General features: G+C 56.9%; 1 protein-coding gene across 2 annotated transcripts; it reads left to right on the top strand.

Moving 5' to 3' along the window:
• Positions 1-260: 260 nt before the first annotated feature.
• Positions 261-33,497, top strand: KCNH2 (potassium voltage-gated channel subfamily H member 2; the record flags this gene model as incomplete). Of its 2 annotated transcripts, XM_079711478.1 has the most annotated exons (15): positions 261-336; positions 3,147-3,377; positions 19,118-19,282; positions 20,403-20,846; positions 21,438-21,649; positions 25,965-26,393; positions 27,121-27,508; positions 27,836-28,035; positions 28,522-28,774; positions 29,887-30,080; positions 30,350-30,449; positions 31,075-31,347; positions 31,428-31,614; positions 31,949-32,126; positions 33,369-33,497. In XM_079711478.1, the coding sequence occupies 15 exons, from the start codon at positions 261-263 to the stop codon at positions 33,495-33,497; spliced, it is 3,459 nt and encodes a 1,152-aa protein (XP_079567604.1). The 2 variants fall into 2 exon arrangements, with proteins under 2 accessions (XP_079567604.1, XP_079567605.1); XM_079711479.1 differs by lacking the exons at positions 261-336; positions 3,147-3,377; positions 19,118-19,282; positions 20,403-20,846; positions 21,438-21,649 and adding an exon at positions 23,381-23,488.
• Positions 33,498-60,948: the final 27,451 nt, after the last annotated feature.

The following is a 60,948-nucleotide window of genomic DNA, read 5'->3' as shown; positions in this document are numbered from 1 at the left end:
GCCCGCGGCTCGGCTGGGGCCGGCAGACAGGTGTGCGGGCGGCCGGGCGGCCCGAGCTCAGGCAGCTCCAGGCCGGGCCCGCGGTCCGGAGCCGGCGCCGAGCGGAGACCCCGCGCCCGCACCCCAGTCCGGGCCCCGCCCGTGCTCTGCCTGGCCGCGGGGTGCGGGGACCGCGGCCGGGCCGGGCCACCCGAAGCCTGTGTTGGGCCGGGCCGGGCCGGGGTGGGTGGGGGTCCGCCCGGCCCGCCCATGGGCTCAGGATGCCGGTGCGGAGGGGCCACGTCGCGCCGCAGAACACCTTCCTGGACACCATCATCCGCAAGTTTGAGGGCCAGAGTGAGTGGGGGAGGGGGCCGGCGGGGAGGGGGCTCTGGGGGCGGGCCGAGCTCTCCAGAGTGTGAATGGGGGGGCGTGCCCGGGCCGTGTGCGTCCTGCTAGTGAGTCTATGGGGGCTGGTGACCCCAAGGCGCTGGCCAGGGGTCGCGGGGGCAAGGCTTGGTGCTGGGGGCCGTGGGCTTGGGGCCAAGGGGCCTGGTGTTGGGGAGCGCGGCAGGAAGCTCCGCTTAGGTTTCCGGGATCGGGGAGTGTGTGTATATGACAACCTGAGTGTGCAGGGAAGGGCGGTGGGATGGGAGTGTGCAGGTATCCTTAACTCTGGGTGCCTGGATGTGAATGGGGCTGTGTGGATGCAAGAACGGGAGAATGTATATGGCCCAAACTGGGGGCCCCGAAGAGTACCGTGCATGTGCCCGTCCAGACTGTGTTGCCCGAGACCGAAAGCCAAGCATGTAGGTAGGGTCAGTGCCTAACACGCTCTTGGGTGTGTGGGGGGTGTCTGTGGGTCACCCATGCGTTTGACCCTGCATGGGCGGTGGGGAGGTATCTTTGACAAGGCTGGGAACTCTGGGCCCTGGGGTGAGAGGGAGCCAGGGCTGAAGCTGGCCTTTGGGGGCCTAACAGACTCCATGCGATGACCCTATGTTGTTGCTTTTCCTGTCCTGAGCCCCTTTATGGGGACTACAGCAGCCCTAATGCTGGCCTGGTAGGGGAGCCTTCCAGAAGTGTCCCAGGCTAGGTGACTGTTCTGTGTGTGGGTATTTGCACCCTCCTGGCATGCGTGTGTCTGTCCCCAAGGCTGCATGTGCCCCGGTGGGTGTGACTGCCAAGGGCCCTGGGAGGGGGTGACATTCCTTGCCCATGACCCTGTGAGCACAGGACAACGTGTGCTTGTGACCGTGGTGGGGGAAGGGAGGGGTCAGTGCGCCGGGCAGCACTGTCTGAAGCAGAGGAACAGGATGATCCTGAGGGGGGAGGAGACCGCAGTGGTGGAGGGCAGTGAGGCCGGGGGCTTTCACTCCCACAGGGTCCGGGAGGCTCTCTAGGCTGGAAGCTGGGGGCCTGCCTTCTGGCCCCACCTTGCCACTGACTGCTGCGTGACCTTGAGTGACTCTTTTCTGCATCTGGGAAGGAGGGGGCGGCCAAAGGGGCTTTCAAGTCCCTACTGTCTCGCTTATTCTAGGAGCTCAGGGAAGGAGGCGGGGTGGTGGGGTGGGGGTGGGGGTGGGGCCTGCCTTCGAAGAAACTCACTCTCCTCTCCAGGCCTGGGAGCGGGGCCCAGGTGGTTTTTCCTCTCTGAAGATGGTGCGTACGTGGCTGGTATGTGGCTGCTCCTCGGGACTGCCTCGGGCTCAGGTGGAGATGGAGGCTCAGTCAGGAGTCTTTTCCTGTGACAGGGAGTCCTGCCTTCTCGGGCTGATGGCTGCCTGAGAGTTTTGGGGGGCCCGGGGAACTGACCTAAAGATGACCCAACTTCAAAAAAGTAATTTCCTGGAGGCCAGGGTAAGGGAGGGGGAGGAAGGCAGGAGGAGGCCAGATCCTGATGCAGCAGCCTGGGCCTTGCGCATGTGATTGCCCAGGGCTGCAGCCTGAGGGCTATGCCCACTAGGAAGGGGGAGGGCAGACTTCCGACTGCTACCCAAAGCCCCGGCATTAAAGGCCAAAGTGGCCGGAAACTTCTGTGTTTATAAAAACCTCTTATCCTCAGAGCATCTCTCCTGGCACAAGCTGGGGCTGCCGCCCGTCTGCTGCTCACCCACCAGCCTGGCCCTTGGGGCACGTGTGGAGGGAATGAGCCAAGTCTAGCTGCAGTGGGTCCATTGGGGCCTCCCCTTGATGGGGCCCAACTGAGGAAGGCCTCACATCCCTGGAGAGCCTCTTTCATGGGTCTGTTTACAAGTGGCCGCTCTCTCAGGCCAGGCTGGGCTCCGGGTGTTGCCAGGGTTTGGAGCTGCAGGTCCCTCTCCTTGCTCCCTGTGACCTTGGGCCTCCGCCCGTGACCCTCCGCTTATTCCTCACCTTCTGCCAGACCTAGGTTCGAAAGCGGGCTCTATCTTTTACAAGCTGCAAGATGAGGGCAAGAACTTCTTCTGAGTCTCAGTTTCTTCATCTACAAAACGAGGATAACGATGGGGTTGTCAGAGTATTAAATGAGAGAAAGGATCGTAGGTGCTCACGTGCTACTTCTTCCCTCATCCTCTTTGACGCGCCCACTCCCCAGCTCCTGACTGCCCTTGGAGGGGTCGCAGAAGTCCCAGGAAGTACTGACCTGGCAGGGTCCGCAGATACTTGGGGGAGTGATTTCCTAGTGATTTCCTTACCCCGGGGTAAGGAGTGCCCAGGGAGCGCCCCCCCAAGTCTAGGGAGCGGGGGTCAGGAAGAGAAGCCGGAGCGGTGCAAAGGGAATGCTGGCCGCCATCTCTGGCCCTTCTCAGGCTCCCTCTCCAGGCCCAGTGTTTATCCCTCCGCCGCGGCTGCTGACACGCGTTGCTGACACCCGCCCAAGGCTGGCCTCGGCCCCGGGCGCGGAGGGGGCGGCGGGCCGCTGGCAGTCCGCCCGGGGGAAGCCACGCAGCCAGCCCGCGGGCCGGGCGGGGGAGGGGGCGCGCCGCCGGGCCGGGCCGGCCGAGGCACCTGTGTCGGGGCACAGCTGCGTTCGTCCCCTGCTGGGGACCCCAGGCCCGCTGTGCTTCCTGGGACGGGGAGTCCCCGGGCGGGCAACTGTGTAGGACAAGAGAAGGCGGGGAAGGGCTGGGAACCCTGGGGGGCAGGGGTCCCTGCTCACGTGCCTGCTTATCCCCGCCCCCCAGGCCGCAAGTTCATCATCGCCAACGCTCGGGTAGAGAACTGCGCTGTCATCTACTGCAACGACGGCTTCTGCGAGCTGTGCGGCTACTCGCGGGCCGAGGTGATGCAGCGACCGTGCACCTGCGACTTCCTGCACGGGCCGCGCACGCAGCGCCGTGCCGCCGCGCAGATCGCGCAGGCCCTGCTGGGCGCGGAGGAGCGCAAAGTGGAGATCGCCTTCTACCGGAAAGATGGTAGGCGCGGGCTGGGGCGGGGCGGGGCGGGGCCGGTGGGGTGGGGGCGGCCGGCGATTGGCCGGAGCCCCGGCCTGTTGCAGGGGGGCGTGACCTCAGCAGGGACCTTTGGGGTGCGCCAGGTGGGAGGCGCGGGCTGGATATTGGGGCTGTACGGCGGTCCGGGTCTCTCTACCCCAAGCACTCTGGTGGGATGGTTTACGGGGTGCCCAAGGGGCTGCTTGGCTGTGGTCTGGAGCCTCTGGTTCCTTCCTCCCAGGGCAGGTGTGGGCACGTTGAGCTAGGTGGGTTGGAGTTTGACGGCAGCACCGGGATGGCAGGTGCGTTCATGGATGGAAGTAATGGAAGTCCAGGCCGGTGGCTGGGCGCCGACCTCCGCCCACAGGCCTCTAGCTACCCTCGCCTCTGCCAGGTGACTGACTGGTCTGGGGAGTTGTCGCTGAGGGCGAGGCGGGGAACGGCTGCAGCGCTCTGACTGGCTCTCTGCCGCCCCTCTCCTGCCCCCTCTCTCTTCTGCTCTTCAGCTGCACCTGGCGGGAGGTGTGTGCCTCTACCCACAACCTCAGTTCCCTTTGTCCCATCTTTTGAGCGCCCCGCCCACCACCCCTTCCTGCGCCAGGTGTCTCTGCTCAGCCACCGCCTCCCCGCCCAGCTGCGCTGTCTTCCGGAGAGAGCGGATAAACAGAGCCCTGGGCGGGGCTGCTCCCACACCGCCCCTGCCCTGGTGGGGCTCAGGGAGGGCAGTGCCGCAGGGCTTGGGGGGACCTGCAGGTATCAGAGGGCTGAGGAGGGGGCTCTGGAAGGTGCCGCAGGACTGCCCACCGGTGCCCAAACCCTGCCGCTCACTAGTGTGTATCTGATGAGCATTTACTGAACCCCTGTGAGCCAGGTGCGGCAAGGTCTTGGAGATGGAGCAGTGTTCAAGACAGAGGAGGCTCCTGCCCACAGTGAGCTTACCTGCTGTAGACAGCACTCTCTGTCTCTTCCTGGGGGCAGTGAGCCAGCAGCCCCCATATGCCTCTGGCCCTGTCCCTTGGAACCTCCCCTGTATGCTATGCTCAGGGTTGGCTGAGGCTGCCCTGCAAAGGATTACATGCCCTGATGACCCTGCTTTTGCAGAGGTGCCCAGCTGTGAGATCCCTGGACAGAATCAGAGTGGGGGACAGTCACTGGGGACCTGTGGAAGAGGGTTTGCTCACAGCAAATGGGCCTCTGGCTGGGAGATTAGATGCAAACTATGAAGGCGGGGCCTCCTTTCTGGTTCTTCACTGATATCCCCCCAGAACCTTCATCAGAGCAGATCCGCTTTTATATCTGCCTGGCTATCTAGTACTAGCTAATGTCAGTGGGCGCCTTCTATGCGCTGGACACTGGGCCGAATGTTTCACTTGCATCATCTCATGGAATCTTCACGACAACCCTGGGAGGTAGATACTATTTTTTCTCCCATTTTGTGGCCGAGGAAACTGAAGTTCAGGAAAATTAAGAAACTTCCCTAGAGTGCAGAGCTGGGAATGGAACCATGTCTGTCCGATCAGAGCCCTGTCCACTCTGCTCTGCTGTCATGTATTAAAAAGGAGGCAAAATAGTTACAGGTATATCTCTAAACTGCACGTTACTTTATGCACACTTTTATTTTGAAAGTTCGCAAACAACTGGTGTCATGAGAAGAATGTGAATACACACGTCCTGGGTTCAGGTCTAACACCAGAAATTCTGTGATATGGATCAAGTTGGTTACTGCCTTGAGCCCGTTTCTACTTCTGGGATAGTGTGCCCGCCGGACCCCTTGGCGGCAGGGGCCTGAGTGCTTCTGTCTTCCCTATCGTGTGTGTGAGGAGCTGCCCTCCCTCCTTCCTGCCCCAGGCTGCCTCCTTTGGGAGAGGATGGCCATGGGACCCCTTCTGCAGAGGTGCTATCATGGAATCTTGGTGACCTCGAGGATCACTTAATCCAGCCCACTCAAGTTACAGATGGAAAAACTGAGAAGCAGAGGTCACGTTACCAGCGAGTCCGTGGAGGGAGTGGGACTAGAACCCAGGCCTCCCACCCAAGTTCAAGCTCTTTCCCCACCCCAGGTTACTCCTACAAATGGTGCTGTGACCCAGAAGTCCTATGCCAGCCATCTCGGCCTGCCCCCTTCTCCGCTCTCACCTAGTTTCCATGGGGATCAGGTGTCTCCTGGTGGCCAACAGGCTGGCCTCGGCCCTCAGGCTATGTGGGCTGCTGCTTGTCCCGGCACTTGAGGCCTCGGGTGCAGACAGATTTCCTCTGCCTCCCCTCCCCCTCCCTCTGCTCAGTCCCTTGGGCAGATCTTTGTACCTGCCCCGGGCGGTGTGTGTGCACGCGCGCGCGTGCATGAGCTCACAGGCTCACAGCCTTGTGCGTGGACAGAGGAGGGAGGTAGATGTGAGGAAGGCCAATGCCACCTCTTGTTTCTGTCCAGGTCTTTCTCAGGGTCTTTGCCTGGGCCGGCCACGGCAGAGCAGGTCCCTGGGCTTTAGCCCCAGGGAGGTGGGTGGCTGGGAAGGAGGCGGGGCCTTTTGCTGGCAGGCGCCACTGTGGACAGCTGTGCTGTGTCGGTGCCTCTAGCCTAGCTCTGTGCAGTCTCAGGGCCTGGAGCCAGACAGCCCTATTATTTAGCTGCTGGGACTGCTGGGAGGTGGGGAGGCCAGACTGGGGGGTGTGGGCTGGAGGGAGAGACACGAGGTGCCAGGCCCTCCCTGGCCCTGTGTCCTTCAGGTCCAAGGCCCATGCTCCTTCAGGTGAGGACTGGGATTAAGGTGCAGCTGGGATCAGGGCCCAGCAGCCTGGGGCTGGCAGGTGGTGGCATCCCCTTGGGGCTCTGGGCCGCGCCTCGGCAGCAAGTGATGCTGGTGCACACCTGCATCCCCGCATTGCCCTGGGGAGGCCCCGGGCCCCTTCCACCGCGGCTCCTCCTCACACGCTCCCCTCCTCTGCCAGGCCTCGGGAGGTCCCCTGCACTCTGTCCCTCCTGTTCTCTCGGCTCTTTGTTGCCGCCTCTCTGCCCCGCCCCTGCCATGCTGGGCGGCTGCCTGTGCCCTGGTCTCGGCTTCTCTCCCCACCACTCAGGCCTCCCTGCCGGCTCTGTCCGCCGCCGTCTGTATCTCCCTCTCCCTGCAGCTGTCTCTCTTCTTCCCCCGCTTCAGTACCCCTGAGCCTTCCTCCCTGCCTCTCTGCCTCTGCCCCGGTGGCCCCCGCCTCTCTGGGCTCCATCTCCAAGTCTCTGTCTGGCTCCCCGTACCTCTGCCTGTCCTGGCCTGGTCTCCATGTCCCTGTGTCCCTGGGAGCCTGTGCGTGGGTGGGGATGGGGGTGTCTCTAGAGAAGAGTCTGTTGGCTTCTCCACTCCAGCTGCAGGCCGGTTGTCATGGTAACAGGGTCAGAGGGCCCCCCGCTGCAACAGCTGAGCTGTGGGCTGGGGGAGGGGTGGGGACAGAGGGCCAGCGTGCTCCCCAGAGCCCCAGAGGTGACCCCACACCCACTGGCCTGTGGTCCCCAGACTCGGACCTCAGCCTCCCAGGTGCCTGCGCAGGTACACCTGGCACCAGTGACTCTCCACACACCCCAGGCCATTTCACTGCCTCCTCCCTGGTCCCTGAAATCTGACTCTGCACTGTGACCCTCCCACACCACCCCCTTCTCCATCGTGGCCCCAAGCTCAGACACCCACTTCTCCCCTCCCAGCCCTGTCCCCTCCAAGCTGTGATGCTCAGGTCCCCAGGCCCCCATGAGGCAGGGTGGCTGCTGAAGGAGCCCTTGGGTATTTTGAGGCTGGCAGGCAGGTCAGATGGAGGCTGGTACCTGGGTGTGCTCTGTGTCCTTGAGATAGAGCGGGCCGGGGGCAGCCCCGGAGGAATGAGGTTAGACACAGGTAGCACTTTACTTAGGGGGGGTGGGGAAGCCATCGAGGGGCCCCCTCCACCTCGGGCCTTCTGGTCAGGACCCGGGGCAGCTTGCCGTCCGGCAGGTGCGCTCACCTGCACGATGGTGGCCGGGAGCGGGGCTCGGGGGCTGCGTCCGAGCCCAGCAGCGCTTTCCCTCTGTGGCTCCGGGGAGGGCAGCTGAGCCGGAGCAGGGTGCCCTGGCCTGCGTGGGGGCTTCCTGTCCCAGCCCCACCCTGGGGGCCGGGCGGGCCTGCCATGACCGAGGGTGTGGGCCACTCCTGGCCTTCTCTGGGGTCTGGAGAGTGTCGGGCGGGCGGCTCCTCTGTGTTGTGTCTGCTGTAGCCCCTGAGAGGAGCTATGTAAATATTTGTGCAGAGGCATCTGGGATGGGAGCAGATTTTGACGGTGGCCTCGGGCTCTGGGGAGGGGGGCCATGGGCAGCAGGAGGGCCAGCGTGGGGGTGTGAGACCGGGTGAGCCTCAGCCTCTTTTCTGCCCAGTGGTGGCTTCCAGGGTGGTGGGACTTCAAGGGGTCCAAGAAAGTCCTTTCACAATTAAACATCTTCCCCAAGGGTGCTTGAAATGCCTCTATTTGGGAACCTTTTGCTTGGGTGGAGAACGAACCTTTTTCTTTAAAAAGACATTCTCTTCTCATCACCCGTCCCCTGTAAGTAGGGAGGAGTGTGGAAATAGCTCGCCCTCAGTGTGAAGGAGTTTCACAGAATCATTCCTCCCTAACATGGGGAGGGGCCCATGGGGTCAGGGCCAGAAGAGGGGGCACAGAGGGACACCTGGGACAGGTGATGAGTATGGGAGAGGCTCTGGATGAACTGCTGTCCCCCTAAAGTCCCTTCCTGTCCTTAGTCCAGGGGCCCATAAAGATCTCCACGCTGTGAACTGTGGTTGGCCTTGAACGGACTTCTCTCCGTTTTGGTCGCGTGTCTACTGCACTAGAAGCACCTTGAGGGCCGGGCAGTGTCTTCTCCTTAACCCACCATCTCCCTCACTTACAGTTCTGGGCAAGGCTGCCATGTCCGACTCCCCCACTAGATTGGAAGCTCTGGGAGGGCAGACAGCGGCCTGTTTTGTTCTCTGTTGTATCTGTGTGTCTGCTGCATAGTGGGAGCTCCGTTCATGCTCACACTGAATGAAGGATTGCATGAATGTGGTGGGCAGTGTGCTGTGTTGCAGAAACCCTATACCAGGAGTCAGAGCCTTGGGAGCAATTTCTGGTTTAGTTATAGACTTGCTGTGTGACCTTGGACAAATCACTTCCCATCTCTGGGCCTCGGTCTCTCCCTCTGTGTAGAATAACAGAATGCCAGGGCTGGGAGGGGTCTTAGAGGATGGGGAGGCTACTGGGGCCAGAGGAAGGTGGGCCAGGGAGAGGTGGTCTGAGGTGGCCACTGAGAGAGCTGCAAGTCCTCCACCCCTGCCGTGTGGGGGGCATTGTGGGGTACAGGGAAGGCATCTGGGGATTCTCAGCCTTCCCGCCTCAGAGGTGGACGGAGGAGGCCTGGATGGGGGAGCAGAGGTGGAGGAGGGGGTGCTGGCAGCTGCACCCATGGGCACCCTCACTGTTGTGACTGCACTTCTCTTTTTTTTTTGGCTGCGTTGGGTCTTTTTCGCTTTGCGCGGGCTTCTCATTGTGGTGGCTTCTCTTTGTCGCGGAGCTCGGGCTCCAGGTGCTCGGGCTTCAGTAATTGTAGCGCATGGGCTCGGTATTTGCGGCATGAGGGCTCAGTCGTTGGGGCTTGCAGGACCTTAGAGCGCAGGCTCAGTTGTTGTGGCTCACGGGCTTAGTTGCTCCGCGGCATGTGGGATCTTCCCGGACCAGGGCTCGAACCCGTGTCCCCTGCATTGGCAGGCGGATTCTTAACCACTGTGCCATCAGGAAAGTCCCTGTGACTGCACTTATAGTTTGCAAGCTGGGACGCATGCTTTGTGGCAGGTGGTCCTTAGATGGCGCCTCCTCGCCATCATTTTACAGGTGCCAAACTCACTTAGAAAGGCTAAGGGGTCTTAGCCAGCTGGCAGGTACCTGAGTGGGAGCTCCAGTCCAGTTTTCCTCTTTCCACTCGAGTCCTGCCCAACACGGAACACCACTGCACAGGCTGTCTTGCCCCAGAGGGCCCTTTGGGGTCATGATGGGCTCAGAGCCCCAGGAAATTTGGGTTTTAGCTTGGGTTCCCAGAGCAGCAGTTCCTCATTCGCTAAGTGGGATCAAAACACCTGTCCTGGGCTTCCCTGGTGGCGCAGTGGATGGGAGTCCGCCTGCCGATGCAGAGGACGCGGGTTCGTGTCCCGGTCTGGGAGGATCCCACATGCCGCGGAGCGGCTGGGCCCGTGAGCCATGGCCGCTGAGCCTGCGCGTCCGGAGCCTGTGCTCCGCAACGGGAGGGGCCACAACAGTGAGAGGCCCCCGTACCGCAAAACAAACAAACAAACAAACAAACAAACAAAACACCTGTCCTCCCGCTTACCGCTGGGAGAGGTTCGGCAGATAAGAGGATAGGTGCAAAGCAGTGTCGGGTGCCGAGGCTCTTGGCATTCTACTTGCCATTAGGCAGGGCGTCACCCATGTGGCCGCAGGTTCTAGTCGACCAAGGAAGTGAGCCGACCAAGGGTCTCGGCATCCCTGTTCCCTACGGCCATCACCCCGTGCCGTGCTCCACCCCGGCCTGCCTCTCTGCCTCCCTCCACGGGCTTCTGCTGGTCCAGCCCCTGCTTATTCCACAAATCATAGAAACCAGGGATATTTGTGTTACGGGTTTCTTCTTTCTCTTTCATTGGTTTTTCTCCTTCTCCTTTTTTCTCACTCCCCAGTCCCATTACCCTCCTCTTAGGCAGCCATTCAAATGTGCTTCCTGTGAATGTGTTGCTTGCATATGTTCTTGCAAAATGTGTGTTTTGTCTGACTGCATATAGGTTTAACTTATGTAAATGATATGTGCTATATATTGTATTCTGGTGTTCACTTTTGTTGCACAGGAGTCCGCCTTTAACTCCAGCCAGCTTGTTCCTTGATGTTGAGCCTATAGCTCCATGTTCTCTGGTGTGCTCCCCCCTCCTTTTACCTGTCCACTGTCCTGGGGAGGGCCCGCCAGGTTGTCTCTATAAAGGATGCTGCAGTGAACATCCTCACGCATGGCCCCTTTTGGACTCATGTGAGGATGTTTTTGGGATTTCTCCCCAGGAGTGGAATTGCTGGGTCACAGGGTATGTGGACACTTAATTCACCTAAGTACCGTCAGGCTGTGCATGAGCAGGGCTGCATCTATTGCCACCCTCCTAAGCAGAGCATGGGATTCCCCTGCAATCCTGCCACACATGGCGTTATCCACCTTTCTAATTTTTGCAAGTTTAATAGGTGGAAGTGATATCTTTCTGCTTTAATTTGCATTTCTTTGATTTCATGCGAGTCCGAACATCTTGCAGGCAGCCATTCAGGTTTCTTTCCCATGAATTCCCTGCTCATATACTTTGCTCACTTTTCCATGAAGCTGCTGTATTTCGTTCTTGTTGGTTTGCAAGAGTGGCTTATTGATTCTAGAAATACAAAGCATACAGTTAAATATCCAATGTGTACTCTGGATATTAATCCCCGTTGAATCAAGATTTTGTAAATATCTGCTCCCATTCCGTCGTCTGTCACATTTATCCAACAAAAATTCTGAATTTTGATACAAACAAATTCATGGATTTTTAGCTTTCTTCATGCTTTTGAAGTTTTGTTTAAGAAATCCTTCACTGTCCTGAGGTTGCAAAGGTCTACATTTTCTTCTGTTACCTTAATTGTTTTACCTTTCTCAGTTGGGTCTTTAATCCATCCTGGCCCTACCTCTGTCTGTGGTATCAAATAGGGATCAAGTTGTATTTTTTTCCGTGTACTGAGCCAATTTTCCCAACACATCTAGTAAACAGCCTGTTCTTTTCCGTTGATTTGTGGGGCTACCTTTACCACTGGTTAATTTGCCATATACCCATGCGTCTGTCTTTGAGCTGTCTGTTCTGTTCCAAGTATTTATTTGTCTGTTCTTGCATGAAAACCATATTAAAAATATATGGCAGTTAGTATGTCTTAGCATCTGGAAAGGCAAATCTTCCCTCTCTGTTCTTCTTTTGAAAGGTTGACATACATATTTGTGGACCTCTCTTCTCCTTTGCAAACACTCTAGAGAAGGTTTATCAAGTTCCTGGGAAGAAAAACCCCACTAGAATCTTTTTTTTTTTTTTTTTTTTTTTTTGCGGTATGCGGGCCTCTCACTGTTGTGGCCTCTCCCATTGCGGAGCACAGGCTCCGGACGCACAGGCTCAGCGGCCATGGCTTACGGGCCCAGCCGCTCCGCGGCATGTGGGATCTTCCCAGACCGGGGCACGAACCCGTGTCTCCTGCATCGGCAGGCGGACTCTCAACCACTGCGCCACCAGGGAAGCCCCGCCCACTAGAATCTTGACTGGAATTCGATTGGTTTTATGGGTTAATTTGGGGGGGAGAATTGACATCTTTCTAATATTTGTCCCATCTGAGAGTCTGTACTGTCTCTTCATTTATCAGATTGTTTCCGCATCCTTTATTAGTTTAAGGTTTTCTTTTTTCTCCCCCATAGAGACCTTGTGCATTCTTGGTCACTTCCTAGACACTTCCTAGTTTTTTTTTTTTTTTTTGGCCATGCCATGCAGCATGTGGGATCTTAGTTCCCCAACCAGGGACTGAACCTGTGCCCCCTGCATTGGGAGTATGGAGTCTTAACCACTGGACCACCAGGGAAGTCCCCACTTCATAGTGTTTGTTGCTATTATGAAAGAGATCTTCTTACTTATTTATTTATTTATTTATTTTGCGGTACGTGGGCCTCTTACTGTTGTGGCCTCTCCCGTTGTGGAGCACAGGCTCCGGACGCGCAGGCCCAGCGGCCATGGCTCACGGGCCCAGCCGCTCCGCGGCATGTGGGATCTTCCTGGACCGGGGCACGAACCCGTGTCCCCCGCATCGGCAAGCGGACTCTCAACCTCTGCGCCACCAGGGAAGCCCGAAAGAGATCTTATTTTTGACTACCTACTCTAATAGCCTTCTGCTGGTGGAGCGGGGGGCTGATCTTGTATTTGGCAACCTCACTGGATGAAGTCTCTCATTAGCTAGTTCTAATTGTTTATCTGTTGATTTTATTGGTTCTCTAGGGAGATGGTCCTATCATCTGCGAATAACGCTGGTTTCCTCTGTGTATGTTTGGGTCATTGCCATATGTGTTGATGTTGGAACGTTCCATCTGCCTTTTCAGCAGGCTTTCACATGCACTTGTATTTACTTGCTGGAGTCCTGTGAGGTGGGTGAGTCTGGGAGGGATTGCAAGTTTCGGATTACTGATTGAGAAGCTGCGGCCGACTGGGTGACCAATGGGACAGGCCCTCTGGGGTATGCCGCGAGCCAAGGTGGGAGCCGCGCTCTAGAAGCTTGCGGGGCCCTGGAGGAGAGCAGGGACCCCCACTGTCCCCTAGTGGACCTCGGCTCTTTGTGCCCTTGCTGCCCGTGGCCGGCTGTGTGAGGGTCACAGAGAAGAGGGCTGGTAGGGGTCTGAGGCTCAGAGATACCCCTGGGCCGTCAGCCTCCGTGTCCCGTGCTGTTGACCAGATTGAATAGTGCTTCAGCAAAAGACACCACCTAATTCCTGTGAGGGTTCTGACTGCTGTCCAGACTCAGGGTGGGTTTGAAATGGGCAAATCCTGTCCTGAAAGGGTAGTCAGTCAAGTGCCCCTGGATCTGAAAGGGAGCTTAAAGCGTGGGGAGATGGCCCTGTCCCCATCTGCCATCCGTGCAGGTCCCTGCCCCAGCCCAGCTTGTCCCGTGAAGCCAGCCCAACGCTGGCCTCAGGCCTCCGGCTCTGGGCAGAGGGAGGAACATCAGGAACACAGTGTGAGAGGAGTTTTCAGTGAGAGACATCCCTGTGGCCAGATGGAGCTGTCAAGACAATCTTTGTAGAGGGGGTCCTTCGGGGGCCTAGAGGGACGGGAGGAGTTGGAGGGAAGCGGGGTGGGGCCGCGGGGAGTGGGAGGGCCTGTGAAGCTGGGGTGCACTGGAGGAGGCACTGGGACCAGCCTGCGTGTCCAGGGATGGGAGGCCCGGCTGGGAGGGCACCTGAAGGATGTGACGTGGCTGGGAACAGGGGATTCTGAAGGGCTCTGAGGCCGGACAGGCTCCAGAGAGCAGGAGGAGGGAGGCTAAGCGTGGAGGCCTCGGGGAGGTGGGGAGTGCGATGGTGCCGGTGCCATACGAGAAGCTTTCCCCGAATAAACATGGCCTGGTTTCACCTTCCCGGGGCTCCTTCGGCACAGGGCAGGGCTGTGACTCCCAGTGTACAGACTGTGAGGCTGCATCCCCGAAGGAGGTCGAGTAGGGCTGAGCCCCAGAGCTTTTCTAGAAAGAGCTCTTCTCCCGAGGCCGTCACAGTGGCCCCTGGGAAAGGTAGCACAGGCCACACGCAATGGGCTTGGGTGGGCATCTGGATGACTCACAGAGGCCCTGAGGCCCTCCGTATGGCCCTCCAAATCTCTGGGAAGGTGTTAGGCTGGAGGGGCTAGTGGAGGGTCTGTCTGGAGATGCTCCTTCTGTGTGAGTTGGGGTCTGGATCGTGGCTCCCCAGCCCCAGCCCTGAAGTGAGTATTCCTGGGGAAGTCTGCCCACTCAGCTCCTGGAGCCATAGGGATAGGATTGGCCTCTCTTTCTCTCTCACACACTGACACACACATGAACACACACGTGCACACTCATTCACTGGCTGGCCTCTCAGGCTCCCCCGCTCTGTCCCCTGGGCCTGCTGTGTCCCTGGCCTTCCTTAGGCCCCCACGGCCCAAGAGAGCGACGTTAGCGACACGGTGGCCCCTGGCCAGGAGCAGCTCCTGCTGCATCTTCCTGTCGCCACCACCAGGCTAAATATAACCTGACACTGCACAGCCCTGGGCCGCCGTCGTCAGAGACAGCCTCTGCCTGGGGGCGGACAGGCCGACTGGAGAACCAGCCTCCTGCCCCAGCAGGGCAGGACGGCGACCGGGGCGAGGATGGCTGCTTCCCCGAGGTCACCTTCCCTGCAAGGACCCGGCACCCTGCCTCGTTACAGTTCTGAATGCTTCCACAAGGCCATCTATCATCTCATCTGGCACCCAGGGCACGAGTCACTTGTCCCTGCGGTACCCACAGGGAGTCTGAAGCTCAGAGAGGTGGCTGACCTGCCCACAGTCACACAGCGGTTGCCCAGGTCTCCTGAGGGTCGGGGTAGATCAGCTGGGCTCAGCTCCCCAGGACCCCTCTCTCTGCCAACTCATCCCGGACTCCACACTCGGGGTCCTGTTGACTCCCCGGCTCAGTGAGAGTGGGTGCCACGCCTCTCTTGTTCGTGAGGCCCTGAACGCTTCACGTGCGTGTGCTCAGTGAATACTCGAGGGGGATGAAGAGCCACCTGCGAAGGAGCTGTGATGACACCTAGTTTGCAGACGAGCCACTAGAGATTCTGGCCTGGGGAGCTAGTCCAAGGACACTCAGGTCACCCGCAGGCCTCCCTTTCCCCACCTGCCCGGTGCTGCCCCAAGAGATAAGGCCCGCCCCCGCGAAAGCCGAAGGCGGCTCCTGCCTGGAGACCAGCCAGGGGTTCCCAGAGGTGGGCAGTTGGGTTTGGGACCGTGGGTGGGGACCGTGGGTGGGGCCCCTGGATGGGTTGGGATGCAGGGCAGGGACGGTGCCCCAGGTGCACTGTCGGGTGTGGGGTGGCACCAGGTGAAAGCAAGCCAGCGTTGCGTTCTGATGAAGGTGGCACCCTTCCCCGGGGTCAGGAGGAACTGGACCGGCTGCACCTGGAAGGTAGCCAGACCCGGTCCCCTGGGGCCCTCCCACTGCCCGCCCCCGCCGCCCCCGCCCCTTTCTCAGTGGCCTGCGGTGAGCTGCATGACTTCTGCGGCCCTTAGGATCCCAGGCGCACAGGAGCCTGTCCTTGTGTGGGGCTGTCAATCCATGGCTGCCTCTCCTCTCCCGGTCTTCATTCTCACAGGGCCCAGGGTGCCCCAGGCCCCGGAGGCAGGCAGAGGCTGGGTGCCCGGATGTCTTCAGCTGGGGCTGGGGTCGGGGGGTGGGGGGGTGGGGGTCGGGGGTGCTTCAGCAGCAGCCACGTGAGCCAGGCTGGCCCAGGGGCCCTCTCCTTCTCCTCCTTCTCCAGTTAGCCAGATCTCCCTTGGGGGACTTCCCTGGCGGTCCAGTGGTTAAGACTCCGCGCTTCCACTGCAGGGGGCGCAGGTTCAGTCCCTGGTCGGGGAAACTAAGGTCCTGAAAGCCGCGCAGCGTGCCAAAAAAAACCCCCCACAAATAAACAGAAGCGAAAACAAACAAAAAAAACCTCCCTTGGGCCCTCCGGCTTCGCAGTGTTCTGTCATTCATCCCTCCAGCCCAGTGGGGCACGGTCATGTCGTGTATTGCAGATGAGCTCCCTGGGGCTGGAGGAGGGCAGGTGACTTGCCCAAAGTCATTCTGATGCGATGAGCAAAGGCCCCTTAACTCCATAGCCTGTGCCCCGCCCTCTCGCGCCCGGGAGCCCCACAGCCGTTCTGTGGGCAGGGCAGGGTCCCTCCGCTCCCCTCCAGTTCCCTCCCCTCCAGTCCGTTCCCTCCTTCCCCGGGCGCTCCGGACTCCGGCTGTCTCGGGAGCGCGGGCCGCTCCTGCCACAGAGCGGCTCTCGGCGGAACTGCAGCCTCCCCGAGCTCTGGGCTGAAGTCGGCCTCTGCTCCGCGGAGCTGCTCTGGGGGGTGGGGCGGGTCGGAGGGAGAAGGGGAACGGAGGGACGAGCAGGGTCTGGGGTACGTAGGAGCAGGGCTCATGGAGGGCGAGGCACCGGTCCCGGCGTGCGGTGCCAGCCCAGGGCTCCGGGGCGGCGGCCCAGACACCGACTCTGAACGTTTCTTCTCTGCTGAGAAGTTGTGTGAAGGTCATAGCCCCGCCGCCTGCAGGCCGCGATGTGCTTTGTGCCGCTGCCCAGGTCTGGCTGTCCCTGTGCCCCACCCCTGGCCTGCTGACCTTCAGCTGCCCTCAGGGACCCCACCCGCCAGAATTCCAGCCAGCGATGGGATGGGGTCCCCTGGCAGGTCTGGCTGAAGAGCTAGGGGTGGGTGATAGGGCAGCTCACGGAAGACGCAGGCAGCCAGGCAGGATGGGCGGGAGGCAGAGCCTCTCGGAGCCCTGGCCGACCTGGGGCTACCCGCTTGCCTTCCTTCCGTGTCCCCTCGAAAATAGTAGCTGGAGCCTAACACCCGCCCCGCCCACCACCCACCCCGCCCCAGCCATCAGGCAGGGCTCCAGTTCACATTTTCGGAATAACAAGGGCTTTTACAGGGTTATTTGAAAGGAAAAATTCCTTGTATGTCAACAGAGGGAGAGGACCAGAGGGGCTCCGTGTGTGAGTGTGTGTCTATGTCCAAGGGCCGGGAGTGGGCCTGTGCTGTAAGGGGGCTTATATCTGGAGTCTTCTGCGGCCTGGCGTGAAGGGGGGCGCAGTTTGGGATGTCAGGGTCCTGGGCTGCCCAGGCTGCAGAATGCACTTCTGGCCTCTCTTGCTGAGAAGCTGGAACTGAAGTGGGCACAGGGTGTTGAGGCCTCAAGTTCAGAATCCTGAGGCCGTGCCCTGGGGGCAGGATCCGCAGGCCATCCTGAAGGGTTGGGCTCATCAGGGTTCCAGACTCTGGACTTATGTGAGATGAGTTTCCCAGTGAGGAACCAAGACCAGGGGCCTGGATCGCTGGGCTCCCGGGGGTGGGTGTTGGCGGGGGGGTCTCCAGGGCTACGGTTTCCTGGTCTCTGGCCTCTCTTTAGTGCCTATGGGGGCCAGTCCCTGTTCAGGCTGCTGCTGGCCATCACCATATTAGGGCATAAACGCTAGGCGGGCTGTCTAGGTGCCAAACGGTCTCCAGCTGGGCCTGGCCTCCTGCAGCTCCCAACACCACGGCAGTGTTTCAGCCAGGCCATGTCAGAGGCTGGAGGTCAGGGGACAGGAGCAGCTACTGGAAGGAGACCCTGAAAGAGCCCCCCAGCTCAGGTCCCGTGGGCCAAGCCATGAGGGCCTGGGATGCGGTGAGTGGAAGGGCTTTGGGGTAGGGCAGAGAATCCTTGGCCAGCCCCTGCCCTGGCCCAGCTCCCCTCATCCCGGTGCCATCCTGTTTCCTTTGGTTTCAGAGGGTCTCCTTCCACCAGATTAATCCCACAGCAGTTAGAATCGCTCCTCTGCCGCTGCCTCTCAGTCCTGTCCCTATAGCAATCGTCCCGGAGCCCCGCCAGCATCTCCTAGGAATCAGGCCCTTTACGCCTGGCCTTCTCAGGTCTGTGGAGAAGCTGCGGCTGCACTTCCCAGGGCTGGCCCACAGGGCTCATTGGCCGTCGGCCCCTCCAGCTTGTTGGCCTTGACTCAGTTCACCCCAGCCACGTCCTCTCCACCAGTCCTGATCCTCGACCCCTCCCCCGCCGTTAGCCCCACCCCATCACCAACACCACTGGCCAGCGCCTGCTCCCTGGTGCATTGTTCTGGGTGCTGGGCCCTTCAGAGGGGACACAGACACTGGTGCGTTAGGACCCGGCAGTTCAGGGAAGACAGATGAGCACCAGGAAAGAAGTCTCTGCCCCGGGAAGAGAAGATGAGGAGCGTGCTTGGTCCCCATCAGGTCCATGGAGTAGGAGGAACGGGATGTTAACGTGCCTTCTTGTTGCATCAAGGAGGGCTTCCTGGAGGCGGGGGTTCTGAGCTGGGCCTTAGGCAGAGCCTGAGAGCACACCGGGGTCTCTTTCAGAAATCAGCAGAGAGGAGGGTGTGGGGGCCGTGCGCTGGTCAGAAGCGGAGGCGGAACAGGTACATTGGCCTGGTGAACTAACAGCAGCTGGAATAGGGGGCCTGGTGGCCAGAGAGAGACATTGGGAAGGGAAAAAAAAATCAAGAGCAGAGAAAAGGACGAGAGACAGAGATGAAAGATCTAGAAGCAGCGCTTCTCAACTCTGGTGAAGGATCAGTTTTGTTTCTAACGTGTCACAGACCAATACTTGTGTGAAATCCAAAAATCACATGCTTGGATATCGCGGCGACGCCAAATTGCTGTAAAGGTTTTGAAGCTCTGCTCTCAACTTCCGAACTTATCTTCTTGTGGATGACACAACAGTCGGGTACTAACGAAGAGGAGCAAAGACAGACAGAGAGACGGAGGGTGATCGCTAACCTGTCTCTCGTGTTCGGCTCACGCCAGGCACTGCCCTAGGCAGCTGGCACGTGCTGACTTATTTAATCTTTACACCTCTTGAGGAACGAATAATTATCGTTCCCATTTTATAGATGAGGAAACTGAGGCACAGGGAGGTTAAAAACGTAAGAAAAAGGCATCAATGACAAGGCAGCAGAGCTGGGATCAGAACCCTGAGATCCTGGGCTTAAAGTCTGTGGCCTTAACCTCCAGGCTGCTCTGCCTTGCATGAGGAAAAGCAAAGATAGAGTGTGAGAGGATAGGGAAAAAGGTGAAACCACCCAGGAAGAAAGGAGCAGAAGCCAGTGTGAGGAGAACGCACATCGGGAGAGAGGGCTGGAGAACCAAGGCAAGCAGAGAGAGAAAGGGAGAGCTTTGAAAGCGGGAAGCTGGAGCGGCCAGATGAGGGAAGCAGCTCTGGCCGGCCTGTGGCAGGAGGAGGGGTGGGGCAGGAGGCAGCGGCGAGAAGGCGCAGGCCTGTGGGTGGGAGCCGTGGGGGAGGCAGAAGCGGACAGGCCCCTTCAGGTTTCGGGGGCCCATTCCACCTGGTACCACAGTGGCCGTGTCTCCGCTCTGCAGGGAGCTGCTTCCTGTGCCTGGTGGATGTGGTACCCGTGAAGAACGAAGATGGGGCTGTCATCATGTTCATCCTCAACTTTGAGGTGGTGATGGAGAAGGACATGGTGGGGTCCCCAGGCCGTGACACCAATCACCGTGCCCCTCCCACCAGCTGGCTGGCCCCCGGTAAGTGCAGCTGTGCTCTTGGGCTGCTGCAGGAATACATGGTTTCCCTTCCCTGGGGCCGTGAGGCTGCCCAAGGGCCATGCTCCGTAGGAAGGGATGTGGAGGGGATCCTTTCAGGGATGGGGGAGAGAACATGGAGGACACGGCCAGTCCCCTCTAGCTCAGCATGGACAGATGTGGTGGAGTGACTGAGCCCAGATTCACAGGTCCCTGGGGCAGGATCATGGCTGGTTTCATAGCCTTACCCGCTTGGGGTCCCACCACAGCATCCCCTGGGAGTGGTCCTCTCACCAGCCCCAGGGATGGGGGATTCACTCTTCCCAGATGGCCCTGGCCACCTCGGGGCAGCCCCCTCTGCTCATGAGAAGGCTCCGTCTCTCATGGACTCAACTCTGTGAAGTTTCTCTCTCTGGTCCTTGTTCCCGGACTGGCCAGCTCCCTGCTGTGCCCTTGGCTACTTGAGAAGAGAATGTGAGGGGACCGCTCCCTGTGGCTGGAGATGTGGAGGCCTCACCTCATCCTCCCGTGACTCAAAGGCTGAGACACCTCCTCCTCCCCCTGCATGGCCTTTTTGGGTTCAATGTTAAATGTTCCCTCAGAGTCATGGCAAAAGAAACCACCTCTTGGTTTCTCAAGCTCTAAAATGGCAGCATTAGTAACACTGGTCCTACCTATTCAATGGGTGCCACCTCCAAGGTGGCAGGGTACGGCGGCAACCCGTGGCATCACTCCTCCATTTGGATGCAGGCCCTGCCATTTACTGTGTGACCTCCAGCAAACCACATAACTCACTGACGCCTAAATTTCCTCAAGTCTAAAATGGAGGTAATGGATACCCACTGGGTGCAGTTGTGAGAGCCACAGGTGCTTTATGTAGAGACTCCCGGTGACGTGAGGCTCAAGAAATGGTGGTTTATTACTGGCGGAGTCTTAGATACGATTGCATTCTAGACTTTTCTGGAGACTTGCGTTCTGTGCAGTAGGAGGGGGGGTGGAGGGGTGCCGGCGGCTCTCGGGGCTCCCACTTTCCCTCCTTGCCCCCCTTGGTGACTGGGCTCCAGCTGCTAGGCCTGGCCCTCTCCCGGGCTGCTGGCGCCACGCACCTCCTCTCTCCCCGCAGGCCGCGCCAAGACCTTCCGCTTGAAGCTGCCCGCGCTGCTGGCCTTCACCGCCCGGGATTCGTCGGTGCGGCCGGGTAGCGCGGGCGGCGCCGGTGCCCCGGGGGCCGTGGTGGTGGACGTGGACCTGACGCCCGCGGCGCCCAGCAGCGAGTCGCTGGCCCTGGACGAGGTGACGGCCATGGACAACCACGTGGCGGGGCTCGGGCCAGTGGACGAGCGGCGCGCGCTGGTGGGCCCCGGCTCGCCGCCCGCCTGCGCTCCCGGCCCGTACCCGTCGCCCCGGGCGCACAGCCTCAACCCCGACGCCTCGGGCTCCAGCTGCAGCCTGGCCCGGACACGCTCCCGAGAGAGCTGCGCCAGCGTGCGCCGCGCCTCGTCGGCTGACGACATCGAGGCCATGCGCGCGGGGGCGCTGCCCCCGCCGCCGCGCCACGCCAGCACCGGTGAGGCTCGGCCCCACCCCTGCAGGAACTGCCTGGCCGCGTCCTCACCCACGGGCCTGTCCATTCCAGGCCCTCAGCTTCCTCCCTCTCCGCTCAGTCCTGTGTGCCTGGGAGATGGAAATCCTATTAAGAGCTTACTTAATCCCATTAAGTAGCCTTTTATTCCATTAAATGTGCATTCATCCCATTGCATTCTTCCACTCTCAGAGCCGGTGCTGGCCCGAGGAGCTGGCTCTCCCAGGCTGGCCTGGAGCAGGGATGCCCACGGGAGTCGGGAAGGCGGGAGAGGCACCTGGGTCCCCGCCACCACCTGGGCCTCTGGCAGGCTCCCAGTGTCTGCTGAACAGACCGTACGGAGGCTCTGTCCCCTTCGTCATCTCATAGCTGCATCAGGCGTGCTTCCTTACGGTGGGGAGGGGTCTGCCCTCGCTTGTTTCTCAGGGACTCCACTCCTGTTTCCTGAGCTGGCCTCAGTGAACCCCACAGCCTGGCTCCTGCAGGGCCCGTCGGCACCTCAGCTCTGTGTCGTCGACCTGACGGCCTTTGCCCCTGCCTGCCGGCCACCCTGACCCCCTTTTCCCTCCACCCCAGGGGCCATGCACCCCCTGCGCAGCGGCCTGCTTAGCTCCACGTCAGATTCGGACCTCGTGCGCTACCGCACCATTAGCAAGATCCCCCAAATCACCCTCAACTTTGTGGACCTCAAGGGCGACCCCTTCCTGGCTTCGCCCACCAGTGACCGGGAGATCATAGCCCCCAAGATAAAGGAGCGGACCCATAACGTCACTGAGAAGGTCACCCAGGTAGGTGTCCAGCTCCCTGGCTCTCCGCTCACGTGGGAGGAACTTGGAGGGGGTGGAGTGGGAGTGGACTGTGGTCAGAAGCGGGGGTGGAGGGGTGCAATCAGTGAGGGCCTCCTGAAGGGGGCGGACGTGCCGACTGGGGGTGAGGGTGGCGTTTCAGAGCTGGGACGAGAGAGATCCTGGAGCAAGGGAGACTGGAGGGGGGTGTCCATGCGAGGGGCAGATACAGAGGACAGGTGGATGGGGCTCAGGGAGGACAGGGCAGCTGAGGCCGGGCACCTGGCAGGGTGAGGGTGGGTGGGAGAAGGTGGCCACGGAGCACAACAGAGTCCTGGGGGCAAACCAATGGGAGGTTTCACATTAGAAGGGGCCACAGAGGTCGAGGTTGGGGGTCCTGATTCTTCTAGGCCAATGTGATGAGCCAGGCAGAGGGTGGGAACCCGGTGCTAGGGCCAGGGTGGCCTAGAGGTGCCCACCCCTGTCCCCAGACCACGGGAGAGGAGAGTTTTCCTTCCCAAGTCGGGAGGGGAGGGTATGGAGTTGGGGGCACAGATACAGAGGGGTCAAGTCCCCGAATTCCAGACCAGAGAAGATTGCCAGCCCTGGGGGGGCACTGCCCAACACTGCCCAGTGACAGGGCCAGCCTCTTGGCAGCAAGATCGTCTGCACCACCCCCACTGCCCAGTCCATCCCAGCTCCTTCCCGTCCTGGCCTGGGGGTGGGGTGGGGGAAGGTCAGGACTGAGAAGCCAGGGACAGAGGGGGCTCCAGGGACAGAGGGGGCTCCCGGGCCACACCTGTCTCGCCTCAGTCCCACTGCCCCCTCCAGCTCCTTCGGGCTCCCTGAGCCGGCCCGAGTGAGGGAGCTGTCTGCGCGCTGCGGTGGGCCTCCTCAGCCCTCCTCCTGGCCCCGCTCCCGCTGGGTCCCTGCCAGGTCTCCGGCCCCTTGGCCCTGATTCCAGAACGTTCCCCCCACCCTAGGCCCCATATCTGGATGCCTCGCCCTCACCCCCTCCCACCCCTGCTTCTCTCCTGTCCTCACCTGGAGCCCTGCCGGCTGCCCTGCCCCTGTGCCCACAGCGTGTGCTGTCGTGTTGTGGTCTGTGCGTGCCAGCGGGAGCGTGTGCTCCTGGCTCTTTGGTGGCCGGGCGGTCACTCCATCTCTGGGTGTCTGTCTGACTCTGGCTGGCTGGGCACTGGACCGGCGGGGCGGGGGTGTCGGGGAGACCATTAATCTGCGGTGACAGGCCGGGCTGCCGGGGGAGGGGGAGGGGCACGGGCTGCGGGAGTGGCTGCAGCCGGAGCCCGAGCGGGCCGAGGGGGAGGGGGCCTCTGGCCGGCGGGCGGGGCGAGGGAGCCCGGGTGTCGGCGGGGCGGGGGTGGGGACCTGGGAGGAGGAGGGGCCGGCTGGAGGAGCCGAGGTTCGTACCGCGGTGCCCGGCCGCTGCTGGGCTGGCAGCGGGCAGAGCGCAGCACCCTGGCAGCGGAGCCCGCACCAGGGGGCCATGGGCAGCCTGAGCCAGGCGGGCTGCTGTGCACGCTCACTGCCAGGGTGACCCCAGTCCCGAGGCCCAGCCCCAGTGACCCTGGCTTCGTGCCAGAGGCTGCCCTGGGAGCCAGGCCGCCAGCGCCTGGGGCGCAGCCTGGACTGAGGCTGCTGTTGAGGTGCAGGTGAGGCGCTGGCTGGGCCCTCGGGCCCCGGGCAGGCAAGCTGGGGGGAGCCAAGTCCTCCATGGCGGCCCCAGCGGGGAAGGCGAGCAGGACAGGGGCTCTGCAGCCCAGGGCCCAGAAAGGCCGGGTGAGGCGGGCCGTGCGCATCTCCAGCCTGGTGGCCCAGGAGGTAGGTGATCCCCCCAGCCCCTCCCCCCCCTCTGAGGCGGGGGCACCGAGATGGATGCGGCCCAGAGGGCTCTGGCTCCAGGCCGGGAGAGGGCTTCTGAGATGCAGGATGGTTTGGTGAGCCCTGGGATCTGTGGCCCCGCTCATCCCACTCTTGGCTCCAGCTTGCTCGCTTTTCTCCAGACCCGCTGGGCCTAGGTGGACAGTGTTTTTCTTGCCAGGGCTTCCCTCCTCCTTGGGCTTCCGTGGCCCAGCCTTCTAGCTCGAAACACAAAATGAGGAGAGGGGAGAACAGGAGCGAAGTGGGTGCGCGGAGAGGATGGCTCCCACTCCCACCCCACCTCCCCCAGCGAGCGGGCAGCAGCCGGGCCTGGCACAGAGGCGCTGGGGCTCCACCCCTCCAGCACTCTGTGCGTTGTGAGTGGACCCTGCGGCGGGCGAGGGAGGCATGGGCTGCTTCAGGGGTCCAGGTTGGGGGGCTGGGACCCGAGGAGGCTGGGGTCAGAGGCCACTGGATGAGTGGTGAGGGCAGGCTGAGCCGGGCACCTGGTCTACCTCTTCTGGGGCAGCCTGAGGTGCTGGTGGCTACGCTGTGGTCCCCCAGGCTGCTGACTCTGTAGGCACCTCCTGGGAGCCACGTCTCCAGCCCCCGGGGGGCTTCTGGCAGAGAGGAGCCAGCTCAGGGAGGATGGCAGGGGGAGTTGGAAGCGGCTCACGGGTGGGTCTGAGAATCCTACCCCTGTCGCCACCACCAGCACCCAAACTCTCTGCCTTGGCTCTTGTGCCCCTCCCAGCTGGGGGACAGGTATGGGGGGCGGATTCTTCCCAGCCACAGGTGAGGACCCGGGGATTGGCTTAAATGAGCTTCAGTATTCTGTATGACAACAGGTTATGTAACAGGGGAGGTTATATACTGGCCCAAGGCCGTGTGGTGAGCTGGTGGTTGCAGAGCTGAGCCCGGCTGGCCCCTACAAGAGGAGGTCTGAGGGTCCGGGCCTCGGGCCCTGGGCTTGCCCCCGGCATGTGTGCTTGTGTACTGGGTGCTGCTGGTCCTGCTGTGGGCAGACTCAGGTAGGGGGCAGGATCCCATTTGTCAGGTGTGGTTCAGCACAGCTTCAGGGGCCTGGCCTCTCAGGTGTGGTGAGGAACCCCATCCAGGAACCTTCTGACTCCTTGTCTGTGAGGGCCCTTTGCAGTCCCCACTTGACCCCTGAAAGGTCACCGCCCATGTTTTCTGCCTTAAGGAGCAAGGGGCTCGGGCTGAAGGCAGGGCAGAAGCGGGGGCCTAGAAGCCACGTGCCCCTTCCCCTGCCCCAGGCCCCAGCTCCCCACCCCACCCATCCTGTGCCTCTGGACCCCCTGTGGCCAAACCTCTAACTATGGCCTATCTTAACTTCTGGTTACTTCCACTAAGGAGAGGCTCTCCACACAGTCCATCTGGTGAGGGTGGTTCCAGGGGGTCCCCAGCTTGAAAATGAATGGGAGTCTGCGGCTCCACCCACCACGGCCCTCCCCAGCACAGAGGCCTGAGGATGCGGGGCCCTGGCACTTAGTACTGCTCCCTCAGGGCTGGCAACCTTGGCTCTCAAGGGGGTGGGTGGGGCCTTGGGTTTGGCTCCCCAGGGATGGCAGGGCCAGGCTGGGAGAGAGTTTGGGGATTCTGAGGGGCAGGGGGAGGCCGCAGGGGGACAGACAGAGGCTCCTGGGACAGCGCGAGAAAGCTGGTCTCAGCTCTTCCTAGTTTGGCTTGGGGAGAAAGAGTGGTGTGACTGCTGCCCCCTGGTCTGGATGGCGAGTCTGCCTCTGCCTGGGTGATGAAGGGGCAGGACCTGAGGTGAGCCGGTGCGGGGCTGGGTGGTCACTTCTGAACGGCTTCCCTGGGCCAGCGTGAGCAGGGAGGGGGAGTGAGGGTCATGGTCTCTCTTTCCAGGATGCCAAAGGGCCTGAGGCTGGGTGGCTGGTATCCTTGGGCCAGAGGCATGAAGGGACATTTAGGCCCTCAGTCCCTGGGCCACCAGCAATGGGACTTGTAAGGAGCTGCCAGTGACCACCACCATTTACATTGCCCAGGCCGGAAGCTGTAGTCCTTGGAGCATTTTCTGGACAGAGACTGTAGTATATGTGGGGCGTGTGTGTGTGTTTGTGGTGTTTGGGGCTGTGAGCAAGATCGTACGGTGAGAGTTATATCCATAGTTACCAGTCTGTATTGGTGGTGGGGAGCAGTACTTGTGGGTGTCACTGCTTGGTGCCCTGGACTCAGAGAGCCAGCCAGGAGGTCCCGTGCCGCATGGGGAAGGAACTCTGGTGAGTGGCTGTGTCCCCTTGTCTGAGGGTGGGCTTCCCCGCTTGGCCTCTTCTCTGGAGGGCCCAGCAGAGATGCTACCTGCTCCTACCCTGGAGGGCCCCACGGTCTGTCCTCCCTGCCCAGACCCTGGCTGGACATCATACCCTCACCTCCACCTTCCCCGCCGGCTCAGGTCCTGTCCCTGGGGGCCGACGTGCTGCCGGAGTACAAGCTGCAGGCACCACGCATTCACCGCTGGACCATCCTGCACTACAGCCCCTTCAAGGCCGTGTGGGACTGGCTCATCCTGCTGCTCGTCATCTACACGGCGGTCTTCACGCCCTACTCGGCCGCCTTCCTGCTGAAGGAGACGGAGGAGGGGCCCCCGGGCCCCGACTGTGGCTACGCCTGCCAGCCGCTGGCCGTGGTGGACCTCATCGTGGACATCATGTTCATCGTGGACATCCTCATCAACTTCCGCACCACCTACGTCAACGCCAACGAGGAGGTGGTCAGCCACCCTGGCCGCATCGCCGTCCACTACTTCAAGGGCTGGTTCCTCATCGACATGGTGGCCGCCATCCCCTTTGACTTGCTCATCTTCGGCTCTGGCTCTGAAGAGGTGGGTTGGCAAGCAGGCAGGGGCACGGGGAGGGCAGCAGGTGGTGGGGTGAGGGGGTGGGTGGCGACGGAAGGAGGGTGGCAGGCGCGTGGCAGAGCCCCAGCTAACCCGCACCTGCTCCCCTTTCCATACGAGCCGCTCCCCGGTTGTAGCGGTCCAGAGGGCTCACCTTTTCCTAACGTGTCCGAAGTGGCCACTGTCTTTTTTTTTTTTTTTTCTTGCGGTACGGGGGCCTCTCACTGTTGTGGCCTCTCCCTTGTGGAGCACAGGCTCCGGACGCGCAGGCTCAGCGGCCATGGCTCAAGGGCCCAGCCGCTCCGCGGCATGTGGGATCTTCCCGGACCGGGGCACGAACCCGTGTCCCCTGCATCGGCAGGCGGACTCTCAACCACTGCGCCACCAGGGAAGCCCGCCACTGTCTTTTAATTCACATGAAAGTGCCCTCAAGCTAGTGGGAGCTCTGGCCGGGCACCTGAGGGTGGGTGCACCTTTCCGAGCCCCAGTTTCCTCATTCTGGCCGTGGGAACCGCGAGCCCTTTGTCACAGAGCTGGCACGAAGGTGAATGGGCTCCGTGCTGGGCCCAGTGAGTGGGAGGCGTTTTTATTTTGAGGAAGTGCTGGGGAGAACTCCTCGGGGGTCTCACCTCCGATGCCCCCCCCGAGAGCTGCAGTGCCCCCACTCCTCGTTTGCCCCCCTCCCGCACTGAATATCCACCGACCCCCGTAGCTGATCGGGCTGCTGAAGACGGCACGGCTGCTGCGGCTGGTGCGCGTGGCACGGAAGCTGGACCGCTACTCAGAGTACGGGGCGGCCGTGCTTTTCCTGCTCATGTGCACCTTTGCGCTCATCGCGCACTGGCTGGCCTGCATCTGGTACGCCATCGGCAACATGGAGCAGCCGCACATGGACTCCCGCATCGGCTGGCTCCACAACCTGGGCGATCAGATCGGCAAGCCCTACAACAGCAGCGGCCTGGGCGGCCCCTCCATCAAGGACAAGTACGTCACCGCCCTCTACTTCACCTTCAGCAGCCTCACCAGCGTGGGCTTCGGCAACGTCTCACCCAACACCAACTCGGAGAAGATCTTCTCCATCTGTGTCATGCTCATCGGCTGTGAGTGCACCCCTGGGACAGGCGCGGGGGCTAGCCAGGGGCCCGGGGTCTGGGAAGAGCCCGAGACAGAGGAGAGGGTGGGTGTTAGAGGAGCCAGAGTGGGGCCCTGGGACTTAGACACCCCAGGGGACTCCATCATGGCATGTTTGGGGCTGGGACACCAGGGTGGAGGCGCAGGGAAGAGCCGAGGGGTGCGTGTGCCTGGGCTTTTGTGCCTGCATCTCGCGTGTGTGCTTACAATGAGACGTGACTGCATGTGTTGCTGACACAGTACAGGGGCGGGCGGGGTCCCTCAGGTGCTGACGGCCCCACTCACCCCGCCCCCAGCCCTCATGTATGCCAGCATCTTCGGCAACGTGTCGGCCATCATCCAGCGGCTGTACTCGGGCACGGCCCGCTACCACACGCAGATGCTCCGGGTGCGTGAGTTCATCCGCTTCCACCAGATCCCCAACCCGCTGCGCCAGCGCCTCGAGGAGTATTTCCAGCACGCCTGGTCCTACACCAATGGCATCGACATGAATGCGGTGAGGCCACTGGGCTTGGCCTCCACGGCTGATGGTGGGCTGGAGGGAGCAGCGTGATGGTCTGGACTCCTCCTGATGTAGCGGGCACGTCTCAGACCGCCAGAGTCGCCCTCCGTGGTTCAGGTGGTCCCAGTTAGCTCCAGGCAGGACCCTGGGAGGAACGTTACCCTCCTTTTGCCCATGGAGCTCGTTTACTGGGTGAGCGGTCACTTTGGGGCAGGTGCTAGACCAGGCCCTGGGTGATCGTGTTTAATCCTCACGACAGCCCCAGGCAGGAGCTGGTCTCCGTGCCTCACACGTTAGAGCGCGGAGGTTAGAGCAGTGAGGCGTCATCCCCGAGGGTGCACGGCTGGAAGGCGTGGAGCTGGAGTGGGCACCCAGGTCCTTCCCCTGATAGCGGACGCCCCGGTGCTCCCCACTGGATCTCCGGGGCGGGTGGGAGTGGGGTCCCGGGAGAGGGCGTGCTGAGCTGCCCCCTGCCTTCAGGTGCTGAAGGGCTTCCCTGAGTGCCTGCAGGCGGACATCTGCCTGCACCTGAATCGCTCGCTGCTGCAGCACTGCAAGCCCTTCCGAGGGGCCACCAAGGGCTGCCTGCGGGCCCTGGCCATGAAGTTCAAGACGACGCACGCGCCGCCAGGGGACACGCTGGTGCACGCTGGGGACCTGCTCACCGCCCTCTACTTCATCTCCCGCGGCTCCATCGAGATCCTGCGGGGCGACATTGTCGTGGCCATCCTGGGTACGGCAGGGACCGGGAGCTGGGCCCGAAGTGCCTGCTGAGGCCTGGAGAGGTCCCACCCAGCCCATTAAGGACACAGCCCTGGGGGCTGTGACCCTGGGACTACCCACAGGGACCTTGGGCTCCTCTAACTCACCCAAGCTCAAGCCTTCCAAGGGGTCGGTGGAAAGGACTCTGGGGGTTTCCAGATTCTGCTTCCCTTCAGGGTCTCCTCACGGGCAGTGACACCCTTGTTCCTTAAAACAGGACCAAATCCAGATGCTCCAAGGTAGACAGTGGAGGGAGGTTGTGCAGCTGATTTTACTAAGGGCCGCGTGGTTCCCTGCAGCCTCAGGCAGTACAACCAAGCCTTCGCCTCCAAAGCAGAGGGAGTCCTGCCCCTCTTCCCCTCACACTCCTTCTTCTCTGCCCTACCTGTGCATGTGGGCAGGTGTACCTGGGCACTGGGACTTCCTGCCCTCTGCCTGTCCTTCCTTTGGCCCTGGACACCTCAGGGCAGATGTGCCAACGGGGAGGTCTTTATAGATTTTTATTTCTCAGTTTGGCATAAACACATGCTCATGCCACAAGCACCCCCAAACACAACTGAAACCAAAGTTTTGCTAAACAGTCGCCTTAACTACATTCTGGTGTTTTCTATGCTGTGCTAAGCTATGCTATCCTGTTTTCAGTAAACAAAATGCTGGTCTTGATTCACTACTGTGTTTGATGTGTAGCTTGAAGAACATTGTTTATGGGGGTGCAGTGTTTGGCCAGGAGGGTGTTTGGGACATGGGCTTTGGGGGGTACCAGAGGAGTTAGAACCCAAGGAGGAAGCCAGGGCCACGGGCAGAGCTGGGCATCCGGGCTGGAGCTGCTGGCTGGCCCAGGAGCTGGGAGGCACAAGGTTCCTGGCCCTTTACCCTCAGGGCGCTGCACTGCGCACACCCTGCCTTTTCGAGCTGGGGGAGGATGGGCTGGTTGATGCTTCCCTGGCCCTGGGGGCTGGGGCCCGGCAGTCCGTGACCAGACTGAGGGGAGGCGCCCGGCCATGGTGAGAATGCCTGGAAGTCAGGTGCCTGCTGCCTCTGCTGCCGCCCAAGGGGCTGAGCCCCCCTCTCGGTGGCCTCCAGGGAAGAATGACATCTTCGGAGAGCCTCTGAACCTGTATGCGCGCCCTGGGAAGTCCAACGGGGACGTGCGGGCCCTCACCTACTGTGACCTGCACAAGATCCACCGGGATGACCTGCTGGAGGTGCTGGACATGTACCCCGAGTTCTCCGACCACTTCTGGTCCAGCCTGGAGATCACCTTCAACCTGCGGGATGTGAGTGGGCCGCGCGGCCGGCTGCACGCTGGGTGGCTGCCCCTTCGCTGTGTGTGACCTTCTCTCTGGGCTTGTTTCCCTGTCTGTCAAATGGTATCCGGGTCACACCAGGTTGCGAACGTCCCAGGCTCAGCCCCGGTCCTGGGGCAGAGCTCACACCCCCAGAGCTGGCACTCCCAGCCCCACCTTCTCTGTTCGGGAGGGGTTCTGGCCGGGACCGGGCAGGCCGGGTGGGCGCGGAAGGGCCCTGACACCGTTCTCGGTTCCAGACCAACATGATCCCCGGCTCTCCCGGCAGCGCGGAGCTGGAGGGCGGCTTCCACCGGCAACGCAAACGCAAGCTGTCCTTCCGCAGGCGCACTGACAGGGGTGAGGCGGGGGGAGGGGAGGGGAGGGGGCGGGGTCCAGGTGAGCCGGGAGGCGGGCGGGGGCGGGGTCTAGAGGAGGCGGGGCGGAGGGCGGAGCGCGGAGTCCGGCGGGTCTGCTCCCCACAGACTACACAGACCATTCGGCCCTACCTTCAGTGTCCCCCACCCCCGACCCCATCACCCCATCCTTTCAGGCCCACTGGAAATGTCACCTCCTCCAGGAAGCCCTCTTCCGCCCTCCAAGGCAGGGGCGCCCCTAAGTTTCTTTGGTCCTCACAGGGCTGGCGTCCTGGTGGGCACTGCTTTGAACTGATAAGGGGAGGAAAGACAGGACAAAGGAGGGCAAGGAGGCCAGCACGGGGGCTGAGGGCCCGGGGTCCCAGAGAGCCGCTCCCAGCAGTGCCACTGCCCGTGCTTGGGCAGCCAGTGGTCACAGACGACCAGGTCCCGCCCTCGGAGTTCTCAGTCTTCTTGAAAGTGGGGGAAAGAGAGCGGAAGAAACAAGTGGGGACAAACCAGGGCGTCCAGCCACATCGTCTCCCAGACCTGCTCCAGTCCCCTCCTCTCCCCTCCCCTCCCCTCCGTGTCTCCTGCCTGCTCTGAGGCCCCTTCTCTGTTTCCCACAGACCCGGAACAGCCAGGGGAGGTGTCGGCCTTGGGGCCGAGCCGGGCGGGGGCAGGGCCGAGTGGCCGGGGCCGGCAGGGGGGGCCGTGGGGGGAGAGCCTGTCCAGCGGCCCCTCCAGCCCTGAGAGCAGTGAGGATGAGGGCCCAGGCCGCAGCTCCAGCCCCCTCCGCCTGGTGCCCTTCTCCAGCCCCAGGCCCCCCGGAGAGCCGCCGGGTGGGGACCCCCTGACTGAGGATGGCGAGAAGAGCAGCGACACTTGTAACCCGCTGTCAGGTAGGGCGGGGGCCCCCTGGGCGGGCGGGCGGGCGGGGCGTGGCCTCTGTCCCGGCCTCAACCCAGCTCTCTGGCTCCAGGCGCCTTCTCCGGAGTGTCCAACATCTTCAGCTTCTGGGGGGACAGCCGGGGCCGCCAGTACCAGGAGCTGCCTCGCTGCCCCGCCCCCGCTCCCAGCCTCCTCAACATCCCTCTTTCCAGCCCTGGCCGCCGGCCCCGGGGCGACGTGGAGAGCAGGCTGGATGCCCTCCAGAGGCAGCTCAACAGGTGAGGGTGGTCCCTGGGATCAGCCTAGGCCTGGCTGTGTGTGTCCAGGGGGGCGGGCTAGTAGGGGTGGGGCACGGGTGAATTGCAGTGTGGTCTGTGGGTTTCGGGCAGTGTTGCAGGGTGAAGTGGGTGTCTGCTCTGTCTAGCCCTGTCCACATGTCCAGCAGCTTGACCCTCTCCTTGCATTCAGAGCCGAGCCAGGGGCTGCCACACCTAGAATGAAGAATGGACCTGGGGTTGACCAGCTGGCTGTCCGTAGGGTGGTCCTGAAGACACAGTCACTGGTGTCTCCACTTCCCTGAGACCCAGAGCATCCTCCTCCTTCTTGCCCCAGGCTGGAGACCCGGCTGAGTGCAGACATGGCCACCGTCCTGCAGCTGCTGCAGAGGCAGATGACGCTGGTCCCGCCTGCCTACAGTGCTGTGACCACCCCGGGGGCCGGCCCCACCTCCACCTCCCCTCTGCTGCCCATCAGCCCCATCCCTACCCTCACCCTGGACTCGCTTTCTCAGGTAAGTTCCAAGCACCCCAGCCCTGCCTCTTCTGCACCGATTTCACCCCAGACCGGCTTTGCTGCCCTTTCTGCTTGGCCTTGGGCCCCAGCCTCCTCCCACCCTGTTCCTGCCTTCCTCCCAGGCTGTACTCCTGGAGGAGGGCTGCCCTAGGCGCTGCGAGCACGGAGCAAGGCAGGAGAGCCCCCAACAAAGCCCCCAGACAGCTGGGCCAAGGAAGCCAGCAGGCTGAGTGGCATTCGCTCCCCTAGTGTCACCTGAATGGCCAGATCTACTCAGGGTGCCTGTGTCATGGCTGTGGGTGGAGGGACTGTTGAGCCAGGGGCCTGGCGGTGGGTGCTGGGTGCCAGCATGCCCTTGGGATGGGGTCCCAAGCCCCTGCTGCGACTGATACCCCCTGGGTCTGGTTCTACTGCCAACCGTGGACTCTCATGCTCAGCACTTTGCGGGGTTGTCCTGAAGGCTCTGGCTAAGCCCCAGGGTAGCACTTCCAGCCCGCATCTCCCCCCTCCTGCCAGAGATGGGCCTCTGCTGCCCTTAGTCCTCTCCTAAGTGGACACGCGTGTTCCTGGCCTGCTGACAGGACAGCTGTGTCTGGGTCTCAAGAATGGGGCTCCTCTGGCGACAAGAGGTGGCCTGGGATCTGCTCCCCCCTTCCCTCTGGCATCTGCTACCCCCTCCCATCTGCCGCCTGCTCCTGTTTGCAGACACCAGGGCCCACGTCAGCAAATGTGCCAGTCTCCCTTCACAGCCTCCTCCGCAGAGATCTCACAGCAGACTCGTCGGCACCCACAAAGCCCCTCCTGCCTGCCCTGGTACTCTGCCTGGCCTTCCGAGGCCTGGCCGCCCGCCTGCCTCTGTTTCCAGGTCCCTGAGTTCTAGATTGGAGGAAAGAACCCTGTCTCTCTTTCTGTACAGCTTCTGTGCCAGCTCAGGGACCCTTATTCTGGATTGGGTTTGAATCCAGCGGCCATGTCCCCTGGGGAGGGAAGTGGCTGTGGCCTCAGGCTCTCCCCACGTCAGGCAGAAGCTCCCGAGGCCCCCAGATGCCCGGTCTGGCTCTTGCCCGCCCAGAGCGCGTTTCTCCCAGAGCAGGTTGGAGTCCTGCTCTGTCTGCCTTGGCGCTTCTCCTGTGCCCTCCAGGCCTCTTCTGTCTGTCAACGGGGTCTCCGGACCCTCTCTGTCCTCTGACCGTCCCCTGCCCCTTGGCTTCTAGCTTCTCACACTCCGGTTTCTTTGCAGGTTTCCCAGTTCGTGGCGTGCGAGGAGCTACCCCAAGACGGCCCTGCTCGACGCCTCTCCCTGCCGGGCCAGCTGGGGGCCCTCACCTCCCAGCCCCTGCACAGACACGGCTCAGACCCGGGAAGTTAGTGGGGCTGCCCAGTGTGGACACATGGCTCATCCAGGGTTCAGTGCACTGCCTGGGCCCCTCCTGTGGAGGCCCTGCCCAGGAGGCCCTGGCCGCTGACGGGAGAGGAATAGGAAGGCACAGCCCCTCCTCCAGCCCTTGGGACCATCTCCTCCTGTGGTCCCCTGGGCCCCGTTGGGGAGGGGCAGGGACAGGGCCGGGCAGTGGATGGGGGTCTGTGGTCCCCTCACTGCCCTGGGGGCAGTAGCTGGTCTAACTGCCGGAGGCACCCGGCCCTGGGCCTTAGGCACCTCAAGGACTTTTCTGCTATTTACTGCTCTTATTGTTAAGGATAATAATTAAGGATCATATGAATAATTAATGAAGATGCCGATGACTATGAATAATAAATAATTATCCTGAGGAGACTCCAGGGGTGCTGGGAGGGTACAGCCATCAGCACGCTGTATCCCATGTTCACGTTCATAGTGTCCGGTGCGCTGGCCTCTCTGAGGGAATCCAGGCCGACCTGTCTGTGTGCACAGGGCCTGCAGGGGCAGCTCCGACGTCTGGGTGTGGAGTCTGTGCAGTCGCGGTGCTCCCTCGGGGCTGACACAAGTCACCTCCAGGACCTCTTGCCTCCGGAGGGCCCTGCTTCCATGTGGTCCTGGATTCAGGATGGCAGAGAGCCACCTGGACTCTTTTACATATAGAGGTTGTCCTAATGGGATGCCAGGCCTGGGGTCCCGCCCCTCAGGGTCATGGTGGCTTGCTGGGTGGCACACTGGCCCCCAGAGCTGGCCCCAGGCTGACTGCTGATGTGGCTGTATTCTTCCCTCACACAGCTCATGAGCCCAGCCCGTACTGGCTTGAACCTGGGGCTGTATTTGGCCAAGCCCCCAACTTGGCCTTATCTTGACCTTGACTCAGACTCACACGGATCCTATATAATTGGCCCCCCACAGCAAACCACCTCTGGGCACGTTGGTTTTCTCAACCCTGACCAGAGCCCCCGCCCCCTGGTGTCTGGCTCCAGACGGGGCCCCACCTCCGTCACCTCCATCACTTGGTCACCTGTGATCCCTGACCAGAGGAGCTGCCTGAAGAGGGTGGAAGTTTCAGGCAACTCATTCCCATTATCGGAGGAGCAAGTCAGAACAGATGTCCTGGGGCCAGTGAAGGGTGGTGGCCATGTGTGTCCGTGTGCTCGTGAGTGTGTGCGTGTGCACGTGCCATGCTGGTCTTGCGCGAACACCCAGCCTCTCAGAGGAGCTGCCGTGCGGTGGCCGTGGTAGGGCAGCTGCTAGCCAGCAGGAGGGGCCGATGGGCAACGGTGCTGCCCAAGGCCTCCGGGGTCGCTTAGTCCTATAATCCCTGACCCTTTGAGGTGGGTGTGTTAACCTTTCTTTGAACAGAGCCCATTACTGCCTGTGCCGGGGTGGGGAGAGCGTTGGGAGGAGACCCTGGTCTCTGAGCCACCTGGAGGGCGCTCTCTGTCCAGAGCGTGTGGGAGAGAAGTTCCTGGTGGTTCTGCACCAGGGCCTTGGCTCCCCTACCAGGGGGTGTGACCAGGGAGGGGTCCCTGTGAGTTCAGTGTGCCCTGGGGGACAGGGCACGGAAGATGGGCACGGGGAATAGAGATGGGGAGAAGGATGAGACCCCGGGTGGTGGGGAGGGGTGACACAGGGAGGTGGGCCAGGCAGAAAGGGCAGCTCTGTGCAACAGGATCTGGCACATGTGTACGCGGGTGTACACGTGAGCGTGCGCATGCATCTCTTCATGGTTTGGGAGCGCACATGCAGGCCTCCCTGGTGGATTGATGTGTGTGGGCGTGGGGTGGGGTTCTAGCTGGGGGGATGCCCGAGGTTCAGGGTCAGCTCACGGATTCCGGGCGCAAGCAGACACCGTCAGGATCTCAGCCCCGGACACCGGCAGAGGCCCCTGTGAGGTTGATGGTGAGAAATAAAATGACGAAGCTCGCTGCACTTGGCACGCGGGGGCTGAGGTGCTGGGCCAAGTCCCCGCTCTCCGGCACTCTCTCCATCCTTCTTCCCATCTGTCCTGTCCTTAGAGCATCTGCATCTGGGAGCTCAGCCCCGATTTGCAGCACTCTGTCCAGGTGTGGCGGTGAGGGCTGGGGGAGCCTGGGACAGCCTGCGGGAGGGGCTGAGCGCCGGCGCAGCGAGTCAGGGCCCCGTGCTGCTGGGCGTGGGGAGGAGAGGAGGTGAAACCTTGGCCCGCACTCCCTAGGCTTTGTATCACGTTTGACACTGGTTATTCTCTGGGGCACATGCCGGCGTCCACAGTCAGCTGCCCGCCACCAGTGGAGTGCCCTGCCTGGGCCTGGAGGCCTGAGGTGTGCGCTTCCAGGGATGAGTGTGTGTGTGGGGTGGGGGGCACACGCACATGTCTGTGCTCAGGGTGGGGGCTGGCCCAGCAGAAGGGAAACCTCTCCGCGCTTGTCCTCGACGGAAGCACATGGGTGCCCAGGGACTGGTCTGCTCAGTCCGGTTGAAGGAGATTCCTGCGTGGCCGAGACACCAGTGCCAGGTTCCTACCAGGAGCCACCACTGAGATCTGAGAGTGGGCGGAGGACAACGGTCACAGTGGCTCCATCTACGATGGTTCCACCTGCCCGGCTGTGTCATTTAACCCCCAACAACCCGCAGAGGTGGGTGTCGCTGGTCCGCGTGAGGAGTGTAAGGCTCAGGATGGCCGGTGACTGACCGGTGTTAGTGCTGCGGGTAGGTGGCAGTGTGCAGCTCCGGGCTGCACCGGAGGGGCCGCAGTGGCCCTGAGGGCACAGCACCGGGGCCAACACTCGCCGGCCGCAGGGTATGGGCTCGGACCTGGGCCTTGGGGGACCTGAGAGGCCGACGGAGGTGCAGTGAATGGGCAGTGCAGCCCAGTGTGGAGCCCAGCAAGGAGACTGCCTGCCTCCGTCCCCAGGCTGCTCCACCCTCCCCTGCCCTGGCCAGGTGGCAGCACACCCCCTCCTGCCAGCCTGGGACCATGCTCCACCCAACACATGAATGGTGCCAGAAAACACAGCTGTGCCTGTGACCTGGGAGCTCTCTGTTGGGTGGGATGAAGTTCTCGGGCAGGGTCTGCTCAAGGCTGAAGGCTGCCTAGAACCCATAGGGGGGCCCCAGCCCTCATGGGGTCCTGCTGCGTCCCTGGGACCGGGCGGGCTCTCAGGTGTGTTTGGGAGGGGTGGGTGGTAATTCTGGGGGCTGGCTGGGGGTACAGCAGGCTGTTTCCCTCCAGGGACCACCTTTGTTCACCATGCATTGATGCATTGCCCACTCTTTTAAGGTCCAACCTCATCTTTTTTTTTTTTTAATAGAAATGAGTAAAAATGCTTTGGAAGGAAGACGAAGGACCATCAGAAGCCAGTAGCCTGTGAGGCTGGGAGACGGGATGCCTAAGGGGCATCTCGTTCCTGGGGCTCAGGAAGAGAGGAAAGGAGGTGTGGGGACCACTGTGCTGCCACCCTGCACCCTAGGACAGGTTCCACGGTCAAATGAAGGGCGCTTCCCCTGTTGGCCTGAAGGCAATAAGCTCTGGACTATCAGCTCCGTGCGGGTGGGGCTGGTTTGACTCTGCAGGGCACTGAGCAGTCCGGGCACTGGGATGTGCTCAATGTTTCCTGAATGAACGAAGGAAGCGCCACCCTTCTCCCCGGGGCGGAGACCCTTGGGCTTGGCCGGCAGGGCTGGGGAAGTCCTCCTGCGGCTGGCAGAGCAGACGCAGGTCACCTGCGCGGGTCACCAGGCTCTACTGCATTCCTGTCCTCGGGCCTGCACTGCCCAGTGGCAACTGCCCGCTGCCCCAGACCTGATCCCTGGCCTCCCCCGTCACCTGGGCTCCTGGAGCCACAGGACTCTGGTGACGGGGGGCAGGGCAAGGGTGCAGTCCCCTCCTCTCCTGCAGGGCCAGTCACCAACGGCCGGGGGTGGGCTGTTGTGCAGACTGAAGGGTTCTCCCAAACCAACAGGGCCAGAGGGGCGGGGCGGGAACTGGAGGGGCCGTGGCGGGTGAGGAAATGTCCACGCGGTTGCCGATGCACAGGGAGGCAGGTGGCAGAGCCTGGAGCTGGAGTCTGGTCAGGGGCGGGGGACAGGAACCGAGGGGCAGGCCCGGCCTGCCTTCCGCCACCTCCACCACCTCTGCACCTAAAGGTCCAGGAGCGGAGTGAGGTGCTGGCAGTGCCTCCCAGCCTCGTGACTCAGCCACTACTCAAAGTCCAGGTGCAAGCTCGCCCCGCCCTGTCCTCACCTGGACCCCCGCTCCTCTCAGCCCAGGCAGTGGCAACTCTCACATTTCAGTGGCAACTAAGAGTCATCGATACTCGTGGGGCCCATCCTTTGTGGTGAGCATGATTCTGACTGCCTGAAACCCAAGGCCCAGAGGCTCGCGGAACCTGCCAGCGTCCGCGGCTCCTGAGGGTGGAGCTGAAGCGTGAACCCAGGCAGTCTGAGTCCCCCGGGCTGGCCTGAGCCTGGGGCACACCATCTCCCTTAGGCAAGAAAGTGACTAGGAGACCTTTGCAAGTGTCTGGGATTTCTAGGACCTTCTCTCCCCTGCAGACTTTTGTACCTTCTGTTCCTTTGCCTGGAGTGCCCTTTGTTTGGTGAATTCCTGCTGGTCTTTGGGTGGCTCTTCCAGGAGATGCTTGGCGCGCCCCCTCCCTCGGGCTGGGGCCCCCTTTATACTCCTGCAGCACCCTCTGCTCTCCCCACCCCGCCTTCCCTACCCTGGACTGCCAAATCCGGGGGCTCGTCATCTCTGTGCTACACCATCCCTGTCTCTGTCCCCCAGCACCACGTGCAGTGGCTCCCCCAGAGCAAGCATGCAACAGTTTACTAAATGATCATTTCTGGATTTGGGGAGTGATTAGCAGTAAAATCTTTTTCTTTTTTTTTTTTTTGGTACGCGGGCCTCTCACTGTTATGGCCTCTCCCGCTGCGGAGCACAGGCTCCGGATGCACAGGCTCAGCGGCCATGGCTCACGGGCCTAGCCGCTCCGCGGCATGTGGGATCTTCCCGGACCGGGGCATGAACCCGTGTCCCCTGCATCAGCAGGCGGACTCTCAACCACAGCGCCACCAGGGAAGCCCAGCAGTAAAATCCTTAATATCCAAAGGGCCCGTGTGCTTGACTTTGGGGGCTGTGACTTCCTGTGCAGCCAGGCTTGGGGTGTGAGGGCTGAGGAGGGGGCTCTGGGGTAGCTGGCACTCCCTGAGCCTCCTCCGCTGATAGGCAGACGTGAGGTCTCATACCCCAGGGTTGGCCCCTAAGGGCCCACGGGGTTTACGTTTTCTATCCCACTCTGTTGGCTCAGCTCAGGGCCTGGGGCTTGGTCCTTGCTCTGGGTTACGATCAGGGAACTTCTCTGGTGCCACCTGGAATCCCTCCCGGTGGGCATCTGGGGGCACAGCTGGATATCCCGTGATGGCCGTTGCTCACCTGAGCTTTGGGGAGCCCGTGCCTTTGCTTCCCATCACAGCAAGTTCATCACCCTCTCAGATGCCCGGTCCCTGGCCTGGCCACACCTCCAGGGGCAGCCCCTGCAGGCCCCTGACTTTTCCAGGCTCTGTTCTGCCACAGTGCAGGGCAGGAGGTCTTGTGCCAGGCCCTTCCTGCAACCCACCTGCCCACGTCGCAGGAACAGATGGACTGAAGCATGCCCAGGTCCTGACGTGACAGATGGCTCCTTCCTCTCTGCCTGCAGGACGAAGCCCTCCACGTCAGCCTGGCACAGAGGGTTCTCATCTTCCTTTCCAGACTCACCTGCCTTTATGCCTCCTGCTGCCACGTGGCCAATACTCTAGCCTCATGAGATCACGTCCTGTTAACTATGCTTGAGTTCTCCCTGCATTTGCCTGTCTTTCCCTCTTCTTGTAAACAGACTCTGTCCTTCCCGGCCTGGAGAAACTCTTTGATCCTTCAAGTCCTAGCTCACACGTCACCTCCTCCAGGAGGTCCTCTCTAGGTGTCTCAGTGGATCTAAACCTCCCATTGCACTGGGCTCAGGCCTTTGTCAGCGCCTCCACACACCCTGCCTGTTCTCCTGTCTGTCATCCGAAACAGGACTGGCTGAGTATTGGTCATCTTCTCATCTCCCTTGGAGGCCTCTGTCGTGGGGCCGGGGAGACGGCAGGCACTTTGCCAGTGTGTCTTGCTCCATCTCCATTCCCCAGCAGGCCTCTGCGTGGAGGGCTCCTGCTCACTGTCCTCTGGGTGGCTGCTCATTTGTCCTTTGATGGTCAAGGCTGAGAGCGATTTCTCGTAGGGCTTTTCTGTTTCAACCTCAGGTCTGAGGGATCCACCTTTCTCCCCAGTGGTGGCCAGTCCAGTGGGAACTGAAGGGTGCTCAGCCTGGCTGCTCAGGGTGACCTACAGGGCTCACACGGTGGTCCGACCACACAGGGACCATCAAAAGCACACAAGTAGTGGGTCTAGTCTATCTCAAGTGCTCAAAAATGTCGAAACAAATTTGAATCATAGGGCCTTGTAAGGTGACTATCTGGAAACACTTTTAGATAATTGTATATCATAAAAGAGTGGTTGGTGTAAAAATCAATAAGATTTAGTAAAAGACTGAATAGTAACAGGTTTTTTAAGCCCCATAGGTGCATGATATTAAACCCTATAAAGATTCAATTTATCTTGATCATCTTATTGTAGTAGCATTTAAAATAAAGTGATTCTTGATATTATATTTTCTAAAAGTCTAAGTACAGGTCAAGCCTTTTTCCTTTCTTTTTGGCTAACTTTCGTCTTTCAAAAAAAAAAAAGAATGTGTCCTGAGGCATTTGTTTAAATAATCAGCTTCATTATTTTCTAATCACACCTTATAAGTGAGTTGGCAGTTGGCAAGGGCCATCGCTTTGAAACCAGAGCAGAGGAATTTAGCTCAGCTGTCTTACCATTATTTTAAAATTAGCAATAGCATAAGGTCTGGCTGCAAAAGGCTTAGATGCTAACTGGCAAGAAAATCAGTCATTAGGGAAACAGCCTGGAGAGGGTAACGGCTTGGCTTCCTCTTTCTGCTCTGCCAGGTGATGACAGCTGGGGAATCAGAGGGAACACATTGGTCAGGGACACCAGGAAGGTCAAGTGAAGCTGATCTCATGGTCTCAAGAGGCCTACGTGGAATGAAACCCTTAGCAGATGGGAAAATGAGAGAGCTTTATTTAAAGTCAATCTTCCCTAGGCCGCCGGAACTGTGACTGTCCTGCCGGGAAGTTTGGCTTGATGTGAGGCTCCGAGTGGCCACAAGAAGCGTTATTCTCAGGGCCGGTGAAAGTAGCACAGGGGAACGAGGTTAAACAGCGATTGTGCCGTGACCCAGCGGCCCTCCGTCCTTCAGCCCCCAGGGAGCCCTTCCCCTAGGGTGCTGGGAAGTGGCTGGTGCCCCATCCAGGGGAGAGTAGGGTGTGCCTAGTGCCTCCCCAGGTCTCTGGGGATGCCCTGGGTGTGAGGCTTCTGTTCTAGGCTAGCTGCCCTGTGACCTGTGAGACACCTGTCCCCTAAGTGTGTGGTAATTCCTGTGCCTGCTGCCACCTCTTTTCCAGGACACTCTGGCTTAAGGTGGACACCCCTCCTCTTCATTATCCCCAAGCACCACTAATGAAAGGTGTTGCGTGTAGTGGATGATTAATAAAGATCTTGGAGGTCATTGTGCACGCTGGGGAAGTCATCTCACTGTACAGCCCAGAAAACAACGTAAAAGATGATCTCAGACATTCCAGTCTGAAATTCTTGGCTGCTTCCTTGTTGGTGACGTTCTCATTGGCTGGCCTCCTTCCTAGCCCTTCCAGGACCCTCTTGGTCAGTTTCCCATTTTCGGAAGACGCTTCTCTGCCTCTTCTTTCTCCCACTTCCCTGGTCTGCCCCACATTTACCCTCACTACCCTGGGCAGATCCGTTCAAGTGTCTCCAGGCTGCTGTCAGCTGACCTTGCCCGGGGCGCCACACTTCTCCTTCCGAGGCTCTTCCAGACTATCTGGATGCTATCCAGACACACACCGATAGACCCAGAGTGAGCTACCCGTGCCCCCAGCGGGAGTGGGGGCTGCAGTAAAGCTGGCTTTCTTTCCCCTTCCTTCCTTCTTTCCTTTTTTTTTTTTTTTTTTTTGGCCATGCCGCGCGGCTTGCGGGATCTTAGTTCCCGACCAGGGATTGAACCCATGCCCTCAGCAGTGAAAGTGCAGCAGCGTCCTAACCACTGGACCACCAGGGAATTCCCCCTTCCTTCTTTTTTTTTTTAAAAATATTTATTTATTTATTTGGTTGCGCCGGGTCATAGTTGTTGCAGGTGTGCTCCTTAGTTGCGACTCGCCGGCTCCTTACTTGAGGCTTGTGGGCTCCTTAGTTGTGGCATGAGAACTCTTGGTTGCGGCATGCATGTGGGATCTAGTTCTACGACCAGGGGTCGAACCCTGGCCCCCTGCATTGGGAGCGTGGAGTCTTAACCACTGTGCCACCAGGGACGTCCCCCCTTCCTTCCTCCTTCCTCCCTTCCTTCCTTCCTTTCTTTTCCTTCCCTCCTTCCTTCCTTCCCTCCCTCCTTCCTTCCTTCCCTCCCTCCCTCCCTCCTCCCTCCCTCCCTCCCTCCTCCCTCCCTCCCTCCTTCCTTCCCTCCTCCCTCCCTCCCTCCTTCCTTCCCTCCCTCCTCCCTCCCTCCCTCCCTCCTTCCTTCCCTCCTCCCTCCCTCCCTCCCTCCTTCCTTCCCTCCCTCCCTCCCTCCCTCCTTCCTTCCCTCCTCCTTCCCTCCCTCCTCCCTTCCTCCTTCCCTCCCTCCCTCCCTCCCTCCCTCCTTCCTTCCTTCCTTCCTTCCCTCCCTCCCTCCCTCCCTCCTTCCTTCCTTCCTTCCTTCCTTCCCTCCCTCCCTCCCTCCTTCCTCCCTCCCTCCTCCCTCCCTCCCTCCTTCCTTCCTTCCTCCCTCCTCCCTCCCTCCTCCCTCCCTCCCTCCTTCCTTCCTTCCTTCCTCCCTCCCTCCTTCCTTCCTTCCTCCCTCCTCCCTCCCTCCTCCCTCCCTCCTCCCTCCCTCCTCCCTCCCTCCCTCCTTCCTTCCTTCCTTCCTCCCTCCCTCCTCCCTCCCTCCTCCCCTCCTTCCTTCCCTCCCTCCTCCCTCCCTCCCTCCTTCCCTCCTTCCTTCCCTCCCTCCTCCCTCCCTCCCTCCTTCCTTCCTTCCTCCCTCCTCCCTCCCTCCCTCCCTCCTTCCTTCCTTCCTTCCTTCCTTCCCTCCCTCCCTCCCTCCCTTCCTCCTCCCTCCCTCCTTCCTTCCTTCCTTCTTTTTGATTAGCAAACAGTGTCCCTGCAATAATAATTAGTGATGCATAATGAGGGCATCGAGGGGCAGAGATGGAGGGTTACAGAGCAGGTGAGGAAAATGCAAAGTAAACAGCAGAGTGGGAGGCGAAGAGCCCACAAGGGGCAGATCTGAGGACCGCTCGGCTCCGTCCAGCGGTTCCTGTCACTGTCCCTCCACACAGGCATCCTGAAGGGCATGGAGTCAATGCTTGGTTTGGGTCTGAGCTGTTCAGGTCTCAGGAAATTCTCTTCATGAGCCAATTAGCTTCCTTCTCGCAGAGGCACAGACCCGTGGGACCTCGGGCGTTTGGAAGGGGTGGGTTCAGGAACGGATAGTAGGAGCCACTGCTTATTAGAGACCCACCTCACATCAGACACGGCCCTAAGGAAGGGTTAGGGGCAAAGGGCTGCTTGTTGAGGGCAGAGTCCTCATGGTTTCCTGCTAACTTTTCGCCAACTGACTGGCCAACATTGAATATTCTGAGTAACTGTCCAATTCGTGGTTTGGAAATGAATAGAATGAGGAAGAGCTGCAAGCGACCTTGGAAAAGGGGCAGCTCCTTGGACTAAATGCTGGACAAGGGGGAAGGAACGGACGCCGACGGGACCAGTGCTTCTCTCTCCACGCTGCGTCCTCCCCGGCTGGCGTCCCCTGGCTCTGGACCCTGCTTAGCCCCCCGGGTGCCTGGGCAGCGCGGCTGAGGGTCCTGGCCCGTTGGCCTAGACTCCAAGAAGAGCAAACTCAACTGTCTGGGGTTTTCACGACCCCAGCCTCCCCCAGCTTGACCTCAACCAAGAGCAGGATAATTTTCAAGTGAAATATTTTCCTTGAGCGCCACCCAGAATGGTAGAAAGTCAAGAAAGTCCCTTAAAAAACATAGTGTGTCCCCTTTAATTTTCAGTGGAAGAGTTGCCAAAGGCCAGAGAGTTAAGGGCAACATGGCTTCCTGACCCACAGCCCGCTGCAGGCCAGGCGCTGGGTTGATCACAACAGCGGTTGTATGAGACCCAGCCAGGGCCTTCAGTATCTTGTAGTTCAGCTGGAAACTCGGGAGGGAAATGGAAGAAGATAGTGAAGGTCCCCCTTCTGAGGGCCCAACAGAGCTTCTTGTATTCCTTCTCGAGTCCTTCTCTCTCGCCAAGCCTCTCCTCGCAGTTGGACTTCTCCAGAAAGACTTAACCATGGCGTTCCTGTGACACGCGATGCTGCCCCATCCGGTGACGACTCTTAGCTGTAAGAGCTGTGTGTGCCGGTCACGCAGAGCTGGGATTTAGGGGGATGCCTCTTCAATGTGGGTGGAGATGCTCTCCTCCATGATGACCTGTCCACTCCCCGACTTTTTGCCTGAAAACAGGCACATCCTTTTATTTTATTTTTTTAAAAAACATCGAAGCATACACTTTATTTATTTATTTATTTTAAATAAATTAATTAATTTATTTTTGGCTGCGTTGGGTCTTTGTTGCTGCGCGCGGGCTTTCTCTAGCTGCGGCGAGCAGGGGCTACTCTTCTTTGCAGTGCGCGGGCTTGTCATTGCGGTGACTTCTCTTGTTGTGGAGCACAGGCTCTTGTTGTGGAGCACAGGCTCTAGGTGCACGGGCTTCAGTAGTTGTAGCTCGCGGGCTCTAGAGCGCAGGCTCAGTAGTTGTGGCGCACGGGCTTAGTTGCTCCGCGGCATGTGGGATCTTCCCGGACCAGGGCTCGAACCCGTGTCCCCTGTATTGGCAGGCGGATTCTCAACCAGTGCGCCACCAGGGAAGCCCGCACATCCTTTTGGACTTGCTCCATGGGGGGGCGTCCCTGTGTGGTCTTCACGGATGGGGTTGGGGAGGTCCGCTGTCTAGGGGGTGGTGACAAAGAGCTGTGACCCACCTGGTAGTCCCCCTATTCAGCTTCTCCACAGTGTGGCCTCTCCCCAGTTTTCTCAATTCCTGATTTTCTCCCTGGATGCAGGATGCCCCCTGACTCATGGGGGCACAGTGTGTCTGTGCCTTGTCCTTCCTCCAGCTCTGTGCTGGTCCAGTACAGCTGGTAATTTGGGGAGAATGTTCCCCCTTTCTTTAGTAGCAGAGGCTCCCCTAACTGTCAGGTCTCTGGTTCCAAGTCCTCTCCATCCTTTCTCCCCAAAAGATCGTTGGAAGCTGCCCCACGTGGGACCAGCATTCTGTGTGAATTACAGCCTGGGACTGAGGTAAACTCAAGTTAGAATAAATTTCCTTTTAGAGCCACCCATGTGCTATCTGGTTACCTGGGATTCTGATCTCACTAGCCACCCACACACCCGGACAGTGGCCCCAGATAAATCTTGAAAGGATGGAACTTTCATTTCTTGCTGCAAAGCCAGCCGGGACAGAGGCTTTCTGGACTCATGTTGCATTCTCTTTGCTCTAAAGGGGAACTTGAAAAGGGGCTTCAGTAGTTACACTAACACTATGTTACTTTCTAAAATCTTTCTGGCACAAAACAGTCCCGCACAGAAGAGGAATCCACAGGCTGGAATCTGAACCTGGGTCCCATTTGTCCCCTGGCTCCTCAGACGGGGCAGTCTGATGACAATTCAGCTGAAGCCACACACTGATGCACAGTTGTGCGTGGGGCGGGGTCACTAGAACTGCAGCTCTGGAGGCTCTGTGTGGGCACCTGGGAATGAGATGCAGGAACAACAGGAGTTCGGACGCCAGCACCCGGAGGTCTGCGGGGGGCTGGAGGAGTCTTAGTCCATCCAGGCTGCTATAACAAAAATACCACAGACTGGGTGGCTTGTAAACAGCCGAAATGTATTTCTCATAGTTGTGGAGACTGAGAAATCCAAGATCAAGGCACTGGCAGATTCTGTCTGGCGAGGTCTGCCTCCTGGTTCATAGATGGCTGCCCTCACATGGCTGAAGGCGCGAGGGAGCTCTTGGGGGCCTCTTTCACAAGGACACTAACCCCACTCATAAGGGCTCCACCCCCATGACCTAATCACCTCCCAAAGGCCCCACGTCCTCCATCACCTTGGGGAGTAGGTTTCAATATATGAGTTTTGGGGACACAAACATTCAGTTCACAGCAGAATGGACCAACCATAGCGGGAGGGTCCAGTTAGACCAACTGGCACACCCTTACGTGGACCAGACAGCCACCTGCTCCTCAGCCAGAGGGAGAACAAAGGGTACGGGGAATGATCTATAAATGATGGATTTGTTCTTTTTGTATTGTTTTTGTAAATCTTTTTTTTTTTTGGTAAATTAAAAAAAATTGAAGCATAGTTGATTTACAATGTTGTGTTAGTTTCAGGTGTACAGCAAAGTGATTCAGTTATACATACACACACACGCATACGTGTGTGTGTGTGTGTATATATATATATATATATACACACACATATATATGTATGTTCTTTTTCAGATTCGTTCCCATTATATGTTATTACAAGATATTGAATATAGTCCCCTGTGCTATATAGTAGGTCCTTTTTTGTTTATCTATTTAATATGTAGTAGTGTGTATCTGTTAATCCCAAACTCCTAATTTATCCCTCCCCGCCACTTTACCCTTTGGTAACTATAAATTTGTTTTTTATGTCTGTGAGTCTATTTTAAAAGCTCATGTTAAGGGTTAAAAATTATGAAACAGACCTGATATAAACCAAGTTATTCTGGGGATACATCTTACTGGTTGCTGTTTTGGAGAAGGTGGCAATTTTCACTTTCGGCAAAATAAAATAGAAATGCGTGTTAGTCTTGTCTTCCTAACACGACTATAAATTCTTTGAAGGTGGGACTGAGACTGAAGTTGAAATGAAGTGAGGGGTCATCTGAGAAAGTCACCCAGCAGAGGAGACATGAAAGGCCACGGCACAGCTGTGCGACTTGAATCCTGCATCCCTTGCCCCTGAGTAGAGGAGATAGAGACCTGATGTTTTCATTTTGTGCATCTTTGTCATTGTCGCTGAGCCTGGCATAGGCTGGGGTCAGTGAAGGCTGGTGGCTGATTGAAAATATTGGGCTGCATGGGGCTAGCAGGTCAGAGCTTGGAACACTCCTTGGAGAGCACTTGGCTCCATCCAGTCATGACAGAGACAACCAACTGAGACCCGGAGAGAACATGCAGCTTGTCCAAGCTTGGACAGAGAATTAGTGCAGGTCCAGGACGTGGGCTTCTGGCCTCCCTACCCCTCTGGATGCCCACCCCATGACCCTTCCAACTCTTGGAACAACCCGGGCTGCTCTTTGGGCATGAAGACAGCACACTAGACTCTCGCCGGATGGCCTGTGCTTGGGGGTCTTCTCTGGGATTAGGGGTGGGATTCAGCCCCTCCCACCCTCTCCTTCCAGAGGCATCATCATCTTTGAGGAGATGGGGCCTTGGAACCTGTTTGGACCAATATCTACCTGGATAATCAGCAACTTTCCCTCTCTCTACTGCCTCTCAGACCCTTTCAGTACCCACCTCTCCATTTCTGGCTCCCTGCCAGCTGGTCCTGGTCACAGGATCAACGTCAAGGGAGCTGTGGGACTTCCCTGGAGGTCCAGTGGTTAGGACTCCGGGCTTTCCCTGCTGAGGGCGAGGGTTCAATCCCTGGTCAGGGAACTGAGATCCCACAGGCCACATGGTGCAGCCAAAAAAAAAAGAAAAAGGAAAACATCAAGGGAGCTGTGAGAACCTTGGGGTCAGGAGGCACAGAGCGTGGTTATCTTGCCCTGCCCTGTGCCTGGACTGGTGTGACTTTCCTCTGGCCCATGGTTCTCCATCAGGGATGACTTTGCCCCCCAGGATGTCTTTGATAATGTCTGGATACATTTCTGGTTGTCACCACCAGGGGTAGTGTGTAGGTGGGTTGTTACTGGCATCTGGTGGGTACAGGCCAGGAATGATGCTCAATATCCTACAAGGCACAGGCCAGCCTCCCACTGACAAAGAGTATCCAGCCTAAAATGTCAATAGTGCTGAGGCTGTGAAATCCTGCTCTAGCCCCACTTTTGTCAATTTATCGGGAAGAGGGGCTTCATAGCCTTCTCCTTCCCTGCATAGAGTGGCGGGTCACTTATACCTATTTTGATTCCCTATGAGTCAGTGTGATGTTTTTCCACTGAAAGTGGAGACCATCTTTCTATCTTCTACACGTAGCAGAAAAAATGTTTCAATAGCGGCCTGTCGTTAGAGCTGAATGTCCCGGGAAAAAGTCAGAGCATTCCTGTTGGAAAGGGAATGGCTCCTTTTGCTAGGAAATACCTTGAGAGGCTTGTTTGGTCATTAAAGGTGAGTTCCTGAGAGAATGGCCTGGCTCAGTGAGAGCAAGGCAGAGATGGAATAACAGAAAAAACTTTTGCGTTTCTATGGGCATTCCGGGAGAGAGGGTGAGGGACCCAGAGGTGAGAGGGGAAGGATCTAGAAGACATCCAGGGCCCATAAAGACACACTGGCAGTAAGAAGTTATTTTTTTGGTAGGAAGTGAATTTTTAGGAAGATGGAGGTTTGACCTTCAGTCTTGGGTTATTTCCTACCTGTGGTAAAATTACTCTGTTGCTCCACAAGCCTTTGGTAAAAGTCTGCCGCACACATCCCTGTGTGATGGACGTGCTTTGGGAAGTGAAGGAGGCAGGTGTTTCCAGGAAGACACAGCTGTAAAGGGGATGAGGCAGAGTAGAGAGGTGGTTAGGAACCAGGTGACCCTACAAGACCGTGGCTGCAGCACGATGCCACCAAGAGCAGTTGGGTCAACCCCCCAGCCCCCAAATATACTCGTGAAGGTGACTTTTTATTTTTATTTTTTATTTTTATTTTTTTTGCGGTACGCAGGCCTCTCACTGCTGTGGCCTCTCCCGTTGCGGAGCGCAGGCTCCGGATGCGCAGGCTCAGCGGCCATGGCTCACGGGCCCAGCCGCTCCGCGGCATGTGGGGTCTTCCCGGACCGGGGCACGAACCCGTGTCCCCTGCATCGGCAGGCAGACTCTTAACCACTGTGCCATCAGGGAAGCCCCCATCAGATTATTTTGATGGAAATCCCAGAAACTGTATAATATAATTTCATCTGAAAACATTTCAGTATTTCTAAAAGATGAGGGCTCTGTTAACAAGAAACGACTGCAATGGCGTTACTGTACTGAAAATATAAAAATTTCTTGATATAATAAAATATCCAGTTAGCGGTTAAACTTTTTCAATTTTTATACACCTTTGAAGGAAATTATTTCAATCAGAAACCAAATAAGGTCCATGCATTGCAATTGATGGGCATCTTAAGTACCATTTAATATACAGCGTCTCCCTCCATAGTTTTCCCTTGCTTTTTTGGTTTTGATCGAAGGATCTAGGTTGTTTGTCTTTTAGAGTTTTCTACAACTGGGTTTTGCTGATTTTGCCCGTGTGATGTCGCTTAACATTAGGGTGACCAATCAACCCAGTGTGCCCTGTGCTCGAATCCAGAAGTCCTTAGCAAATCAGGTTGGTCCCCCAACTTTTATTTTCTGTCATCTATATTTCTCATAAGTTGGTAGTTAAAGCTAGAGCCTTTATCAGACTCAGGTTTAGTTTTCTGGCAGGAGTCTTCCCTAGTGGGTGGTGCTTTAATTCCAACAGGAGGCACATAAGTAGCTGGTTGCCTCTCTCTTTGTGATATTACAGCCTTTAACGACCACTGATTATAGTCATTCATTCAGCACGGGTTGAAGAATGGCGATGTTCTCATTTGACCTTCCCTTTCCATTTCTTAGCCGGACTTCTTTTACTAGAGAAACACTCTCAGCAACTATTTGGTTACCCAGAGCTACAGTTCATAGATTAAAGGCGCTATCAGTGCTTGATTTTTTCCCTTTGTTACCAGCTTTTCAAAATATGGCTCCTTGGCATGCCCCCAAAGTAAAGAATGAGTTGCCTTTAGGAGCATTATAAACCCATGGATAGCAAAAAACGTTTCAGTCTTTTGTAGTTATTATTCTTATTGATGCTCACGTTTCCATCTTCGACCAGTGAGAACTTATTCAGGTTGGTTCCTGAGTTATTTTGTTATTTAAAAAAATTTATTATTATTTTGGCTGTATTGGGTCTTCATTGCTGTGCGCGGGCTTTCCGTAGTTGCGGCGAGCGGGGCTATTCTTTTTTTTTTTTTTTTTTGCAGTACCTGGGCCTCTCACTGTTGTGGCCTCTCTCGTTGCGGAGCACAGGCTCCGGACACGCAGGCTCAGCGGCCATGGCTCACGGGCCCAGCCGCTCCGCGGCATGTGGGATCTTCCCAGACCGGGGCACGAACCCGTGTCCCCTGCATCGGCAGGCGGACTCTCAACCACTGCGCCACCAGGGAAGCCCAGTTATTCTTTGTTGCGGGGCACGAGCTTCTCATTGTGGTGGCTTCTCTTGTCGCGGAGCACAGGCTCTAGGCGCGCCGGCTTCAGTAGTTGTGGCTCGCAGGCCCTAGAGAGCAGGTTCAGTAGTTGTTGCGCACGGGCTTACCTGCTCCGCGGCATGTGGGATCTTCCCGGCCCGGGGATCGAACCCGTGTCCCCCGCATTGGCGGGCGGATTCTTAATCACTGCGCCACCAGGGATGTCCCTGATTCTGCTTCTTATGTACCTTCCCACGCTCTCCCTCCCCTGTTTGTGAGAGTTGTAATATATCCACCGTGTCAGAGCACAGCCATTTCCTTCCCTATGCTGCCCCTTATTATTGTCATTTAGTCTTGGTGCCAAGCTTGCTGCCTGGCTTCACACTGATGTCTTTCCAGTCAGTGTTGTTGTTTGAAGCTTGCTCTCTCGTGGATTCCTTAGTAAGAGCTCATGAGAGTAACAGCCCCCGAACTCTTGACTGTTTACAGCAGTCTGTCTATGGTCTTGACACTTAAAAGTTGGCTTGGCTCCCGTTTTCTTTCCTTGAGTAGCAAATATTTCACTCCACTGCTTTCTGGCATATGGTATGGCTGCTGAGACATCAACTGCACTCCAATACTTTTTCCTTTATAAGTGACTTGGACTATTTAACCAACGTCCAAAGATATTTTTCATCCTGAAAGTCCTATCATTCTACTAGCATATGTCTCAGCGAACTGTGTGGTGTCCTGGGTGGACATTAAGTGCAGTTTCAAGTATTTTTACTTCAGGAAAAATGCTCTAAACGTTAATTTTGAGTACTATCCTGTTTTATAGCTTTGGTTTTCTTCTTGAGGTTTCCTATTATATGAATATTTGATTTTTTGCCTATCTCCTGCCACTTTCTCTTTTTTTTTTTTTTTTTTGCGGTACGCAGGCCTCTCACTGTTGTGGCCTCTCCCGTTGCGGAGCACAGGCTCCGGACGCGCAGGCTCAGCGGCCATGGCTCACGGGCCCAGCCGCTCCGCGGCATGTGGGATCTTCCTGGACCGGGGCACGAACCCGTGTCCCCTGCATCGGCAGGCGGACTCTCAATCACTGCGCCACCAGCGAAGCCCCTGCCACTTTCTCTTGAAATCTTTTCATCTTCTTACTCATTCCTTTTGACTGAAACATTTCCCTTTTTCATCTATTTCACTTAAGACATTATCCATTGTGTTTATGTGCATTTGTGAGTCTGGCTTAGTCTTCATTAGTAAAGTCATTTTACTTCGTACCTCACCCCTTTTTTTTTCACACTATCTTTTTCTTCAATCACTTCCTATTCTGAGCTTTTCTAATTCTGATTCATGATGTTCTTTCATACTCCTTTCCTTTTATTTATTTTAGCTCATTTTGCAATATGAAGTGGCAAGTTTTTAATTTTTTAAATATTTATTTATTTATTTGGCTGCACTGGGTCTTAGTTGCTGCATGCGGGATCTTTAGTTGTGGCATGTGGGATCTTTAGTTGTGGTGCGCGGGATCTAGTCCCCTGACCAGGGATGGAACCCGGGTCTCCTGCACTGGGAGCACAGAGTCTTAACTGCTGGACCACCAGGGAAGTCCCTTAGAAGTGACCAGTTTTCCTCTGCGTCTGGCCATGTCATTCTGCTGTGCCTTCATGGGCTGTGGGGATATTTCATTACCCCTCACATCTTTTCTCTTAAATTAACTTACTGTGATATTTGAAAGAAATTCTCTTCCACTGCTCATGTTTAAATAAAATGAATTTTCTGTACTTCTGGAGGAGAAGGTTGGACCAAGAGAGCTGTTTTGAACTTCATGACTCCAGAGCTCTTGTTTCTGTTCTCTTCACCAAGGTTCATAAGATACGGCCTCCTGTGCTCTGAGATCTGTCTTCTCACCCATTCTGCACTATTAACTGGGCCTTCTCTTCCCTCTGCCCCTGTGGGCCCTGACCTGATCAATTCAGATTCTTTTCTTAGCAGTTTCCCCCTCAGTGCTGGGTTTGGGTTTGAAGGGAGCTCTGGTGTTAGTTTTGTGAGTTCACGGGCCCAGGTCTCTCTGGCACGGTGTGGTGGTCCCTTGTTCTCACCTACGAGTTGCTGCCTTTGAAACCCCCTCCCAATTTTGGTTGCTTTTCTGAGATTGACCAGAAGTAAGTACCTAGAAAAGTACCAGATGAGTTGTGTTTTTATGATTCTCAGGGCCAGCTGGTTTTCCTTGTCATCCTCTTGAACACTTGTTTATATCACGCTGCTCCGGCAGCTATTAGCCGTTTGCCTTTAAACATTCATTTTTTGGGCTCGTGGGGATACATTGTCACCGTTTTTGCTGTAGATGTTTTTTTGTTTTGTTTTGTTTTTTTGCAGTACGTGGGCCTCTCACTGTTGTGGCCTCTCCCGTTGCGGCGCACAGGCTCCGGACGCACAGGCTCAGCAGCCATCGCTCACAGGCCCAGCCGCTCCGCGGCATGTGGGATCTTCCCGGACCGGGGCACGAACCCGTGTCCCCTGCGTTGGCAGGCGGACTCTCAACCACTGTGCCACCAGGGAAGCCCTTTGCTGTAGATGTTGTCCATGAAGTTTTGGTTTTGTTATTCCAGTTCTGTTCTCTTTTTCTGTGGAGATTTGGGGATGTTAAAAAAAATACGGGCTGTTAATATTCGTCTCCTATCCATTTTATTAATTGAAATTATTAGGAAATTTTAAATGTAGCTATGTACCTGGTGGTATTAGTGAAATGCTAACCAATCACTGTATCCTGTGTGTCAGAAATGTCCTCTCCAGGCCACACAACTTCTGAAAGTTCTAAGGAATAATTCTTGCCTCTCCTAGCTGGTGGTTACCAGCAGTCTTTGGCTTGTGGTTGCATAGTTCCTACCTCTGCCTCTGTCTTCACACGATGTTCTCTCTGTCTGTGTCTGTGTCTCTTCTCCTGAGGTCACCAGTCATTGGATTAGGGCCCACCTCATCCAATATGACCTCATTTTACCTTGATTACCTCTGCAAAGGCCCTATTTCTTTTCTTTTCTTTTTTTAAAAAAAATAAATTTATTTATTTTATTATTTTTGGCTGCATTGGGTCTTTGCTGCTGCGTGCGGGATTTCTCTGGTTGCAGCGAGCAGGGGCTACTCTTCGTTACGGTGCGCGAGCTTCTCATTGCAGTGCCGTCTCTTGTTGCGGAGCACGGGCTCTAGGCACACGGGCTTCGGTAGTTGTAGCATGTGGGCTCAGTAATTGTGGTTCGCAGGCTCTAGAGCACAGGCTCAGTAGTTGTGGCGCACGGGCTTAGTTGGTCCATGGCATGTGGGATCTTCCCGGACCAGGGCACGAACCTGTGTCCCCTGCATTGGTAGGCGGATTCTCAACCACTGTACCACCAGGGAAGCCCCCTTATTTCTAATAAAGCCACATTCCCAGGTACAGGGTGGACATGGACTTTTGGGGGACACCATTCAACTCAGTACAAGGGTCTTAGGCTAAATAAACGTATAATAGGAGGATTTCCTGGATAAAGAGAAAGAAATATGTCTCCCGAAGAAGGGAGTCAGAAGATTTAAGCTCTTCCCATCTCTGCATCAAGCAAGAGGCATGTGCCTTATGACTCAGCCAGGGCCTCAGAGACAAGTGTCCTCCAGTCAGCTCCGGGCTCCTCCTGAGTTTCCACTGTGCCCTTGGAGGTCTCCTCTGGGCTAATCGTCACATGGCCCTTGCACAAGGCTGGGGCCTAATTCCCTGCCATCCTTTAGGAAGCCCATAACTGAAAAGCTGTCAAAGAGAAACCTTCTATCTCTGGACCCAGTGGGTGGGAAGCCAGAAAGAACTGTTCTGTGCTCCTTATTCTGGCCATTGAATTCCTATAATTGAGCTTCTTTTTAAACGCCTGAAACCCTCACACATGCAGAGAAGGAAGCAAGGAGTCAGAAGAGGAGCCAAGAGCTATAAATTTTCTCTGTCTGTCTGGGGCCATTATTCCACTGCCTACAGGCACTCACTTGGCAGCTCAGAGTAAATCAGTCACATCCACCAATCCAGGTGGATGCATTGGTTATTTAACTAATTGGACGTACTTAGTTCAGTGTCCTGGCTCTTGCATGGGGGTGTCTGCCAAATTCTCAGCAGTCTAGAAATATCCCAAAGAACTTTTCTGACTTATAAATAGAATTGTTATAACCATCTCTCCTTTGTTCACCCAAAGGCCTAGCTCTCATCAGTCTTTTTTTTTTTTTTTTTTTCCAGGTACACGGGCCTCTCACTGTTGTGGCCTCTCCCATTGCGGAGCACAGGCCCCGGACGCACAGGCTCAGTGGCCATGGCTCACGGGCCCACCCGCTCCGCGGCATGTGGGATCTTCCCGGACCGGGGCACGAACCCATGTCCCCTGCATCGGCAGGTGGACTCTCAACCACTGCGCCACCAGGGAAGCCCCATCAGTCTGTTTTAACAAGAGTAACAACAATAACAACAACTCCATTCCAATCCATCATTTCTGGACAGCGTTCTGTGTCTTTAGAACATTGGGAGCTGCTTCACAATGAATAGGGGAGGAGGCTCGTAGCTTGCTGACACGGTCTTATGCGTGATTCATGTGCCCTTTGCCTTTATGCATCACTTTGAAAGGATTTGAGGAGCTTTTCCAAGAGCTTTAACTCTACTGGACATCACACATTGAACGTTTGCGACCTGATGTCGCCTGGTCGGGTAGAGTTAGCTGTTTATTCTCCAGATCTCATAATTACCCAGTCTGTCCCTCACTATCCCCTACCATTCTCATCAGTCTCCTCTTCATTTTCTACTAACTCCTACCAACTTTGAATCAACCTCACAGCAAGTCGGCCTCTCAATTCCACATCATCAGCCAGTCATCTCTCAACCTCATGCCATTGTCCCTAGCAATCCAAGGCCAGATGCCGTATGGACTTCCTTTTACTCTTATATGGAACATCTTCTTGGGACTCTAATGGGTGGTGCTTTTGGATCATTTGGGCACTTGTGTCTGTCACTGCACATTTATTTCCATTTCTGTGTATCTTAACACATTCTTCTTTCCCTTCTGGTCTTCCTCCCTTGGATTCCTCCTCTTCCTCTGGGAACCAGATCTGTCTAGTCTGCTTTCCCTCTATTCCTTTCTCTAACAGGGGTATTGGGCAGACTTAGGTTGCAGACAAAAGGAGCAGCTCCAGCTATTTCAGTCCAAAAGGGATTCAATACAGAGAATAGCTGTTTATAAAATTGTTGCCAAGACAGGAAGCTCAGGCTCTAGGCTGAGTGTCCATGCCCAGCTCCCAGAGAAACACTGAAGAACCGGCACAGGAATATTTGATGAGCACCAATATCTAAGCAAATATCTTAGTTCTTTACTCCGTAAACATGATAGCTTTCTGCCTTTGCATTTTCCTTTGAATTATTATCTCATAACAATTCCTGTAGTGCATCCCAACGTTGCCTCCACTGTAATATCAGGAAAGGGGGTTCTCACACTTTCAGACTCAGGCCAGGATTGGGGGGAGGACCTGGGATCACCTAGAGGACGTACTGTTGAGGCTGCAGCAGGAAAGACATTTCTAAAAGAGATAACTAAATATATCAGAGAAATGAAGGAAATAAAAAAAAGGTTATAGAAATGAAAAACTGTGGGAAAGAATCGGGGCTTGTGCTAAATATAAATTCCTTACTCTTGGAGTATTCCATTGTATCCGTATAAAATGAAAATCCCCTCCACTGTATCCCAGATGGATGGACCTCTGACCAAGAATGGAGCATGTTCTCCTTTATTGGACAATGTCTATTATTAGGCTAAACGTGTCTTCTTGCAAATTCCATCCATCGGTTCTATTTCTTTTCTTTTCTTTGTATGATATATAATTTTATTTTGATTAAGTGTTGTTTTAACTCCTAACAAATAGTTTTATTTGTTTTTTTATTGAAGTATAGATTTACAATGTTGTGCCAGTCTCTGCTGTACAGCAAAGTGACTCAGTTATACACATACAGACATTCTTTTTTTTTTTTTTTTTTTTGGCGGTACGTGGGCCTTTCACTGTTGCGGCCTCTCCCGTTGCGGAGCACAGGCTCCGGACGCGCAGGCTCAGCGGCCATGGCTCACAGGCCCAGCCACGGAGTGGGATCTTCCCGGACCGGGGCACGAACCTGTGTCCCCTGCATCGGCAGGTGGATTTTCAACCACTGTGCCACCAGGGAAGCCCCCAGACATTCTTTTTTTATATTCTTTTTCATTATGGTTTATCACAGGATATTGAATATAGTTCCCTGCATATATGCAATGGGATACTACTCAGCCATAAAAAAGAACTAAATAATGCCACTTGTAGCCACATGGATACAACTAGAGATTATCATACTAAGTGAAATAAGTCAGAAAGGGAAAGACAAATACCATATGATATCACTTATATGTGGAATCTAAAATCTGGCACAAATGAACCTATCTGCAAAACAGAAACAGACTCTCAGACATAGAGATGTGGCTAACAAATATTTTTCACCACATCAGCTAACAAATAGCAAGATGGCTCGATTTTATTAAAAATTAAAACAATGTTTTGTTTCTGTTTTTTGTTTTTTTGTTTCATCGATTCTAGTCCTTCTTTCACCAACCCACTGACAATGGCTCAGATATGTTAGGCAGATGCCTTAGTCCCCTCAACCTCTTCTTCTCCAGGCAAAACAACGCCCAATACTTCAGTAACTCCTTATAGGGTGTAATTTTGAAATGCTGACAGCAAATGGCACCACAGCCCTCACCAGTGGCCTGAAGTCACTGACCTCATTAGCCCACAGAGCTTCAACCTTGGGTTACCCCTGTGGGGAGGAAGTGGGGGAGCCCCTCAAAACTCTGAGGGCTTGATTAATAAAATCAACACAAATGGTAAGAGACCATGTGTCAGACCAATGGTAAGAGTGCTTCTGGATCAAACACAAACCAAAGAGATGGCATTAACAGAGCTATAGAAATAATATGACAGGAGAAAAGAGGATTTGGGCATAGATGCAAAATGGGGAATCAGAGAGATGAAAGCTGACAGCATCTGTCCGGTCCAGTCGGGGGACTGGACATTGAATCTGAGTACTATGAGCAATCAGGTCATGGGAGAGCCGGGCTGCTTGGGTGAAACATCCTCCAGTCATAGCCACCTGCCTTTAATCTGATTCCACGTTCATCAAGCAGTGTTTAGATGAATAATTTCACTTCCGGGTTCCCTGATACTGTGAAGGAGAATGTGCTGGTGGGAAACATGAGAATTCTGGTCACTGGAATGGGATCCCCTGTTCTGAGACTGAATACATTGGTGTCTGGTTAATATCTTAGTCTATTGTAAGTTGGGAAATATCAAATGTTCCCTGCTCACATCACCCATGGGTACTGTGCATCACGGACAGTTGTCTTCTTATCTATTTTCCATTCTTCCTTATTAATAGAATCCCATGTGTCCACCTAAAAATTCTTACTTCCCCTGATTCCCTTGCAGCTAAAGGTAACCATGTGCCACAGTTCTGGCCAATGCAACGTAGATGGAAGTCCCTCAGAGTGTGTTTGTTTTCTGGATAACGAAAGGAAAGCCTTACTAGGAGAAAGTGTTTTTGCCCTTTCCACTTTTATCTACTAGAACATGGCTGTGATGTCTGGAGGTACAGCAGCCATTTTATGACAACAAGGACAAAAGTCACACCCAAGGATGTCAGAGAAAGAAGATAGAGGGGGCTCTGGCTCCTTATGACATCCATGAACAGCTGCATGGGCCCTGAATTGCTTTCCTCCAGAGGTTGTTAGAAAAATAAGCCACTATCTGTTTAAGCCAAAGTTGGTTGGGCCTTCTACCATTTACAGCAGAATATAGCCTTCACTGGTGCAGGGTCTAAGTGGAGTTTCTAAGCTGGCAAAGCAGACAACAAGGCTCTAGAATGTGGTTAATTCACAAGGTGATGCATCTATGATGCTCCTTGGTGGTCATGCCCTGGGGATGCCTCTTGGTTTTCTTCTGATCATAAATATAACTCATATATTTTGTGAAAATTCAGGTGAAACATAAATCATAAAGAATAAAGAAAAAAATCACTTTAAAGTCTACCACCCAGAGATAACCATTGCTTGCACAGTAGTGAATGTCCTCATAGATGTCCATTTATGTAATTCAAACGTTGATACTACAGTTTTGACATAAAAGGGATTGCATTTTGTAACTTGCTATTCACTTGACAGCTGTGGATATCATTCCTGTGATTTTGTTTAGAAAATCCATTCTGACTGTTGTCAGATTAAATACAGATCTCTATTATTAATTGTAGCTATTTTACTTTATTTTATTTTTTCTTTTTTTCTTTTTTTTTCTTTTTTTTGTGGTACGCGGGCCTCTCACTGTTGTGGCCTCTCCCGTTGCAGAGCACAGGCTCCGGATGCGCAGGCTCAGTGGCCATGGCTCACGGGCCCAGCCGCTCTGTGGCATGTGGGATCCTCCCGGACCGGGGCACGAACCCGTGTCCCCTGCATCGGCAGGAGGACTCTCAACCACTGTGCCACCAGGGAAGCCCCAATTGTAGCTATTTTAATATTCAAATATTGTTATTTAATTAGGTCTACTATAATTTAGCCAACAAATCCTCAGTTGGTATCTAATATTTGATATTCTGTATAGGGCTGTAGTAAAAGGTCTTGGGTAAATATCTTTGGGAACTTTTCTGATTATCTCCTAAGAAATCCCTGGAAGCGGATTGCTGGCTCTGAGGGTTTTGCAAGTGTGCCTAGGTCTCACTCATGTGCTCCAGACCACACTGCTTCCTACTGTGTGATCCCTGCCTTCCAAGGTCATTCTGCTGATTTGTCCTTCTACATGTTTAAGCTCTCTAGTTTCAGTGGGGCCTGACATTGCTCAGAGTGGTTTAATCACTGCCTTTTCTCTAATAAATATTCCACAGGAGCTGTTCAAGATTCTGCGGCATTTCTTAAGCTCTTATTATGGGCTGAATTATGCCACCTCTCCCCCACAAATGAATACGCTGAAGGCCTAACCCCTAGTACCTCAGAATGTGACTGTATTTGGAGATAGAGCCTTTAAAGAGGTTATATTAAGATAAAGTGAGGTCATATGGGTGGGCCCTAATCCCATATAGCTGGTGTCCTTATAAGAAGAGGAGATTAGGACCCAGACACATGCAGAGGGAAGGTCATGTGAGGACATGGGGGGAAGACGGCCGGCCAAATGCCAAGTAGAGAAGCCTCAGAAGAAGTCAACTCTGCCAACCCCTTGATCTCGGACTTCTAGCCTCCAGAATGTAAGAAAAGAAAATTCTGTTGTATAACTAGCCAGTGAGTGGTCCTTTGTTATGGCAGCCCTAGGAAACTACCAGAGTCCAAATCTCACCTTTCTGAAACCACTCTCAGGGGAGGTTTCCTTCTTTATAGACCCAAATTAGGCTTAACTGGGGTTCTGTTTATAAAACCGTAAAAGGTTCCACTTTCTAAGAGAGACAATAGTCAGAATGGATTTCTTAACCAAATCCCTTTATTTTCCAATAAAGCACACATTGAGTAATAATTGGATCCCACCCTCAGTGGCATTCAGCCTCTCTGCGGAAGTGGTCTCTCTGCACAGCACCCAGCACCCCGCCTGTCTCCACTCTCCCCACGTAGGAGAGCCAGGCAAAAAGAGGTGAGGCTGCAGGACACGCAGAGGGTATAAACACATCACTGCTTTTCTCCAGGGAGGCTAGCTGCACCCCTTCTTTCTGCCCAAGTTGATCGACAATTATGACGATGGATTTCAATATTCCTGTCCTCGCAGGGGAATTGAGAAACGGGCTTCCTCTGATCTCTCACAGAGATATTGTAAAGTAGCTAGCATGCAAAGTTTTCTAGTGAAACAGTGTAAGACATAAAGACTAAAAGAAGATTCCATATCTCACGCTGGCAATGTCCCATTCCTGTTAGGTTTATACTATCACTTAAAAAAATTCCATCTGTGGGATTTTTAGACATATTTGGATGTCAAGGTGTCTGTTCCACCTCAGCCTGGCCTCCCTGGAGACTCCTGTCCCCTGTGTGGGGCGGAACCACGCTGGGCTGGACGGGTGCCTCACCTCGTGCGTTGTTGCCGTGGCCAAGTGTGGCTCCTGCATCTTTTGGTTAAACAGAGACTTCAGGCCTCTGTCACAGGGGCCCCCCAAAACTGGAGGGTGCGGCTGGGCCCAGGACAGGCCTGGCAGCCGCTCCTTCCCCGAGCCAGGGTCCTCATTGCTCTGTGATGTCCAGGGTGGCCTGAGGCCTGCACCAAGCAGAACCAGGACCTTCCGTTTCCAGGCTGGCAGACCGCCAAGGATGCTTGAGCCAAATCACATGTTGACAAGTCTTCAGGCTTCTCTACCACAATATTGGAGTTGGACACATTGGCCAAATAAAGTTGAAATTTTCTGCTGAAAAAGAGAAGATTCATGCCCTCTTCTATTCACTTGTTATAACTCCATGAAGTGTCTTGTGGGACCAGGATATCCTAGGCCTTGGTACCAGTCTCTCTTAGTGATGGTTTTCAAAATCCATACATTCACAGGTGATGGAAACATTGTAATTGGCAAATGGACAAAGGTCATCCCCCAACCCACCACTTCTACAGAATCGCCCAGATGTCCCTGGCAGAAAAACTCTTTCTTGATTTCCTCTTGGATACAAGGCGAAGGAGTTTTTTTTTTTTTTTGCATATTTTTCTTTTCAAAAATTGTGGTAGGGGCTTCCCTGGTGGCGCAGTGGTTGAGAGTCTGCCTGCCGTTGCAGGGGACACGGGTTCGTGCCCGGGTCTGGGAAGATCCCACATGCCGTGGAGCAACTGGGCCTGTGAGCCAAAATTACTG

This window comes from Hyperoodon ampullatus (genome assembly GCF_949752795.1).
Source record: "Hyperoodon ampullatus genome assembly, chromosome: 9".
NCBI classification, from domain to species: domain Eukaryota; kingdom Metazoa; phylum Chordata; class Mammalia; order Artiodactyla; family Ziphiidae; genus Hyperoodon; species Hyperoodon ampullatus.
This window is presented reverse-complemented; position numbering and strand designations above follow the sequence as displayed.